Below are 62371 nucleotides of genomic sequence, written 5' to 3'. Positions count from 1 at the left end.
AATGTGTGATGACAGTTTCACACAATTGGCAAAATATTAAAATGACAGGTTTGACACAAATGTGCTGATGTTCACTTTCCTAGAACTAGGTTCAATTGGATGAATGATTGAAATGTCAGAGTGCAGGTATTTGGGGAACTGATGATTTTTACTTGACTTTTGACCCTTTTATAAGTTTATGCATTGAGTAATTTTCAACGGTATTGAGAAAAAAGTATAATTTCAGTATCAAATGGAAAATAGCATTATCTAAACCTGGCTCTTTGACCTTTGACCTCACAGTTCCAAAGAGAATCATTGTTAGGTTGAACATGCATAAATATGTAAGTTTCATGATGATACCTTGAGTTACTTTCGAGATATGGAGGAAAAAGTGCAATTTAGCACTTTCACTTGACCTTTTACCTTTTGACCTTTGACCTTTTGGCAAGAAACTTTCCCAAAAATATATATTGGGTAATACATGCCATACATCAAGTTAAAAAAAAAACAAAACCTTCAGCCTATTGCATTTTAAGGAAAGTAGTGATATTTTGGGGAGTTGACCTTGACCTTTGACCCCCTGACCTTTGACCCATGACCCCAACTTCCCTAGATAATCACTTCCCATCGGTACAAGCATATATACTAAGTTCCATGAAGATACCTTGAACCATTTGCGAGATATGGAGGAGAAAAACATGAAATTTCAATTTTTTTCCACAAAATAAACCTGTGACCTTTGACCTTTGACCCTGTGACCCTAAAATCCACACAAAGTATTATCCCCCAAGGATATACCCTCATACCAAGTTTGATGTAAAACCACCACACGGTTCTTGAGATATCGACAAAAACAAAACGGGACGGACGGACGTACGGACGGACGTACGGACCGTACGACGTACGGACCTACGGACGGACGGACCCCCCCAAGGACGGACGGACGGACGACCCGAAAACATAATGCCTCCGGCCACTTCGTTGCGGAGGCATAAAAAGATTGAATGACATGATATCAAAGAAAACCTAAGAAAAGTGGAACTGACAGGACAAACAGGGGCTAATTGTCAGCCACATTTCATGAAAGGATATCTGGTGGCTGCCTTCAAAATATAGCCAAAGAAAAGTAAATCTTACTACTCACGAATAGGGGACAAAAATGAAATGTTTTCTTGGGAGGTCGAGTCAATTATAGCACAATATTTATGGCATGATTATGCAATAATGATATCGAGTGGCAATCCAGACAGCATGCCTGCTAAGCTTAACCCCACTGTCCAAGTGTAAAGGACACAACTTGTATTATTGGTGGAATTTGACTTACCCCCACTGTACACTTTCTGTCTGATAACCCCAGCAATTTTCTAGCGAATCCCCTGGCAGCTACCCTTCATAACTCTTCTGCCCAGCACGCAAAAACGCATGATGCATGCAATCTTATACAGACAAGTAACAATTCTTACACAACCAAAGTGCAAACACACTCAACTCTTGTCTGTGTGTATCTCCGTCTGTCACATTGCTACCTTTGTTGTCTACCTCCTCTGTGGCTACAGATCACGTTACATTGAAAAAGATCTCCCATTCTGATCAACAGCAACTTTTATACATACACGTAGAAACAACAATGAGGGACCACTCTGCATACGTATTGTATCTGATGCAGTCACAAGAACTTTGTGAGCCTGCAGTACATGCAGCATCATAGATAGAAGTTGCCAGGTATGGGCGTTTGACAGGAGGATATGGCGCTTGGGCTGAATGTGTCGTCAAACTCGTCTACTCAATGGGTAACGTACCTTGAGTCCAGCGTCTTCATGCCCAGTGGCCCCAGGAGATGTTTCTGCACCATGTCCAAAGCAGTCCAAGCATTGCTTGGAGTGAATAATTCAGGGGCCTATAAAAAAGAGAAAAAGTTGAAGTTGAATTTCCTGCATCCTCTTGCCAGTCTGTTTTGGGGTAATGAAATATATTCTTTTCACATCAATGTATCTTTCCAGAATGAAATTGAGAAATAAATTACTTTACTTTTAAATCAACACTAGATTCTCTCTGAAACTGAATAACTCTTACCGCGCCATACAACTAAAAAGAACAAATACTTTAACCCTAAAAGGCCGGGGGGGAATCAACCAACCCCCCCCCCCCCTCGACATTTTTCGCTACTACTCCGCCGCGCGAAATTTTTTGACCGCGCCGTTTCGCTGACTTTTTACTTTCAAGTCTCGCGCATTTTTTGACACCATTTTCACGAAAATTGCGCATACCATTACGACACTGCATGACGTTTTATACATGCCTGTCAGACCGAAAATGGCTCAAATACGTGATTTTGTGTATAGAGTCTATGCAAATGGAGTTTTCTCTTCTTACTCATAAAGATATGATTATTTTCACTTTCATAGGCTGAAACTAATTAATTTTAGCATAATTATGCTTGAAATAGATTCTGTCATAAATTTTGCGGAAAAAAAAATGATAAAACAAAAGTTCAGAAAAACAAAGAAATAAATAAGAAATTCATAAAACAATTAAATACATAAGAGATTGATTTTGATACCAATTTTTTTTTTTTATGTTCATTGTTAGGAATGTTACAAAGAATGTTTTCACCAAAAATTAGGACTCTAGGAGCTTTAATTTCTGATTTAGAGCAAAATGTATGATTTAATGCATATATTAGCATAATTAATTATTATGACAAAAATGTTCATTTCTTTTTGTACAGCTTGGTAGAATACGCCACAGGTAATGCACGAGCCAAATTTCATGGCGATTGCGTGATCGATGGCCGAGATCTCGGGGGGGGGGGGGGGGGGGGGGGGGGGGGAGGGGGGGAGGGGGGTTGAATCAACCCCTCCCCGGCCACAGAACACCCAAAAAAGCCCGGTCTGGTTAGGGTTGATGATCAATTCTGTCGTACATCGTGGGTAATAATATCCTCTGAGCATCTACCACATGCATATTCAGCGTCCAACAACAAAGTCGCATTTCTGATAGCAGCCTTTCAAAGTCCTTGAAACTAAGGCCTGTGATGCCTTAAAAACTGCATTAAAAAATAACAAAACTAAAGAAACAAGTTACGAGAAAACAAAAATCGTTTGCTCATTCCTCCCTTCAGTCTGGTGTGCGAGGGCAAGATGCCAGTCCTACAAAACATTGGATGGTCTGTTCAGAAGGAAAGGGGTTTAAAAATATATATTATTGACCAAACGTGGCAGATACTGCCCTCTTTTGAAGCATAATGATTGACTCATGCAATATGTGACCCTGCATCACAAAACAAACAAAAAGTCGCAAGACATGGATTTTTAGTTGAGGGCAGATTCTGAAAGAGCAGACTCTAAGCTTTAAAATGATGTATAACTCAATTGAATCGGACTCTCCTAACCTATCTGAATGTTGAAAAGAAAGCACACACTCTGGAAAAGTGTGAACCCAGAAAAGAGGATCTGAAGTACAGTACATGGTCTATCTGTCTATTCAAGCGCTTAATCTTTACCAAACCGTGCTAGCTGTGCGATAAATGGGATAAAAAACAGGATGTAAACCACTGGGGCAACAACAATGAATGGATTATCAGATTAAGTTGAAATTAAGCATGCTCTATAAACACATTCTGTCCATGATTAATGTCAACTTTCAAAGCAGTAGCCTTATCTGTTTAAAAGTTATCAGACTTGAAAGTGAAGAGTGTGCAAAGGGTTATCAAGAAATGAAAAGGGGCCTCTACGACATAACCTGATCTCACTACTCAACAAAAATGAGTTGTAGAAAAACAGCTGAAAATGCACTTTACCATTCATTTTATGATCCCAAACTTAAGAATAATGTAGAAGAAGGGTAGTTCTTTCAGAAAATATGAAAGACTCAATACTGACTTATAGTTGAACCATGTCACCTTTTTTTGAGCCCTCACGTAACATCAAGGGGTGCGACTTTTTGTTCGTTTTGTGGTGCACGGTCACATATACTCATGCAAGATCTATCCCATTTGCCCGTGCAGGATTCCCTTTCATATTTTATAGCAGTTTGCAATATTATTGATGACATAAGATAATTATACATAGTAGTTTCCACAACAGCAACTCATGGACAGCCATTCAGGTGCAAGCTTTCCGGTTGTTACCATAGCAACTGTAAATACAGGAACAGAAAACAACACTCTGTTTGACATTACTGCAAGACACAGGTGCTCAGATCAACAGAGGTAGGACAGAGCACCGAGAACTGGAGGAATACTCGGGAAGAGGAACTGACCGCAACCATGGCAATGGGGAAGTTGGGCCTCAGCTGGTAGTCGGCCCAAAACTGGGAGGCGCCGACGCTGTCCTTGTAAATGCCACGCCGGTTGATGAGCTTGTTGGCAGCTTTGTTGGCGTCCGCTGCGATCCAGAAGTTCTTCTCGAAGTTGGCCTGAATCATGCGATCCCACTCCGTGTATGTCTTGTGGGACTGTTTGCCTGTTGGGGCAAAGTTGGGGTGGGGGGAGGGAAGGAGGGGGGAAAGATATTATATGAGTTAAAAGCCCTTTTATGACCTCTCTGTCCGATGCTACCAACATTGTGTGCAAAGGGATTGCTCATGTTAATGTCATGGTTACCCAAAGTGATGAAATACAGCAGTGGCAATACTTTTCCCATAGAGTCTGCAGAACTTCCCTTCACAAACTTTCGTAATCTAAGAAATGGTCTGTAGTCCAAACACATTTTTCTTGAAGCATACTGCGCTGATGTTTTAAAGTTTCCTCTTGTGTATGAATGTCTGATCTGTATGCTTGGTGATATCTAAGTCGTGAAGTCCACTATCTCAAAACTCAGTATTTTTAGTGGACAGACTTCCAACTATTTCAAGAGGTACTGTTCACCATTGGAAACATTGATCTAAAAAATGTTCGACTTATGACATTTGATGCATATGTATAGGTCAGTTGTACCACAAAACATCCTACCATAGAAAAATTTTGTAGTAAAGCCTAAAATATAAGGAGATATCACTATTTTCTCAGTAAACCACAACTGTAGACCTTTTATTCTAGAAACAATTTTATTATAAGTATTGTTCACATTTTGCATATTTAACAATACTTAACAGTGCTTATACTGCTTAACATGTTTACATTGTTTGTTTCTATCCCTAACTCACATTTTAGAACTGTTTTCACCCATTGAGGAGAGCTTGATTTTGCCTCAACACGCATTTCCCATAGACACTTGCCCGAGTATACTCAGGACTCATCCTTAACGGGTTAAAGCACTAAAGCGGGTTTTTGTCTCATCTGCAAATGGTAAATAGTGCCTTTAAGGTTTGACGATACTTTAAGTTGGACAAATCAAAAATCATTTGAAAATACTAAATGAGGAAATCAATGTTGAACAACTTTTGAAGGCTAAAGGCAACAGGTACACGTAACATTAGACTATTTTTATTTGTACAGCTGTATCAACACTGTTTGTATGAATACACATATCAACATTTGTTATGTTTTGGTGTCTTACATTGATATCATACATGGAGTATATTCATCGACTTGAAATACACTGTACCTTCTATCCTCACAGTCACCCCATCATGGGGAAACTTCCCCTCCTTATGAAGAGCTGCCAGCCACCTGACCGCTGCCTTGCAGAGGCCCACTATCTCAACCGGTGACCCGTCTCTGAAATATCAGTGAACAGTATGAAGAGAGAAAGATATGAGTATTAAAGTGATAAGATGGTCAGGCAACACAACATATTTTGAACCGATTTGCAAAAGGAATTTGCTAATGAGATACAACAAGGGGAAAAGACAAGACAATGTGTAAATAAGTTCAGATGAAGGAGCTGAAGGCCTTCAATAGCAATAAGTGTCATTGCCAATGGAGGCAAAAAAGGGAAGAAAGTATACCTACTTGTATATCTATTTGAATGACCAATCAAAGACAGTATTAGCTAGCTACACACACATACACTGTTAAAAACACACACACACACACACACACACACACACACACACACACACACACACACACACACACACAAAGGAAGTGATAAGCTGCAATGAATCATCTCATTTCCAATTGTCCTTTTATCATAAAAAAACACACAAACAAACAAAAACACAAATATACCCTGCAAAGGATGATATGCATCGCCCAATTATCATCAATAAACTCTTTTCTAATGCATACACGTGTACCACTTCTACACTGTGAGTGTCAGGGTAAATGTGAAGAGAGATAAATTTGAGAGAGTCTGTATTTTATGTGAGTGTATCACTCGAATTGTACTCCTCTTGTATTATAGATACCAAATACATGATACAAATGAATGATACATCAAAACCAAAGTCTATGAATACTTCATTTTAAAATTCACAATGTTTACCATGACAACCAACAATGTGTGCTGCAGTGACATCTTCGTCTAACAACTTCATTCTCTCTGTGTGACAGAGTGCAAACATTGTACCTTGGAGTTGCAGGATGCCCTCTGTTGCCAGCGACGTCCGACTCGCCCATCTTGTCCATCCACGTCCCACAATTCCACTCACTTCCTCCGAAGGGAAAGCCGGTGGTGTGATCCACACCAATGGTCACGTTGAATCCTGCAGCACACACAACGTATGCAACAAAACATATACATATTGCTGAAAACATTAGCTCTGACAATGTGTACTAAAAAGGAATTTCACACATCTTAATTTTTCATAAATCTAAGTCTTTATTTCTTGCAGTGAAAAGTTCCCATTCCATTTCTTGTTGCTGGGATATGTCTAGCAATGATTACTCTCTATGCCCGCTAAAGTAGTGTGCTGGGGCAACAAAACCTCCTTCCTATCTACAAAATGTCAAATGTTCAGGAGAGCAAAAAAAATATGCTGGCCAAAGCACTACATCAAATGGGATAGTCTTTCTTTTGACACACCATGGTGGCTTAATTTTGGGGGCAAGACAGCTAAGATTTAAACAGGACATCACTCAACTGATTATCTGACCATTAATAAAAAAAAAGAAGTCATTTTCACCAAAATTTGAGATACAAGGACTTGTCACCCAAGCGACAATATGCATTGTGTGTTCGTTTAGATGTTGTTGAAAACTGAAATTTTGCATAATCCCTGCAATATTTGGCTGTCATCATTCACCTTATTTTACTGCACAAATTGTTCAAGAGTTCCCAACTACAGAGGGCAGCACATTAAGTTAACCAAGCCATGAACAATTCAGAACTTTTGAACAGATGGACCGATTTTCCTAAAACCTTTTAAATACCAAGTGTTTCACTAATCATTATAGCATTCATTCCATCCCCATTCTTAACCCGTTGAGGACGGACTGATTTTGCTTTAGCATGCATTTCCAATAGGCACCTTCCCCAGTATACTCGGGACTAGCCTTCAACGGGTTAAAGGGATGGCACACAGCCGCACCTTGGTCAGACATGTTCCTGTCCAGACCCTGTCCAGCGTGCCTCTCCCGGTAGCTGACCCCCTCAGCGTGCCTCTGCATTGCCTCCTGGATTACCTCACTCAACTTTTGCTCCTGTAGACAAACAGACAAACAAACAAACAAACAAACAAACAAACATGACCTTCGGAGATGTGCTGCAGTTAAACAACAAACTCAACAACAATGATGTCACAAAAGATAATATTAATGACAATGGAGCCCACTGGTTTATATGCATATTAACATTTATTGTATATACTGTGCTGATTTTAAGCACATAGAGTCAAACCTGTCTAAAGCTATCACCGTCTATAGCGACCACCTGCCGTATGCAACCACTAAACACAATTCCCCCCAAGAGAAAAACCATTTTCACAATCCTGTCTAACAGACACTTTTTGTCTCCCTTGGGGTGGCCGCTATAGACAGGTTTGACTGTATATAGAATACCAACATCACTAAAACAACAACAAAAAAAGTACAGTTTTGATATGTAAGATGGGATATACGTACTCATTGAGGCACTATTCTGGCTAAGAAAATAAGACTATAGACTCTCAAGCACGAGGTCTCCAGTTTGGGTCTATTGACGATAAAGAGTCAAGTTCTCTACAGCCAGCACTTTGTTCACATTGCCAAGGCTTTCTGAAGTGACTTCAAACCCCTGGTCACCTTGATGCTGGCTAATAAACGTTGGATTTATCTAAAAGTTTCAATATGTGAAAAGAGAGTAAATCCAATGTGAAACTGTTATGGTTGTCATTCTAATGCTACTACAGGAATAAAGCATAGGTTGCAGGATTAACATCCAATCATATCTACAGTCATCTCACCGTAAAGCCAGGAGGAAGGGGCTCCGAGTTGTCGGTCGGGAAGATCCGGGAGACCGGGCAGTCCAGGATGGCCAGGCCGTTGCTCACCGTCTTGGTGTAGAGCTGGATGCAGTAGAGCCAGAACCAGATCGCATCCCGGCAGTTGAAGCGGGCGTGGTCGCCCCCGCCCAGGAGATTGGGGATAAGGCCGTGCCTCAGGGTGGCAGCAAAGGCCAGGATGAGATGTCTGCAAGAAAATGAACATCACTTAATAATAATGATGTAATGATAATGATGATGATGATGATTATGATGATGATAATACCAGTAATCATCGTCATCATCATCATCATCATCATCACCATTATCATCATCAGAATACTTGTGGTTTTCCTGTTTAACTATTAACAGCACTATTGTCTGTATCATCTTTATTTTCCCTCCTTAAATGCGTAAGACATGTCATACACACATACCATTAAAATCATTCCATACAACTGCAATACTACAAATGATATACTGTATAAGCTGTTATTTTCTCGAGGGTTTAATTTTTGCGAATTTCGCCAATCACAGTTAGATCGCGAATTTAACAACACGTGACAATGTCTCCATACGCTCGGGTAATAGTGCATTTATGTTAGCATTGCCATGAATTTGCGAAAACAACATCTCGCGAAATATCTATGACCTCCTCATTCGCGAAAATATCTGTACGTGAAAATAACAGCGTATACAGTATGCATACATAAACTTGCATGCACAGCAGAGTATTTAGGGGCAATTCTATTCTGGCAAAATGCAACTGCCTATCAACATTTGCATCTGCCCGTACACGACTGTAAAGAGGCTACATATAATTTTTAATTTAATCTAGACTAATGTAAAGCAAGAAATATTTGTAGCATGGAATTTTTGTGAATTGGAGCCAACAGCCCTTTTTGCAGCATGAAAATTTTGCAAATTGACACCAGCATTGCATGTATACATTGTAGACAAGAACTTTTGCATGCATTTGAATTTCAAATTTCAAATTTCAAATCGATGGCTCCAGCAAAATTTGCAAAATTAGAATGCACATGAAAATTTGTGGTTTTACAGAATTACATTACCATTCATACGTGCCATTAGTAATCAATTCAAAACATGTTTAAACATCTTGATACACATTACTTTCAATTCTATCAAGAGACCATGGATGAATATTTATGGTCACTACATGCAAGTAGAATCAATGTGGTTGTGGCCTGAGATGAATAAGCTTCTGTGTTGCATCCATGACAGGATGAAATGCCGTCATCAACGAAAAAACGACGACAAATACTTACTTGGCCTCCTCATGTCTGCTGGTGACAAGCAGTAACCCGGGCATGGCGATGAAGGTGTCGCGGCCCCAGCAGCGCATGAAGCCGCTGGCGAAGTGGGGCAAGCCCGCGGCCATCGTGGGCACGCTCTGCACCCGCTTCCCCGTTTCCTCGTCCAGAGCCATGGGGACGTTGTCCAGGGACGGGGAGAGGGCGGGCAGGGGCGACGTCTTCACCACACCGCACATCTGGATTGAGCCGAGGGCGAGGGTTCTCACGAAGGAGGAACCGCCCGACACGAAGCTGCGCAATGAAGGGTGAGGAATAGCAAGGACTCAGTTGGTAAATTGATTCAGATCATTTATACGAGGTCTGGACATGTCAGATACGTGTATCTCACTATGGTTTTTATGTTGATGAATTTGGAAAGTGGACCGATATTTCTAAAATATTGTGACAAACATAATGTGACATAGGCAATGTAAAATCACGTCCTTCAAGGGAAATTGCTCACTTTGCTTCATGTACAGGAAATAATAGCACTTATTACTAGGTCTGTCACAATAGCTTTCCCTCACTACTCTAGTCATTGACAAATATATGTTTTATGTGTAACAAATTCCCCAAATGTAACTCATGCTCATGCAATATATACTGCATACTGTTTCATGAACAGGCCATCTCAACAGGTAAAGTACCTCTATGGAGTACATTGTACATCATTCTATCCAGGGTTTGTGGGATATGGCTAAGCACTGAATGGTCAGGCTAATTTGAAGAAGTTTCTCTCGGTAACATCTCATCCGGTTTAACAAACCTCATACAAAAAATTAGCAATATAAAGTCATGCATTTTAATCAAGCACATTTTGTAAAATGGTAAAAATCTTTACCCCTTTTATTTCATCTTATTCTTCCATAAATTAATTTTCTTCAATTCTCTCTTTTTTTTTAAACCATAGCAATTCAGCAAAATCTATTATCTGTGTACATATATTTGCCTAATTGTGGAAATTAGTGAAATGCACATCGTTACAATGTTTACGTCGTGATTAAAATCTGGTCACTTTTTGCTGAGAAAAAAAAAAGAAGCTCTGTCAGTCCTGCAGGACATAACTGAACGAGAGTCACATCCAACACCTACAATGCTACTCTAGTTTCATACCTTGAAAGCTGTAGATTTTTAGCACATGTCTGAAGCGTAACCCACAATCTGTACTATGCACACGCTCTCAAGCTTATGGCATACTTACCTGTTCATGGATTTCCAGCTGCGCTCCAGTAAGACGACGTACGCCCCCACCATAATGGCGTCGAAGTAGCAGGGGATGAGATACCGCGGGATCTGGGTCAGGGGTTGGAACGCTTTCTCAAACCAGAGTCCCAACTGGAGACAGGGTATTCCAAGATAAGCATTTTTTTTTTTGGGGGGGGGGGAATGAGCAAATAAAAAGAAAAAACTGGTTATCCATTTCTTGGACTTGCAACAGTGTATTGAAAGAAAATTTCTGCATACATTTCACACTTCAAATGGCAGAGATTATTACAGAAAAGAATTGTTTTCTCCTCTTTTTTGGTCATTTCACTCTCCCCCCATTACCTGGGTGGATTCGCATGATAGAAGCTACTTGCAGTAACTTTCAATACTAACTACACTTGCAAAGCACCTTCTGCATTTTTAATGACCTCACAAGCACCTTATCATTGAGTACATGAAAGCTCTGTTGTAAAGTATTGCCATTTATTATGTTTCACCCAGATTTTATTGAATTGAATTGAACAGGTTTTATTAGAAATCATGTCTGGCAGCCAAAGGCTGAATTGCACATGTTTTACAATCATAGTAATAAAAATAGACAGATTATTTCGGTGCTCTGTACAAACAATGATATAAGGACATGACATAAAAAAGAACAAATATTACAGTGGTCACATGTGGTAAATCACAAGAAGTGATCAATCTATGAGGGTACCAGCCCAATCAATTCTGAAATTGCTTTTACAAAAACGAGAAGAAAAAAGGAGATTCCCTACCTGTTTGGTTGTCGGGTGGAGCTTGAGGCGGTTGCCGACGTAGCCAGGCATCCAGTCACCTTGCCTGAGGTTCTCACACAGGGGGTGACCCAGGTCATTCTTGCTGCGGATGTCAGCCAGGACCGACATGATTCCTTGGTGGGACAAGAAAAAGGAGAAAAAAAATAGTGGTCTTATTTTATTCTTAGCAGCATCATCAGTTGCGGCTCTGCTATTCCAGAGGGCTATGATATTATTGCTTCCATGAAAGCCCACTACACACTACACAACTTCTGCCATGATTCACTGGTCGTAAGAAAAAACCTAGCCACTGGGAGTGTGACATCAAAAGTCTTGCCACTTTCCAGTCGCGCAACTGGGTAGCAATGCCAGTCATGAAGATTTGTCAGAAAACAAAAATGCAACAACCATGGTTGAATCTATTCTGGCTGATTTCTCAAAAGATCACAAAAACCCACTATTACGTCATATACTACCAATTACCTGCTACTTTGCATACAAGACTGCCTGAAGCATGTTCACCACTCATACTCACAGACATTTATGTAACAGAACAATTTAACCACACACACACACACACACACACACACACACACACACATACACACACACACAAAATTAGTCAATACCAATAAAATACTGACCAAAAATGGAAAATGCAAAAAGAACAATTCAATAGTTTTCATACAATGCACATTTATGTGTGCCAATATATGCATATATTTCATCTGAAAACATTTGACCACCTGCACTAACCTTGTAAACCACAGTATATCAGTGGTCCAAAGTTAGGTATATTGTACGCTCCTGACCCCTTGCCGTCATCCCTCTCCTCCCCGTCGCATCGGAAGAGGATGCGGTTCATGTCTGTCAGTGTGAGCTGATCCACGATACTGTGGAAGTTGGAGCTGTTGGCGGTCATGGTGCTGTTCCCGCTCAGCGTCCTCACGCGGTAGCCGAACTGCGCAATGCAGGACCGCAGGGTGGAGAGCGCAGAGCGGGCGCCGGGGCTCGGTACCACCCTGATCACAGACAAAAAACAAAAAAAAAACAGTTGGAAAACAAGGCATGAAAGGTATGACCAGGAATCCTGCTTACAAGCATTTTACAGGGAAGACTTGGACCCACTATGACAAATGATGAGGATTTAGAACACGGTGTGAATGGTGCACACAGCAACCTTGCCTGCAAGAGACTCTGAGAGTCAAACCTGGACTAGATCCATTCAACTCTCACACGATCTCTACATAAGCTACCACTGACATTTACGCAGTGCAGTTGCCATGGCATTGACACAAATAGTGCACAAAGGAAAGTTCTCTTTTAAAGCAATACAATGTACGACAATCAACAGAAAGCCACAGTCATCGTGCAACAGTATTGCGTAAACAGATTCTGATTTTCCTACAACACACATTTCCTATAGACACTTGCAAGAGTATACTCAGGTCTTGTTCTCAGCGGGCTAAGGGCCTTTCATAATACAGACAGACTGTAATGCCAGACACTGTTCTGCAAGGCATTCCAGAAGACTTGGACCAAAAGAGAACTGGGAACACTGTAATTCGATGCTGTGTATTCTCAAATGCATGGCATTGCATAGAAAGCACTGCACGTACAAAGCATCTATTCCCATAGTCAATCACTCATGAAGGTATTTTTTTGACGTAATTCTAACCATCAAACATCTCATATGGTCAGAGTGCTAGAGCACACTACAGGAAGATGTAGCGTTCCAAGGTGTTGCAGGTTTTGATGATACGCAGAATCATGCTGTATGGGGAGACTACCAGCATCGTAAAAGCGGCGCGCAAGTTACCATTGAGCGTGGATGACGATTCCAGCGCATGTGGGTTTTGAGAGGGACTCACTTGAAAGCAATGACGCTGCCGGGAGGGAAGTTGATGAAGTCAATCTCCTGAACGGTGGCCTGGGCTTGGCTGCCATGCTCCAAGAGCTCGCAGACCTCGCTGTTGAGCAGCGTCACGTGGGTCTGCATCTCCAGCTGGTAGTTGGATAGACCCGTGATGTGGGTTTTGGAGGGCGGCTGGCTTGCCCCGCCCTTTGGTACCAATCTCGCCTCCAGGATGATTTCTTCAACTGAGCCTGGAAGATTTTGAGGAGAGAGATAGAGAGAGATACATGTAGAGAGTGTTGGAGAGAGAGGAGGAAGGAGGAAGCATTGCTTCACAACATAAAACTGCCTTAATTTGATATTCTCTTTACAGAGAAGACTTAGAGCACTTTACTGTAATTGCTATCCCTTCTTCGCTCAGTCACTATGATCTGCAAGAAGTATGGTCCTTCATTTAGATAAAATTTGATTGTTCTCTAACACTGTCAATAATGATTGACTTTAACCAAAGCACAAGATAAACATTTCCACATTCCTTTTTTCATTATACCAAGTTCAAGAACCTCAGCCATCCACATTTATCATTTGAAAGCAATTGCACATTCATTTCTATCTTTCTCTCAAAATATTGACATCCCCATTGCACATTCTCTAACCAAACTTTTGGCTTGAGACTGAAACTTTTGGTCAAACCACTGTGATGAGTGTGTGGGTGGAAGAGGGGCGGGTATTTTGCTCAAAATCTAATCAGGCCATGGACACCTCATGAACACGCCTGGCCCAAATATGGGAAAAATCAACCACATGGTTTTTTCCTAATTTGAGTCAACATGATCAGATGTAGGAATGAAAGGATGGACCGACAACCGAGAAACACAATGCTTCCAGCACCATTCATAACAAAGGCACAGAAATAAAATATGAATCTCCAATGGCTATAATTGACAGACCAGTGATGTACCTGGTACACATAGCGGTGGTATATGCCCCGTGTAGTGTGCATTGTGCGGATGCTGGAAGGCCGTCCTGGCGACTAGGATCACCGACAGGTGGGTGGAGGGACAGTGACGGGTGACCGCTACAATGTTCTCATCCACCTGGTCCACGTATACCTGGAGGGAAAGGAGAGGATTCAAATTCATAAATTGAGCTGATTTCCCTACTTTTATTAAAAGTATTTCAAACAAATAAATAGATGAATAAAAGGTAGTCTTTCAGCCCAACCTATGATACTCATGGTTATGTGCATGTTTCTCAATACACCGTACTACTATAACTCCAGAATCTGGTATAAAGTAGACATTCAGGTCTTCTATTACAAGTGAGACAAAGCTATATAGTTCAGGTGTGTTATATCTGAATCGAGGGGAAGGGGATCAATTGTTATCATATTCCAAGATACTTGGCATTTGTCACAGTAAATTCATTACTGCCACTATCATTATAAATTCTTTAGAAATATGCTAGTATGCCGGAGCGGCAGAAAGTCAACTGAGTGACTGTGACCCGTAGGCCACACCACCCAAGTATCATCCAGTTTTTGCATGTTTCACTACTTAACCAAGATTTCTCCCTGCTCTTCACAAGAGAAGTGAAATGGGTACTGTTATATGCAGATGCACAAAGTGTGACTCTCCTACACATGGGACAAAGGACTTTAAGTCTCCTCTGAAAAACTCAAAATTTCTGAGAAAAGTTACTATTTGTCAGAAGATATCATATCTGCAGTCTACTACAAAGCACCCCACCTGGCTGTAGCCCTGAGCTCCAAGAGACTGGTGAAGTTCATTCAACTCTTTCTTAGCTGCCAGAATACCATGGTTGAAGTTGACCTCCGACGTGCTGTCGTCTGCGGCGCTTTCATTCCACGACGTGTACAGACGCTTTTCCTTCACCACGTGGATCTGCATAAAACAATAAAAGGAGGTGGTGGGATGATTTTAGGAATAAGAAAAATGCTGGAAAAAAAATGATCTCTCACTTGCAACTTTTAGACTCTGAGGTTTTATTCAGCATCACACAAGTTTGATAAAGGACTCATCTATACTAGCAACATGCAGTGTTGTATCAGAACTATCGCGCTTGAGAACCAAAACCTGAATAGAAGGAAATTACACCATACACGTACATATCAGAAATTTAAACCCATGTAAAATCTAACAGGGCATTAAGAAAAGGATATTGAGATATGACTATCAGAATCATGTTTTAATGAATAAGCCATCTTTGTTTTTGTTTCATGTTTGCTTTCTTTTAATCAAAAGCTCTCTTGCTCTCTCTTTCTGCGCATTCACGTACAGGTAAACCTGTTATATCATCATCAATGGTCTCTCTCTCTCACTCTCTCTCTCTCTCTCTCACAAGATATATTTCTTTAACTTCAAAGCATTATCTAATTTCTTATCTCTTCTCTTTGGAGGAATAGTCTCAAATCAGACTCATGCATCACACCCACACCAGAAGAGGAAAGAACGGCACCTGTCCCTTAACGAGCTCATCATACCCCCTGGTGGAGCCCACCGCACAGCAGGCCATGGAGACAAGGGCTGCGCTGGGTAGAAGGTCGTAGACTGAACGCACCTGGAGGGACAATGTTGGGGGAGAGACGCTTTGTATCTCGAACCGAAGAAACAAACTCAAATACTAATGTTACACTTCTGATAAAGCTCTTACATGAATCCATGTAACAAACTAACTTTTGCAATAGAATCTCCACAACTAAATGACATTCACAAAGAACATATATTTGGCCAGATTTAGGTTGCATTGACAAAAATAAATCTTCAAATGATTCAGATGGCTGGTTGACTTGTAATGTAATCACAACATACAGTATTTACAAAAACTTGCAAACCATTACATACATGTACATGTACACAAAAACGGCCCATCATTTTGCTCATGAAAAGAAACTGTTGTCTCCACTGCTTTGTACAAAATATCACTATCCAACATATGAAGAGTTCGTTTGCAAAAAACGATAAGTCCATATTTGCCAAATGGAGATATTTGCGATTAAAGGTCAAGAGAAATAAAGAGAATAATAAGAAAATTTTTGCTTCTTTTGACCATAACTTAAAAAATATCCCTTTATAATGTAGTGACGAATATATCATTTAAAAGGTATTATTTTGTACTTTATGACAGAGATCGTACTTCAAAATCTTCAAAAATGGACTTATCGGTTTTTGCAAACAAACCCTTCATATCTTTTCTGGACATGCATGTAAAACTGCAGTATACTGTCAAATAACGATGATATTCTTTGTTGTTCAAACAACTTTCAAACCATTTCTCATTTTGACACATTACGTGACACAGTTAAAAACTATGATATTCAATCAAACATCTACACATTATGAATTAATATACAAAGACGCTCATATCTGCAGTGTAAATGTCCAATCATCACAAATTTCAAAGACCCCTCACCTCAACAGGAGATGGGTTGTCATGGGTCACATCCATGAACAAGGCATGGGCGATGCTTGGCTGAAGAGGGCGCACTGCCGGCTGCAGGAACGACCCGACTGGCTCCCCGCCATAGCGATACACCAGTCTCCCTTCCTCTCTAGAATTATACGCACTCATGGCCTCTGTAATAACAAGGATAATATGACTCGTCATTTGCAAATATGTCCACTATGTGTTATGCATGCTGCACAGAATCTTCAATTGGGCCCATTGCATCTGTAGATCTAATAGTGGGTGAATTCATAATTCTAGTTCACAATGAAATGATTGAACTCTTCCTTTGTTAAAAACTGACCACCACAGAATACGGAGCTTCTCACTACAGCTCATCTCTTTGGATATGTCGAGAGCTGGATTTGATTATTTCTCCTTAATCTGCTCCCTTTGACATGTCTTACTGCTGTACTAGAAGGCTAGAATTAACAGCATCTTAGAACATCTCCTTCATTAAAGTGGCATGATCGTTAATCACTGACTGCTAGATACATGGGTATACATGTACATGTACTTCAAGAAACAAACATCATCTCCTATGTTTGTTTATCTTAATACTTGTCCTGTTGAACAAGTAATCATTTTATCTGTTGAGATGAATTAGAATGAAGCTCAAGAAACTTGTTCTGATGCAAATCAGTAGGGCTCTACTGAAGGAACCAGTACGATGGGCTACAGCTACAAGAAACATACAAACGTGTACTGTATCTGTAGTGATTACGATATTAAGCTTGTGCTCTAAAACTTATTTGCTACACATGTACAACTGTTTCTCAATTTTCCGTCAGACTTTAAAATAATCATATTAGGGAACACACCTTTTCATCATTCATATCAAAGAAAAAATATATTGATACCTTTAAAGCAATGGGGAAAGAAAAGTTATCGCTCAAATCATTTATACACTTGAACATAATTGGCAGCTTTTCTTACCTCTGATTAGCGAGCTAATGCCAAGCCTGTTGATGAACATATTGTCAATGTACTCGGAGGAAGTGAAGAGTTCTGCCATGACGTAGAGGTCGGGACGCACCTTACGAGCCTCATCAAGGAAGTACTAAAAGCAAGCAGACAATGGCCATGTTCACACCGTCACCCTATCATGGAAGATTGTTAGCTCCTGACTACATGTATGAGTTACGTTCACACTTATGCCTATCGCTGATAGTAAGCCTCGTATTTAGCTATTAAACAACAGGCAGCGTTCGATGATAAAATTTAGAAAATGCAGCACACCTCATGCAGTAACCCCACTTCATGTACATGTACATACCAAGCATTCGTACGCAGGTGTGAATTTACAGAAATCAATTCAGCACTCACGGGAGACAAGCCTAACAATTAGCTCGTTGGTACCTGTGTTCACATAGGTCCACAACTTATGAACTTTTATAGAACAGGGTACCGTAATCATCCCGCTACGCAAACCCTTACCACAAGGTTCTTCGTGGTAATGAACGTCAAGCTTACTTTACCTTTAATAAGTATACTTAATTGCGAGTTACATTCACTCTGTCCCTAACTTTATGTACAGGGACCACTGGAGTTCTGCTATCTACAAAAACAAACATGTAACATCAAATAAGATGAAATCAATAGCAGCATATAACGAAACTTGTCAAGTGGATATGCACAGACAGTATCCGTATGCCATTTGCAGACCTCCCTACCTTGTACCTTTCTGACTGAATCACAGGAACGATTTGGCTCAAAAGTAGGAAAGAAAGCGCAGTTCCCATACAAGTATGGAAAAAAAAAAATCCCCAAAAAAATTGCAAGTAAAATAAGAAACTGCTATTGCAACAAAAGCTGTGAATGGTCGAAATTTAGATTCTTTCCTCCAAATTCAGGTCTGCATTTGCAAGAAATTACAAAAATGGTACTGCCCCAAGTGACTGTCAATATGAAAGTGGCACTCTCACAGTGGTAAAAGATAATGATACCGTAGATGATCACTAAAAGTAAGAGAATTCATTTTGATTTTTATCATGTTCATGTCTAAATTCAAATATAATCATAGAACAGATATGGTGACTGCAATGCGATACCTCTGCTACGTGGATGGGTGTGCTGTGGCAGTTGTCTATTCTAACCCCATGGAAAATGGAGACCACATCCCGCGTGTACTCCAGCATGTGTTGCCATAGAAATGGGCAGTCCTCTGGGGTCTGCCCGTAGCGCAGCTTGATGCTGTCGCCCCAGTTGATCAGCTCTCGTCGAAGATACACCTGTAAAAGTGTCGAGAACAATATAATTGAAAAGACATTTCAAGATAGCAAATCATTTGATCGATACATTGTAGCTCTACAGCAAAATGAAGTTATCCTGTTCTTTGCACAGTTCATTCTTCTATTATTCATTCAACACTTTGTACAAGTTTGTAGCCAAAAGAAAAGAAAAAGCTGCTGAAAACTGCCAAACGTGGCAGGACCAATGGAGTAAAAGGGAGTGAAAAGGGGCCTGAGCTTTCGATCCTAGCAGAATCTTTGTCAGAGGCAAAATGACAAACTTGCAGGGAAAGCAATCACATGACAACAAGCATAGTCTGAGGAGGGCTAGGAACACAGAACAATGAAAACAAAAGGGGTAGGTTAGAAGTCAAAGACAGGGAGCCAAATGGGTAAGGGAGGGGATTAAAGCAAGGGATGAACAGACAAAAGGCAGAGGTGGGCCAGTGGTGATCCTAGGGGGCAACCTGTGAAGGATTGAGATGAATGGGTTGGCAAAGCCAAACAAGATAAGGAACAACACAAGGATAGAGAATATGAAAAGAGTGAAATAGCAACAGCATGGGTGAAGGGAGGTTGTGTTGAACAAGCAGAGAACAAACAGCTAAAGTAACATCTGGTGTTCCGCAGGGCAGTGTCATAGGGCCCATGCTATTCCTGATCTACATAAATGACCTGCCAGACTGTCTATCTTCATCAACATCTACAAAATTGTTTGCTGATGACTGCCTTCTCTATTGTAAAATCCAAACAGCTGATGATGCCAGAAATCTCCAAGATGACCTTGATGCCCTACAACGTTGGGAAGCTGACTGGCTCATGAACTTCAACCCACCAAAATGCAAGGCTCTGACCATCACCAGAAATAAGAACCCCATCAAAAGTACATATCAAATACACCGTGAAACCCTTGAAGAAGTTTCAACAGCAAAATACTTAGGCATCCATCTTCAGCAAAATATGAAATGGAACGATCACGTCAGCCAGCTTACCAAAAAGGCAAATTCAACAAGGGCATTTTTGCAGAGAAATATTGATTCTTGCCCCAGACATGTCAAGATCCTGTGCTACAAGTCATTACTACGGGCCATTCTCGAGTATAATTGTGAAGTTTGGGATCCATCTACCAAAGTGCTTACTCACAGTCTGGAAATGGTACAACGCTGTTACACCAGATTCATCTTCAATGACTTCAAGAACTCTAGCAGTGTCTCTGACATGCTCTCCAAACTACACTTGCCGACCTTGGAAGAGAGAAGGGCTCAATATAAAGTTATCATGATTCACCATATCATTCACTCCATAGTAGATATACCCATGAGCAACTACCTTATACCAATCACCAGAGGCTCACTCAGAGGACATGGGCACAAGTTCCATATTCCTTTTGTCCGAACACAGGCTTTCCAGACATCGTTCTTCCCCGATTCCATACGATTGTGGAACTCACTGCCAAGTTCGACCATTTGCACCTCCACAAACCAATTTAAAGAGGAGGTGCAAAAGATCCAGCTCTGTTAGAAGGATGCATGTTTTTTACTCGCATGTAGTTAGTTTTTATGGAGTAATTGCACAGCACACTACACATCACTCTAAAGACGTTAAAGTACGACGTTACACCTCATTGCTAGACTGTACTGGAAAGGAAGAAGAAAGAAGAAGCCCTAAGCCTGGTGTACATGTCCAAAGTTGTGGCAAAAAATGACAGCGAGAGCCAACCAACAAATGCAAAGTACAAAACATATCAATGAATACATAAAAACGGGGGCATTACATACTATATACATGTGTAGGAGTGATCAATATAAAGACAAAAATCCATTTTCCTTTCTACACCTTTTTGGCTCCCTGCCTTTGGCTTCTCACCCACCCTTTTGTTTTCATTGTTCTGTGTCCCGAGTCCTCCCCTTACTGTGCTTGTTGTGTGTAGCCCATTATATGTGATTGCTTTCCCTACATGTTAAATGTCATTTTACCTCTGACAAAGATTCTGCCAGGATCGAAAGCTCAGGCCCCCTTTGGCTCCAATATACAAGTTTTACATAAAACATTGATCAAGTGTCGTTGAATTTGGACACTTTACACACTGTATATTGTCAGCAGGTGGCGATTGAGTAACCACGTGCAAGTTACGGAATGACAACCAAAGTAAGGAAACCAAACAGGAGACATGTTGTAGCACAACAGCACATGGCACGATGAACACACATAAATACGTACATGTATGGACACACATACACATATTATACATCTTACACGGCATTATTTGCTGCATTGGAATATTATGCTGTATCACACCATTCACACACAATCACACACACAAGCACACAAATAAAAACAAAAACACTGAAGGAAATAACTGTTTCTAGGCCACATATCAAAAGTTTAAAAAGTGGAGGGGCTCTTGACAAATGACTAATGGAGAGAATCAGACAGGAGGACAGCCAACCTGTGTATGACAAGGAAGTGTCAGCTACCACAGAAAGCAACCAAGAACCCCATATGCAGTTGCTGAAGCTATTGACAAACCAGTGCCAACGAATACTGCCAGCCCTTAATGAATGTACAGGAGTATGAGCAAACATATCAGCTTGTCTACTATACCTTTGAGGTCGACTCGGCAAAGTTTTTGAGGGGGTCATCCCCCATGACCCAGCCATTAGAGACCATGAGGAGAGGGGCCTTGTCGGTGTCCATCAGCGCTTCTTCAGACTCGATGTCCGAATCCGGGCCGTGGTGACGGAAGTACCTGGAGTGAAAACAGTGGCAGACACGTTTCTACCACTTAAGGCCTTCGGTACTGGATACAAAAGTCTGGTCATGCAAATCACAAAATTACTTAATTGTTGCACTCATTGCTGGACACAAAATGCTTGCTCAAGTTTATTTGAGGAAGTGAAAACAAACAAATCCAAATCAAAATTGGCTTGAAAAATGACAAGGATTTCCTAAAATTAAAATTGCACAGAAAATGAAATGCCTGAATAAGATATAGCATACAACTTTTGCATCTGCCTTTGAAATACATCGATCTTGTAGAGTCAAATTGGGTGAAGTTAATTAAAAACAAAACACACAACAGCTGGAAATATGCAATAAGCTGATGAGGGTTGCAATTTATTCAAAAGCAGAAGCTTGTTTGTGTCTGCCAATGCACTGTTTTAACAGATTTTCTGATATAACAGGAATATTTCTTTGAAACAGTTTATCCTGATTCAAAGACTACACAAATGATTATAGATATCAATTTATAGTAAAAGGAGACTCAGACCCTTCAGGACTGGGATTACCTCAGTAAATTGCAGTGTTATTGCTTCAGATTATGTACGTGTTGAAAACATTTATTAAATATTGTATTCATTATCACTGATGGATTATTCATGGAATCTTGCTCTGAACTAAACCACAAGAAAATCTTGATGCCAAGTCAAATCGACACAAGAATTATAACAATCAAATGAAAAAAGAAAGAAGAGAAATCATCTTTTCAATGCCACTTTTCGAAATTTGGGAAGAGAACAATTCAGATTTGCATGCCAGTCATAACTAATCCAATCCTCCAAATCTTTCAAGGCTTCCATGGCGGTAGAAAATTGGGTAGTAGAAGGCTTTAGTAATAACAGTGCATCAATCCAATCCTAACCAAAAGGTGGCGCGCAACTGCTGAATTCTGCCGTATCAACCTTTGTATCACTTGCTTGGCTTACAAAATGACAGTTGTCATCCTAGTCAAAGACTGATTCATTTCCAGCTGCACCAAGAGACCCGATCTTACTTTTTGACCAGAGGGTGCTCCCCGGTGACCTCCCGGAGGCGGGGACCACCCTCCTCCAGATAGTGGTAGCGCACGTTGGAAACGAGGTTGTTGACGGCGTGACGTAGGTCCTCTTCCATCTCGTGGGCCATGTGGCTGTTGAGCCGCTGGAGGTGGCCCCGTAGCTCCTGGCAGCATTGCTCTATCCGACTCTCCTGGTCAGGGGCTCCTGGTCTGCATGATTAAGCAGGATCAGTGCAGAGTAGTGTGAACAAGAGTTTCATTACAAAATGGGCCAAGTGCCATTTTGAAACATTTTACAGTGAGACCAGCATCTGAGAGAGCAAAATCAAGTCTTTCTAATGAAAACTCACTTGTACATGTAAGATAACAAGAAATATTTTTTGTTATGATTGAAAATATCCAGTATTTTCTTATTATATTCTTTGTTGTATTAGCAGCTTAAATCATAAATCTCAACTTATCAAGAATGGAGTTAGGTCGTTTTGCAATAAAACTCATCAAGTCAGTCACATCTTGGAATCCACACCCATACAGAAACATGCAATAACACACAAATATGACACGATCCCAAATGCAACATACCAGATTATGTGCATGATAAAGACATTTAAATTGAGAGGCCCAAGACCAGTGAGTAAAGCAACTACTCAAGAGCTGACCAAGCATTCGGGGTGCACTTTATACAGAGGGGCAAGTGAAAAAGCAGGTAACATTTGCGAAGTTGAGCAAACAATATTGACTCCCCTTGCACACATCCGCAATCATTTTGCACCACAGTTCTCTAAGATAACAAAACAATGTGTCACATGATGCACAGTTACCAATCCTTGCAAATAATCTTAAAAACACAATACATGTATGTTATATATCTGCAAATTACATTTTTGTTTTTACTCTTTTCTTTTGTGACAAATAATGTGAGTAAAAGCAGACAGTAGGCAGAAAAAAAAGAAAGATAGCCTACAAGTAGATTTACCACTCTCTTAAAATTATCTTCATGCTATGAGGCTCTCTGAAGGAAAATAGGTCAGTTTACCTTCAGAAAAATATTGATACCCCTTCTGATGATGTATGAGGTATATTTGAATGGACATTCAGGCATATTGAAGATACTTTTTACTAACATTTTTATCTAACTTTCGGAGAATGTAACACAAACAAAGACAGAAGCCTCATATTAATGAGCAACTTTCCAAAATTCATCCACAGACCTAAACAAAGAATATGACAAGGGGACCTTCGCACACAATCATGTTTGCTCATGTCTTGCCCTTTACCTGTCTGTGTTGAAGTTGGCCATGGCCTTGTTCATGTCGATTGTACTACCAAGTCTCTTGTAGTTTGGGTCCTGTATGATGGATACCTCCCAGGGGGTGCTGTCTCTCTGGGAGAACGTCTCCTTTGACCCTGAACGACAGACAACAATGATATACACATGCACAGAATTTGATTTTACCCCGTAGGCCCTGAAAAGCTCTTGGCTGCCCTGCTCAAAAATCTCTGACGATGTGAGTGAAAATAATGTGTGTTTCATTGACCACTTCACATTGTTTCTGTTTACATATATTCTACAATCAGATATCCATAGAATGCATTAATAATTTGTCTGAACCCATGCAGAGTTGTGTCGTCTGTTTCTGTCAGTGAGTAGAGGTTAAACTTTCAAGAGACCTCAAGGTGCTCTAGGGACTAGACCTCAAGGTGCTCTAGGGACTAGCCCTCAAGATGCTCTAGGGACTAGACCTCAAGGTGCTCTAGGGACTAGACCTCAAGGTGCTCTAGGGACTAGACCTCAAGGTGCTCTAGGGACTAGCCCTCAAGATGCTCTAGGGACTAGACCTCAAGGTGCTCTAGGGACTAGACCTCAAGGTGCTCTAGGGACTAGACCTCAAGATGCTCTAGGGACTAGACCTCAAGGTGCTCTAGGGACTAGACCTCAAGGTGCTCTAGGGACTAGACCTCAAGGTGCTCTAGGGATTAGACCTCAAGATGCTCCAGGGACTAGACCTCAAGGTGCTCTAGGGACTAGACCTCTAGGTGCTCTAGGGACTAGACCTCAAGGTGCTCTAGGGACTAGACCTCTAGGTGCTCTAGGGACTAGACCTCAAGGTGCTCTAGGGACTAGACCTCAAGGTGCTCTAGGGACTAAATGACATTTGACATCAAATAGCAATACTACATTGTATAAAAACAATGGTTTCTCTGCAATGGATCAAAACTACCTGATGAACAGTAAGTTGACGAGATACATGCCCCCCCCCCCCCCCCCCCCCCCCCCCCGCAACTGAAAAGCAAGTATGGTACAGGATATCATCTTCTGTCTTTGAACCTTGACATCTCAGAAAAGTAATAATTTACAAGTGCACTGGCTGTAGTTGAAAAAAGATATGTCTGTTTTAAAGATGTGCATCCCAGAATAATTACATAAATGATAAAGTGCACCATGGCATAGAGATGACATCAGTAATATTTATAGAAATACTAATCATGCAAATAACCAAATACAGGGAATAAAATTGTGCTTTTAACAAAGTAAGACACGTCCACTTATAGTATGCAGCACTGATCCATTGAGTCATTGATTGGTTTGTGAGTGGCTGTTCATTTAAGCACAATATGAAAAGTCGGCAAGCTAGATTGAGTCAGCCGTGCCAATCTGGCCAACAAAGAGTTAATGGATGAGAGTAAGTGTGATACTAGCAATCGCTAAACTATATAGACCCAAGACTTCTCCTCACCTTTTGCTCTCTCCCTGAACTCCTCGATGATCTTCTCGACATCCACCTGGTAGAACTCCGCCATGTTGTAGCGGGGCAAGACATCATGGTTCAGCACATGCCTAATCACCTGGGGAACAGAGAAGACACGGCAAACGTGCTACATAATATGGTGGAACAACATCAGCAAGTATTACCAAACTGTTGTGGGCCTCATAAATCAATGCACAGCACCTAAGAGCTGATCGCAGAAACCCTCTTGCATGACCAAGGCAATTCTTGACACTTTCTGTCTCACACTATTTTCCGTCTATAAACAAAAAACACAACTACAACAAAATTCTGAAGTTCCAGTGGATTTGGATGGCTGAATGAATCCAGAATATTTACCCTCAAAAGACTTACATGTAACATACAGGCTAATACAGGAGGGACATATAAAAGACACTAGGCATTTTGCGTAACCCTACCCTGATTAAAAGGTATTGCAATTTGCAGGATGGGCCTGATCCTTGAAATTCAAAACTGACAAGGTGTGCAATAACCATGTCATTGACTCAGTCCGGAAAGGGATATATCAAGCAGGTGATATGACAAGTTTCAATCCATTTCAATTTGTCATTTCACTTGCAAATCCTGAAATGACATCTAAGACTGACGAGAGATGCCAGCTTTCTCACAACTCCTGCAATGATATCAATCCAGCTATCAAATGGTCAACTGAAGTACCCTGACACTTTTGATACATGACTACTATGAATGTTATAACAAGAAGTGGACTGCAAAATGGGGGAGCAACATTTTGGCACACTAACGTGAAGCTGTTCCTCATTGTCAACGAAACTTGGGATGCCGCACTCTGCCCACTTGTCATCAGCGACCTCCAGCGTGAAGTGCCAGAGGATGCGGTCGACGACGTAGGCCGGCCGCAGGTGTGGCGAATTCTGCACGTTGTAGGCGCACTCCGGGTGCTCCCGCACCCAGGGGCTGTCGAAGGAGGTGTGGTTCCAGACCACGTCGCAGATGCTCAGCACGCCCCACTCGTTCTGCATCTTCGTCACCAGCCCGCGCACGTCCTCCAGGGAGACGCGGTTGCCGTTGCAGTCCAGCGACGGGTTGAGGGCGCGCTGGTTGCGGATGGAGTAGGAGGAGTTGGAGGCACCCAGCTCCTGGATGGGGGTGAAGTGGATGACGTTGTACCCCGTCTCGTGGGCCACGCGCAGCCGGTCCTCCCAGGTGACGAAGGCACCCAGGCTCTTGGTCAGCACAGTCTGGGCTGTGATGCAGTCCAGCGGTAGGATGTCCGTCTCCGAGGTGACGTGCAGGACAGGATCAACCATGAAGTATCCTGAGCCCTCCTCTTTGGTACTGCCAGCGAAGAAATATATGTGTGACTTGGTTAAAGAGCAGCGGGATTTGAGCTGAACCTATGCAAGATGTAAGTTAGGACAAAATCATGATCCCCTCCCCCCTCAAAAAAAAAAAAAAACTCTTTCTATAGTACATCCACTCTATGCAACTAAATCTAGACACTGTACTTTACCAATGCAAACATAAAAAGATGAGCACGTCTTTGAATTTACATGAAAGATGCAGACAGTTAGTCATAGACAAACGAGTGGAAGGTAGGTATTGTGTAGTGTTCAAGGACAACTTTTTTAAGACAAAACCAGAAAAAAAACAAAGCTTGTTGGTGTTGTGTTTTCTCTCACATTTTTTTGGTATGTGTGTCTATTCTAATTTTAGGTAACTTTGCTACATGTCTCTACAAGGTAAATAAAATGTGTAGCATCAAAAGCAGTCTCCTGTACCACAGAACACAAAATGCCAACTCTATGGCAAAATGTCCAGCAACCTAACCCCGCCCCTTTGAATCAGTTCTTTCATACTAAAACTTTTTTGTCACTGTCTATGTGTGCATGTATGGTGGTCAATATGAACAATGTCTTACTTGAATCTCTAAATATCTTCTATGACAACAAAGTGATGTTTAGTGTCTATCCTATAGACTGGTGTAAGATGTGGAAGAAGGCAATACACACAGGCCAGACCCTAACCTTTTTTCCTTCGGTCGGCCACTAAAATCATTCAATTTGAAATTCCGGTTGCCTGATATATAACTGTAATGACTCATAATAAAGGAAACATAATATGCCTTGTCCGCCTTGGACTACTTAACATAACAATGTCGGAATTTCGGAGCTTGGGCATTTGTTCCATGTTCATCGTGTCACTGCCGGCAACCAGGGACAGCCTGGTGGTAGTGTCGCTGCCCAGAAAGCAGTAGATGACAGGTTCAGTCCCACTGGTTCCTTTTTTCCGACATGTTTGTTAATCTACAGATCAGCAGTTGCGATCTTAACAAATTTAATTTGTAGAGGGAGACAAAGTGAAGAAACTCGCACCTGAACTTTCACCCCTCTGAATAATATCTTTCTTTCATATAATATGCCTTGCCCGCCTTGGACTACTTAACATAACAATGATGGAATTTAGGAGCTTGGGTATTTGTTCCATGTTTATCGTGTCATTGCCGGCAACCAGGGACAGCCTGGTGGTAGTGTCGCTGCGCGGAATGCAGTAGATGACAGGTTCGAGTCCCACTGGTTCCTTTTTTCCGGCATGTTTGTTAATTTGCAGATCAGCAGTTGCGATCTTAACAAATTTAATTTGTAGAGGGAGACAAAGTGAAGAAACTCGCACCTGAGCCTTCACCCCTCTGAATAATATCCTTCTTTCATTTAATCCATACTGAATGTTAGTTGTCTGGTTGGACAACCAAAAAATAATGTTTTTTGAGAATTTGGTGGCCCGACATCAATTTTAAGGGCCCAGGACCACCGAGTCATTGCTGCATATTTTGTCATAGTCCAATTGCTATGCCCTTCATCTTCCTCTCAGGGCATAGCACTGTTGAGAAATCACCTCTGGGCAAATAGTTTCAACCATGTCCCTCAGAGCAGTCAATATTTGCATAATTTATCGCAGCTTCCCCCCCCCCCCCCAATTACTATGACGCACCTGTCATCAACTGTGAAGTAGTACTGGAAAGCCCCAGCCAGGTGCAGCTGGACGGCACAGAAACGCTCCGACGTGTCGCACTGCGACTGGGAGGCCATCTCCCACGGCAGCTCGTAGAACTCCCTGCGGTTGAAGGCGCGGCCCGTCCCCTGGGCGGGGTGGTTGGTGAAGACGCGCACCCGCCTCGCCTGGAGGGTGGGGCCGAGCTGGAAGTGTAGTGTCCATCCTGTGGCAACGAATATCCAAGTCATGACACGAAGAAAGAAAAACACTGAAGCTTTACTGAATAAACACGTGCTAGTGTCTGCCAGAGAAAAGAGCTTACTGCATACCAATCACACACTACTACACGTGTTCAAATGCAGATTTGATCTTGAAACACCGTTTGATTGTGTTTTAGGGAAGGGTAGTTTCTGCCGCTGGGTTCTCAATATCTTATAGACTGAGTGTCATGTATGATCAAATGTGGTATCACACACATCAGAAAATTGAGAATTATCAAGGCTCTATATTGAATTACACATTTCATTGACTAATATTTTGTTTTTGTTTATGTTTTTATCTGTACATGTGTTTTGTTATCAGGCGTGTCTAATTCAAGCTGTGCGTTTTGGTGCCACACTCCCTTTTAATGTACATAGATTGCCATGGAATAATATTTTCATTCTAGTAAAGATTGGAAACAATTAAATTATGTTACTTTGAATTTGAATTTGTATTGTGGGAATTCCAAGGGGGGTTGACATTAACAATAAATCATGAAATATGGACATTGGTTTAATGACATTATCCTTATCAGCACTAACAAGTTCAGCAGCTTTGGACCTTACATCAATGCCATGTGCATTCACATAAAAAAAAAAAAATTGTTTTAGTACATTGTAAATGTGTTTGCATACATAAGCAATATAGTAAACAAAATCAAATGTACAACGTTGCACACTCCAATATACTGAGATACACACAAACAAGAAAAAACAGACAATGTAGGTATGTAGTCAAACAAAAATAAAATAGTGTGTTTGTGCGTTTACTGCATGCAGATTACAGTGCCTTTTGGACAGACAGAAGTGATGCATGACAACAGAAATATTTGAAGTGGCAGTCAACCCCTTGGCTCCTCTCCACACTAGCCTTTTTCCAAGGCCCTCTCGCAGCATGGTGGTGAACAAAGCGAGCTCAGCTGAGTTGGACAATGCGAAGGCCTTTGATATCTCATTCGCATTCTTATGTTAGCTGTTTGAATTAATGATTTTAGCTCCCTGAATTGGGGAGCAAAAAATCGACCAATTTGCACGTCTGTCTGCCCGAGCCCGATTCACATACAGTGGATGCATGTCACAGACCTCCACTGGCGCGGTCAGTGATGATGCATACGAACAGGCCGGACAACACCAAGACAGAGGATGAGGCAAGTGTGCTATTCCATTGGTCGACAGAAACCCATTAAAATGACTATTCAGTAGGGTTCATGTGTCATGTATGATAATGTGCGAGGCAGATCTCAAAAGGCCCTCGCAGTGTCACTGTCTCGCGCTGGGCTCCCTTCGCTCACCCGCTACAGCCATCACACAGCGAGAGGGCCTTGACGAAAGGCTATCTCTACACTTGTGATGAGGTCACACCGATGCATGCACACACACACACACTCATACTCACTGACCTTTCCTCAGCCTGTAGAGGGTGGTAGTCTTGTGCTCATCCTCGTTTAGAATCAGTTTCCTGACCTGGCTGGCCATTATGATGGTGGACCCCTGAGTTGATGGGTCAGGCTGCAATAACAAATTATATAATTATTTTAGGAGCAAACCATAAGCAAGAAGGGCATAAATTGTATACACACAATATGTAGATCTTTTAAAATGCAACTGATGACTGTGTTTTTCCAACAACTATTGAAAAACCAGTTCATACAGAAATTGCTGGGTCTCTTTTTAATACCAGGGGGTACCGATTTCCTAGGACTGCATAATTATCTACCATGTATTTATAGTCAAGAACATTATAATAGCTTTCAGGGTGCAAATATCTAAATTTGTTGATGTTCTGATTCTCTTTGCTTTTCTTTGTTTATTGCTGCTATTGTTCTACGCCATTATAACCCGTCGGGATAGAATAGTGAATATTACTGTAAAACACAATATTTTCGCGGCATGACATTTTTGCAAATTGGAGCCGATGGCCTTTTTCACAGCATGAAATTTTTGTGAGTTGCCTCTGAACATTCAATGCGGATAGTGTAGACAAGAACTTTCATATGTGCATTTTAATTTCACGAATCTTGTCTCTTGCAAAATTCACGAAATTAAAATGCATGCGAACATTCCTCATTTTACAGTAGTTCTCTGTTTACAGTGCGGGGCTGGGCCGAGCCGTGGCCTAGCCCAGCCTCAATTGCGGGGTCGAGCCCCGCAATTTTGTCCGTTTACACTGCCAGGCTCGACCGTGCTTTTAATTCAAACCTTTCAATATTTTGTCGTAGAGGCGCTCTAGTTTGCAGGCACAAACCCTTGTTGGTCGTAATAGGAGTCTGCATGTGCCAAGACTAATACACGTACCACTGCACTGCAGCCTCTCTAGCTACAACACAGGGCCTATGGGGCAGTGCCGAAGTGGTGCATATAGTAGTCTTGGCGCAGACTCCTCTACGACCAACAAGGGTTTGTGCCTGCAAACTAGTGGCGCTCTGCTTGTAAACAAACGCAATTTGGTATAGTCTGGTTTTCAGACCCTTTGCCAACTGGATTCCGTGGCGACAAAGTCGCCGTTCGGGCAAAGGCCTTTGCCGAAGGAAAAATCCTTTGCAGGACAAAACCACCTTAAACTATACTAGCTTTCGACGTTGAGGGACCGGTGTTAATACATGTATCTTAAATAGCGAAATACAATTTGTAGTACGGGCAGAGGGTTTGGAAGCCAAACTAAAATTGGCCGCGCATTTGGCCCAGTTTGCGTTTACACTGAGAAAAGACCGGACTCGGCCGCAGTCGGAGACCACGTCCAGAGCGAGGCCCAATGCAAGGCCAATTTTGGCCCCGCATTTGGCCTTTTGCGCGTTTACACTGAAGTGGGGCTGGGCCGAGCCGCGGCCGAGCCTCGCACTGTAAACGGGGTCTAACTCTCAACGTGGGGAATGGGTGGCCCAATTCATTCTGTGCTCACCAAGGTACATTCAAAAATTTACAGTTCTGGTCAGTGAATATCATTGTACGTATCGAAGCATATGCTCACCAGTACATGTAAATGGCCGATTACAGTCAAGATCTTCAGATGTGTGTACTATCTTTAAAGGACAAGTTCACCTTCATAGACATGTGGGTTGAGTGAATGCAGCAATATAGTAGAACACATCAGTGAGAGTTTGAGGAAAATCGGACAATCCGTTCAAAAGTTATGAATTTTTGAAGTTTCTGCTCAGTCATGGCTGGATAAAAAGACTAAGTAAGCTTGTGATGTCACATGAGTACAACGATGTAAAGAAAGAATAAAGAAAATTCAACATATTTCCATTTTTCTTGCATAACAAATGAACACTCGACTTCTCTCTTTCAGAAGGCAGGGGGAATAATATTAGCCTTAACATACGTCAGGAGCAAGTTGAAGAAATGTGCACTTTATTCAAAGAGTAAAGTTTTGTGAAATTCTCTTTTTATTTTCCTTATATAGTTTTACGCATGTGACATCATACACTGTAGTAGTCTTCTCATCCAGCAGTGACTGCGCAGATACTTAAAATATTCATAACTTTTGAACGGATTGTCCGATTTCCCCCAAACTTTCACTGATGTGTTCTACTAATATTGCTGCATTCTCTCAATCTTAATGTATAATATTATGAAGGTGGACTTGTCCTTTAATACAGAGAGATCAGTAATAAAGCTGTACACAATAAGCCAGTTCGGAGATAGCTCATGTGCACATGGGTACAAATGACCTTTCATTTTTCTCAGTTGGTTAGGCACTTCACTCAATTCAAAGTGACATAATGCAGCAGCTTGCCCAACATAGCAATTTATGGAACTCGTATTCTAACAGAGAATGAACATGCGCAGATGAAGTGACCAGAATGGTTCGTCAATCAACACTTTGGGAAGTATTGTGCTGTTTTCTGTTAACATTGCCAAATACCAGGCTTGCTGTCAGGTGGATGTACTGGCAGGTACCATTCACAAGGATTCCATGAATAATCACAGCGTTACAGATGCTTAGCTCAGTGAAATTAAAAACCAACCTGTCTCTCGGTACAAATGACTTTTTCTGCTCATGCTCAAACTGGAACCCCGAACTGGCTTATTCGTTATGAGGATTCTCAAATATATCTGAGCTGGGCCAGACTTTCCACTCCATGGTATCAACGTGCTAGAGGGTCTATCAGTAGGTAAGCACTATTTGGGCACCCATCCCGCTTCATCATGAATATTCATCATCTACATGTATCCGTAATACCGTGGAAATACATGATTTTTACCTTTCCCGGCAGCGTTTTTACATTTCCCGGCAAAACTGAACATTTTTCCATCTCCCGACGAGACGTTTTAACATCCCCCGTTGATGCAATTTTTCGAATTTCCCGGCGATACGTTTTTACATTCTATGTATCTACGTATCCAGCGTTCTGCCATTTACTAGTACAGTATCTTACTGCCTGATGAATATTCATGATGAAGTGGGACGGGTGCCCAAATAGTGCTTACCCTATCAGTATCACACAGGCAGGGCAAAACAGTGACCGAGTAGGTAGGAAGATCTACAATTGTAGGCTAGCTAGTCTCCCTCAAGGACCGATCAGTTATTAGTACACTTGTAGGTGAATGATATCCCACAACACCCTTGAAGACTGTTCTTTTTGTGATTAAGCTGCAAATCCCTTCTTTTTCATTGTGCAATAAAGCCTTCTTTTAATTCAGCAAATAAGTCCTTCTTTTGATTGTGCAATGAGTCCTTTTTTCATAGTGCAATAAGTCCATCTTTTCATTGTGTCACTTTCAAGCCTGTGTGTAATAAGCATCAAATGCATCATTACCAAAGCAAATGCAGACAAAAAAAATTACGCACAGAATATGCTAACTGTATAAATTTTGCAGACACCATTGTGTATTTCTTGGTTTTCTCTTTAAATACCGGTACCAGGTACTGAAATCATGGCTGGCAATGCTCACATCACTGATATGTGTTTTCTGCAAAAACATATAAACAAAGCATTTCTTAGCCTGGTGATTACCTTTACTGTCATTCCAGATGCTTCCCTTTAATAGTTGAAGCTACCCTCTAGCTTCATGCTTTGTTACGTTTTCTTCTTAAAGGACAAGTTCATCTTCATAGACATGTGGGTTGAGTGAATGCAGCAATATTAGGCCGCGTTCATGCGAATTTCGTAGCCAGAATCACAAACATGAATCATGATTCAAAACGGCGTTTCAAATCACGGTCTCAGCGGAAGAGCGTTCATGCGGACTTTCGCGACGCTGATTCTGGCGCTGCTCATTCTTTGCCATTGCGCAGCATACTGCGCAGTTTGACCTTGTCTCTGCAACTCGAGCCAGACCACCTTATAACAACTGATCAGTCAGTTTATTATAGGCCTTTACGTTTATATTTCGGTGAATACTTTTCAATAAGATGTGGCATTCAGGCTCTGCCCACAGATCGAAAAATCTTAATTCTTCGTCTCTCCAATTGCTTCCCTTGGTAGACACAGCGCTGCAGCCACTACTATTATCAACTCAATCGGAGAGTAATTACATGTATATCAAACAGCTATATACTAGCATAGAATCGGTGTGTGGCGTTGATGTAAACCAACAAATGCAAGTTTGATACCGAAACACACGATTCATAAGACGTACACAAGCGCGCGAACAGAACAAGAAGCTGTGGGATACCCCATTAGACACGCATGCGCACAGCGCACAATGACGTCATAGAATCATGATTGAAATCACGGTTGCGTTCATGCGGCTTCTGCGATCGTGATTCTGGCAGAATCATGATTCAAAACGCCCTTTTTTCCGCGTTTCAGATCGGCGTTTTGAAACGCGTTTAAATGGAAAAATCGCATGAACGCAACGCAACTAAACACGTTTAGCGACTAAACGTGTTTAGGAACGCAATTCTAGTTTCGCATGAACGCAGCCTTAGCAGAACACATCATTGAGAGTTTGAGGAAAACCGGACAATCCGTTCAAAAGTTATGAATTTTTGAAGTTTCTGCTCACTCAAGGCTGGATGAGAAGACTACTATAGTTTGTGATGTCACATGAGTACAACGATATAAAGAAAGAATAAAGAAAATTCAACATATTTTCACTTTTCTCGCATAACAAAAGAACATTTGACTTCTCTCTTACAGAAGTCAGGGGGAATAATATTACCCTTAACATATGTCAGTAACAAGTCAAAGAAATGTGCACTTTATTCAAAAAGTAAAGTAAAGTTTGTGAAATTCTATTTTTATTTTCTTTATAATGGTTGTACGCATATGACATCATACACTGTAGTAGTCTTCTCATCCAGCAGTGACTACGCAGATACTTTAAAAATTCATAACTTTTGAACAGATTGTCTGATTTTCCCCAAACTTTCACTGATGTGTTCTACTAATATTACTGCATTCACTCAATCCACATGTATATGAAGGTGGACTTGTCCTTTAACTAGCAGCACAGAGCTTCAAAAGTGCAGTCTTATCTTTACACCATTAGAGAAACTCCAACATCAATATTACGTAACAGGGTCCTTTTATCTGAATAGATATTCATTACACAACAAAATTTTCCTGAATGAGATAAAAGTGTTCCTTTGCTCTCGTCTTTTACGGTTGAATTTCAGCTGGGTTGTTGACTTTTACAGTTTTCCTATAGGGTATGACCAGAAATATGACATTGAATTCCACAGGGAAGAGTAACCTATTTTTTTTCTCTTTGGACTGAGGAGAGGATTTAGGGTCAACTTCAGTGAAATGTTCACAGTTAATAAAAATCACTGCCACACAAATCTACAAAGTGTACATGATTACTTAATAGCACATTAACCAAAGTTAAACTTCCAACAACAGTTATCATACTATACAGTAAATGCAAAAAGTTGATTGTAAGACTGACCTGCTTGTCACTTACAATATGTTGACAAATTATGAAATAATTTTCCAATAATATTTTAGTCTCTCCTGGGGTTTGGTAATCTTCCCAATTTTTAATTGTATTTAATAAAGTTTGTTCTCCTTTTGAAATATTGTACAATGCTTTTTTTTTTTTGGTCTGTTTTTTTTTTTTTTTTTTTAGGCCCTACAGCTTTTACATGAGCACTCGCTAGCATGTTAAAGAGTCATATCAATGGGCCAAAACTCATCCCTATTTAAAAAAATTAAGAAACAAAAAATGTCGTTTTATGCTGTAGGAATGAACGGTTGAAACTGTTTGACTACTGTAGTATCACATAAAAGGCTGATATATTGCAATACTACACACTACAAAGCATTTTTCTATCACCTACAGACATTTGTCTATCTAATGCGTGTGAAAAGATCAAGTAACTATAGGTACAATTTGTGTCATGAAATTGATCTGCTGGTATCAAGATTTGACCCACTGCCTTACATGTCAGGTGCACAGCACTCTTTTATTGAGATTTTAGAATCTTGTAAAAATGGACAAGTTTACCTAGATATTGTCCACATACCACTAATATCTATTTCATCCAGTCTTCCACTTGAGCAATTGGACGCTTGACCAAAGGCCACTTGCTGGAAACACAGTCTAACCACAGGGGTCAAGTTGCTGAGATTCCGCAGCTAATTGGATGATATCACAGCTTAAATGCCGGTACGTATGGATTAAATGCACCGGTCTCACGTCATATTCAGCCTATGCAATCTGTCTCAACTGTTTGTTTGTTTTTTCCAACCGGCTTTCTTGTTGTTCTTGATGCAAATGTTGTTGTTATTGTGCATTATTCCACTGTGTTCTCTACATCATTATGCTTCAATGATAATAAGCAATGGCATAATAGTTTGGTATTAATGCATCATGTTAGACAGTGCTAGGCACAGACACACTACACAACTGGTTGTCCTGTACATTGTATGTACAGTATAATCATGAATGAACTTTACAATATATGCATATGATTTATTTAAAGATATCAACAATATGTGCCAATATTTGCTTCATTTGGCTCAACCAAAACACCTGACCTACCAAAGGGGCAATGCCTGTCAACTCTGCTCTAGTGCAGCTGTCTTTTCAAAGTCAATATAACTGATTATGATTTTTGATGAACATTTCTGATCAAGATTATCTCATTTTAATCCCTTTACAGATAATTAGTATATGGACAAAAGTAGTCTATCAAACTGAAGTTTGAAAAGATCAGAATATAGATTGGTGATGTGCCCTGACCACAAGATGCCAATCAATTTTCCTGTTTTTACTATTTACACTTCAAAGTCTCTTGTCACAATGCACAGACTTTGTGCCAAAAGTGGCGAGTCGTCACACAGAGCATGATTTTAATGACAATCCTTGCACCAAATGGATACAACCCTGGCATAGCAAAAATCAATTTTTTAGCTGCAAAACAAACATGATGGTTTCAATCATAAAAGACTGCAAAAGAAGAGGATTTGTTTTCACGACATAAAATGGCATAATTGATAATATAATTTGTAAAAACTGCAGAGTGTGCTGTGCATATGGCAGCAGAAGTCCCATATCATACAGTGTACACCATACAACAAAGCACTCGAACTGAACTGCAATTCAGTTCTGATATTTTTTTATGCATACACAACACTGCGACAGGCAACGGCAATTTTGGTGTGATCAACATGCCTCCACAGGCAAAACTAGAAGCACTCAAGGAGCCACAACCTTAGCTGGGGCCCTAGGGTTACTAACGCCATAGAACTGTGCTAGCATCCTTCAAATATCTAGTTCACCACCATAAACTAATTCGTTCCTTGTACCACAACAAACTTGTCCAAGTAATTTTATCAAAATAAGTTCGCAATTTTTCTTTCAATCTTTATCGCTAGCAGACAAACGACAAGAAGCAAAAAACAACAACAAATTTCTGAAATGTAAGCATTTTATACCTTCCCCAAAAGAGTGGGCCCAGACAAAGTGGGGCCACTTTGTTCATCGAATGCATTCTCAAACCACACATATAGTACTTATTCACTCACCTGTTTCCCCAAAGAATGATTTCTACCAACTTTTGAAACCCTGAGTATTGTTCACAAAAGACAAAAAATACCTTCATACAAACTTCCTGGTCTTGGAATAAACAGCTGACTCACCCTTAAAGGGGTTGTTTACCCTAGAGGAGTTCAATTCACTTTAGAGAATAGAACTCTCAACAGGAAGCAGCTTCCACAAGTGCTTGAATTAGATACGATTCTCTTTTGTTTGAGTGTCATTTTTTTATCAGTCCTGCATGACATCTGTGCATGAAAGAATGTGGCTGTGTAGATATATGCTTTCAATATAAACTACTACTACTACTACTACTACTACTACTACTACTACTACTACTACTACTACTACTACTACTACTACTACTGCTACTACTACTACTACTACTACTACTACTAATTCGAGGGCATGTACAATGTATTAGCTTCAGCCTATGCCATCTCAGGTTTCATAAACAAAGTTGCATCTCCAAACCTGTCTATCTACAATGTAGCATGGCTGTCCTTAGTCCATTAACCCGTTGAGGACGAACTGATTTTGCTATAACAGGCATATCCCATAGACACCTGCCAGAGTACTCTCAGGACTCGTCTTCAACAGGTTAAAGGAAACAAAAGCCCAAATATACATGTCAATTGAGTGAATACAGCAATAATAATAGTAGAACACATCAGTGAAAGTTTAAAGAAATTTGGGCAATCGACACAAAAGTTAAAGGACAAGTTCACCTTCATAAACATAAGGATTGAGAGAATGTAGCAATATTAGTAGAACACATCATTGAAAGTTTGAGGAAAATCAGACAATCCGTTCAAAAGTTATGAATTTTTGAAGTTTTTGTGCAGTACCCGCTGGATGAGAAGACTACTGCAGTGTATGAATAACTTAGATGTCACATGCGTACAACAATATAAGGAAAATATAAAGAGAATTTCACAAAATTCCATCTTTTGAAAAAAAGTACAAATTCCCCTGACTCGTTACCGATAAATGTTATGGGTAATATTATTCCCCCTGCCTTTAGAAAGAGGCAAGTCAATTGCTCTTTTATTATGCGAAAAAAGTGAGAATATGTTGAATTTTCTTTTATATTTTCTTTATACTGTTGTACGCATATGACTCACAAGCTGTAGTAGTCTCCTCATCCAGCGGTTCCAACACAAAAATTTAAAAAATTCATAACTTTTGCATCGATTGTCCAATTTTCCTCAAACTTTCACTGATGTGTTCTACTAACATTGTTGCATTATCTCAATCCTTATGTTTATGAAGGTGAACTTGTCCTTTAAGAACTTTTATAGTTTCAGTGCCATCATTGCTGAATGAGGAGATTACTAAACTTAATAACGTCATTTTCTACAACAATATCAAGAAAATATAAAGAAAATGCAACATATTTTCACTTTTCTAGCATAATGGAAGAGCATTTGACTTGCTCCTTTCAGAGAGCAGGAGGGATAATATTGCCCTTAACATATGTATGTCAAGTAACAAGCTGATGGAATGTGTATTTTTTCATGAAAATGAGATTATGTGGAATTCTTTTATTTAGGAAGGATTTGCAGTACTTCAGATATATATGTAAATGTCATTGACACCTATATCAGTAGAAACCTACAAAACTTGACAATGCCATAGAACTCTTCTCTCTGTTATAACAACTCCAGTCAATCTTCACAGAAATCTGCTCATTCTGTTCTTATACTTTACTCCGTTTAGGTCAACTTCAACATAATGCAAGATTTCGCTTTTACTTTCACACTCCGCACGACAGGCAAAATTTCTCCAGGTTCACCTCAGAGGACACATTCTCAGGTACTCTGGTCTTGAAAGGATTCTTCCTCAATCCAATTTGCAATTTTTCAGTACCTGGATGTATTTCGTACTTAAAAATAATTCCTGCAAACTCATGTATCTATGTAGCAAATACAAAATGTACATTGTAGCTACGTATGAAAGATACTTTGCACAGAAGTATTACCATGTACTGGCAATCAAATTAGAACTCCCTAGTGTATTGCCATGCCATTCAAAGGAAATTATTATGTGCAAGCAGCATCGTGCCTATGATATTTTACGAGGGCTCAATACAATGGCAATAATTTTGCCATGAACCAGCACTACTTTTCTTACAGTGTATATGTTCCTCTCAATTTTCTCCCACTGATGTTTCTATTTCAATGCATCCAGTCAACAAAAAAAGCAACAAACGCTGTGGAGTTGTTGCTTTTGCTATGGGGGGGGGGGGGGGAAGAAGGGAGAGAGAAGAAGGAAGAACTGGAATACTAAAATGCTGAATGATTGTTCGAAATACATTATGAGGAAAGAGCAGGCTATATACAGGAATCACATCCTGTTTGAGCATTCTTCTATTGTGTGTGCGCGCATGCATAACTACGTGTGTGTGTGTGTGTGTACTTTATTTCATTTCTTTCTTTTTTTTGGAGGGGGGGAGGGGTCTCTTTCTTTCCTTTTTTTTCTGCTGGACTATCTTTGTTTTCATTTTCATTCTCTTCTGTCCTCGATACAAACACACACTACCACAGAGCATATCTATTGAATGGACCCCACAGTACCACTTCCTTGCAATGCTGTAGATTTTTCCCGTCTGGTTCTATTAAAGAAGCGTAAATTACAACAATAGCCTTCAGGAATTCCTCTCTTCACTGTTCCCAATGACATTTAACAAAGACTGAAAATGCACCAACTCAAAGAAATGATTCCATCTTCCGCTTCAACCTGTAAAAGCAGGCAGCTTTGGTTGTTTCATTGTATTGGTTGAGGTTGGGGATTCTTTTCTTTTCTTGAAATGGTTTTGGTATTATTTTCTTTTTTCATAACCACTTGACAGATGACTTTTTGAGAGTCTAAACAGACAATAATTTGTAAGCATTAGAGGCCAATATTTAAAGAGAGAATCCCCCTTTGACAAATGTTTGGCATTTTATCACTGTGGTACTGCTACGTATATTACTGAAGAGGCATTTACCACACAAAACAGAGTGCAAACAACATCTGAAAGAGCAGTGTATTATTTTAACCTGTTGAGGACGAGTCCCGTGTATACTCGGGCAGGTGTCTATGGGAAATGTGTGTTGTAGCAAAATCAGTCCGTCCTCAATGGGTTAAGATGGGGGGGGGGGGGGAGAAATAAGTGATTCTCCAAATTGTAGGGCTCCTACTCAGGCTTTTATACTACAATGTACATAGAGCAACTGTATATAGGCCTGGTAATGTATGTATGAAGCATCTCACCAATACAGTATACTGGTCAATGTATTCTTCATTCAGTTCCCCAAATTTCATTGATAAATTCACATTCTGAAGTTGGAATGAAGCCACTTTAAATACTAACAATATTTCAAAGTCAAAGGATTCCTTTTCCCCAATAACATGCATTAATAAATGGCCTATTCAATTACATCACTCCTGTTGCATGTTCATAATTATGTACTCCATAATATGAAGTATTTGTTGTGTACTACAAACTCCAGACATGTTTTCTTCGTTGTCCTGATCAGGTCTTATCATTCTGTATCAGAATGGGAATGAAATGTTGTATGTACTATTTAAAGTGGTGAACAAATCAACCAGCTGTGAATTCTGAAGGTGCTGATGTGTCAGAAAAAAGCCACGCATGTCCCAAGAGCAAGCACTGCATTTATAATTGGGATCGTCATTGTTATTGACTCTGATTGTACAGTACGTGATGATACAAATCTTCAACTGCACTCATTCCTAATCCAGAATAAATTTCCCCACACATAATAAGCTACTACCTGTAGGCACCTACAGTACATGTACACTGTATGTATGGAATACCATGTACATACATTTGTACATACATCTCACTTGGGGTAGAATTCGGGTATTTTTTATATTCTTGTTTAATGTTAAGGTGTTTTTTTTCTCAAATAATATGAGTTTGTGTATTATTATCGCCAAGGATTAATTTTGCATTTCTTTGTTTATATAGAGTAGGCCTATTGATATTGTGTTGATGTTAAGATGTATTGTAAAAAGAAATGTCCTTGATTTGTTATTTTGTGTTTGTTGAACTGTTACAGCTTGTATATTTTGTCATTCTGTTGCAGGGCCCCCTATGATAACAGTGTGTAAACCACTGATGGGGCTACCCTGGGTAAAGAAAACTGAATGAATAAATAAATAATAATACGTTTATACACAGTGTGTACTGCATGTTTGTAACAACATACCGGTAATGAATAGCAGGTGTCAGATTTGATCAGATCAAGCTTGAAAAAGGAATATATGTCAAAGTCAGTTTTTTTTTCTTTTTGACAGGCATCTCATTTCAAATTGAAGAGAAAATACACTGTTTGTGCAGGTATATCTTTACACCATACTCACCGTCTCATTGTGTACAAAGTGCATGGACGGCATCGTGGTCGGAATGAAAATAATGTCAAGCCAAAAAGTTAGCTGCAGTCAACAAAAAGCAAAGGAATAATGTTGTATATTCCCTTTCTATCTCATCAAGCAGAATACAAATGTTTCCATGAAGTTTACGCAGAAATTCTATGAGGCGAGAAGCCAATCAAGTGTATGCTGCTTTGAAAATCTTGATTGTAAAGATGTAAAAGCGTGCACAATGAACAGGTGCAGAGCTCGAGAAATCCACATTCGTAACTTTCCAAGACAATTATGCTGCTTTGTGCTCAAATATCATCAAATCCTACTGCAGCATAACTTCACTGAATTTGAGTATTGCCAATGTTAATAAAGGTATGATAGTCACATGCTTTTGCAGATCATGGTGCATTTCACAAATTCTCCTAATAACACCAGAGACTTCAATGGGAGTATTCACATATTCCATCCCATCTCAGACAATAGCCCTTGGCAGGCACACAGCGTCATCTCGACAACCTGATTGTTCTGATTCCATGGGTTAGTGGATGTTTCCACTACAGGCATATCATCATCGCATGCAAACAGTTTGAGAGGAGACCAGTGTGGCTGCTTTTCCACACGAGCACACAAAAAAATGTGGTTCCAATACATTAATATTGCATTCGACCAAACCCTGAATGCTAAACGTCAGGTCTGAACACTTCCGGGGGCAGTTGGCAGATCTCAGGTGCAACAATTTGCAGGCACATTCACGATCATCTCCACCAGTTCAGACATTTCGGCTCACGATACCTGCCGGTATATCTATGGACCCCTTAGAGCAAAGGAGTTTCTGAGTGAATTCCCCACCACACTGCCAGTTGCCCAAGTGAATGGCCACAACAGGGCACTATTATTCGATTGCTCTGCAATGTTTGCCTGCTGACGCGTGGATAGCTGGATTGATCTAGGGGAGCGGTGCACTAATTGCCAAATCACAACACCTGTTTCCTTGTATGCTGCTGTAGCATATAGAGAACTATTAGCTTGTGATTTATTTTTCAATCTCACAGGTTGGCATCGGGTCTGATACAGCTACGTATTTAAGTCAGGATTTCCTCGAAAGTGGAAAAGGAATCGAGCCACTGGTGAGTTACTGCCACAGAAGAAGTTGGCACGTCATAGCTTCCACTTCCTGGATAAACAGACTTCTTCAATGGGGCAAAAGTAGATGATCCTTCTTTACGTAATCCATGGTCCTTATTTTAATAGGAGCCTTTAGTCAAGCACCAGTGGTCCTGTAGAGGCAATGAAGTAATCTGTATAGACCAGATAAGGCTGTCTTCTGCTTGTTGAGTCTTTTTATTTGTGCAATCTTGTAGATTTCAGGACGGTACCATAAATTGCTGTCACCAGTCAAAGCTACGCACTTCATAGGACCACTAACTTGTCTTCTGCTGAGTCTTTTTATTCATCGCAATCTTGTAGATTTCAAGACGGTAACAAAAATTGTAATCGCCAGTCAAAGCAGTCAAAGCTACACACTTCATAGGACCACTCACTCAGCCTTGCCATCTCCTACAGTGCTGAGTTGAATATTCACAAAAAGGCATGATAATCCCAGCACGCACGCATACTTCAACACCTCAGAGACACACACATGTAGTGCCAATGCACTTGATAGGTGGGAGTACCTGGGGGTGTGTCCTTTCTGAGCCAATCAGAGAGCCAGAGTGTTTGCCCCAGCTGGCCTTCTGCCAGATAGTGTGTGTGTGTGTGTGTCTGTGTCTGCATGGATGTGTGTTGTACTTGTGTGTGTGTGTGTGCATGTGAGTTGTTGCTGTTTTTTTTTTGTCTCTGATTCTAATATGAGTACAATGTGTACTCACAGTCAAGTTGAAGACTGAGCACTGGAAGATCCCTTCAGTATGTTACAAACATACACGTACCAACCATTGATTGTTAGCACATTCAAAGCAAAGTCCTCCTGCATTGGGCTTTTGGGCAGAGATTGTGTCTGCTCCGATGAGTAATGCTGGAATCAAACAATGCAAAGCAGCATTGCACCTTGCTCGGGGTTTCGTATCAAACACACAATATGTGGTCCAATGACTTGCAAAATCTTCTCTCTTATTTTTTTCCACAGTATTTCTTTCTCACAATTAAGGGGGCGTTGATTATAATATCAATAATGATCCCAGCATTTTCTCCCAGTTACTTATAATAATCTTTGCATTTTCTTTCTAATCACTATATATTTAAGAACTGCACAGTCATGCTGACTGTCCATAGTGGAATACTTTGTAGTTGTGCATCAACTGTATAACATACACTACAGCTTTGTACGTACTCATGGTCATTTACTTTTTTACTTACAATGTACATATCACGAATGTCATATCATAGTTTTATTCCAGAGAAATTTGCAAACTCATCCACTGACGTACTGTATGCAAACCAGACACGTGAGCCAAAATGATCGATCTTGACTTCAATCACTTGTGAAATTACCCTTCAAATCAGAATTTAAGCAGTTTGTAAAATTGTCCTGCAAGTCCAAATTTCTGGCAAAATAGCTTACTCACAAAACACATGTGGCATTTATACCAGTACGGGCTGGTCAGATGCTGAAATTAAGCATTTCATCTTCCAAAAACAGCAGTGGGGCATTCCACGCAACAGCTGTGTCATTAAACCCTTCCCCCTACCAATTAAACACACATCTCTTGATCAATATGTAAGAGTATACAGATTGTAGTCTACTGTACCTATTATACACCCCCATATTTAAAAAAACTAGAAATGTCGCTAAGGCGACTGGTATGCCTCCGCCATAATGCATGATTCTCCTAATAGGTCTATAGTATGTGTGGACAATGTGTGATTACATTTTCACAAAATTGGCAAAATATTAAAATGACAAGTTTGTCACAAATGTGTTGAATGTTCACCTTCCTTGACCTAGGTTTAATTGGATGAATAGAAGAGCATGTATTTGGGGATTTAAGGACTTTAACTTGACTTTGCCCATTCATACTGTAAGTTTATGCATTGAGTAATTTTCAAGGTATGGAGAAAAAGTGCAATTTCTGTATTGAAAAGTACATTGTTACCATTTTCATCTGGCCTTTGACCCTAAAATTCATCTTAGGATAATCACTGTCAGGCAGAACATGCATAAATATGCAGAAAGTTTCAAGATAACTTGAGCCACTTCTGAGATATGGAGGAAAAACTTAGTTTAGCACCTTCCCTTGATCTTTGACCTATTGACCTTTGAGGCAAAAAGAAAACGAAAAAAAAAAGTTTCCAGAGAATCTCTTATGTTTTACATGCATATACCAAGTGTAAAAAAAAATAATCCTGCTGGCATTGCATAAATATGAGGGAAATAGTAAAATGTTAAAGTGTTGCCCTTGACCTCTGACCTTTGACCCATGAACCCTAAATTCTCTAGATAATCACTGCCAGTTAGTACATGTATATGTTCCATGAAGATACCTTGAACAATTTCCAAGTTACGGAGAGAAAAGTGAAGTTTTAATATTGTTACTTGACCTTTTGACCTTTAACCTTAGACCTCATGACCCCAAAATTTCACAAGAGAATCTTAATTGGGTAATACATGTATACACTAAGTTTGAAGAAAATATCTTCAGGCATTGCATAGATATGGTGGAAATAGTGAAATTTTACGTATTTGACCTTGACCTTTTGACCTTTGACCTTGAGCATGTGCACCCTAAAATTGATAGGCATAACTTCACCCCCTAATACACATACATGCCAAGTTTCATTAGGATACCTCAAAAGGTTTTTTAGTTACGCTGTCCACAAAATTCATTACAGACGGAAGGACGGACGGACGGACGGACAACCCGAAAACATAATGCCTCCGGCACCACTTTGTGGCGGAGGCATAAAAACTGTATTAAAACACTGTAACTGTCGGCCATAACCGGAGGGCTTCCAAAATAAGATGAAAAGATGATTCCATGGGTTATGCAAATGAGTTGGGTGCATTGCTTTGTCAGTTCATAAATCTGTATACTATTGTATCAAAGGCATGCAATGAAGCCCCCCTCCCCCATTACAGTTGAAATAAAAACATCATCCAACCCAACCAGGTGTTTATGTGCGGACTACAGCAAAAGTAAAATAGTTTCAAGCTACATGTATAAGCTGAAAGCTCCTCTTCCATTATCATCTTCATAGACAAGTGGGTTGAGTGAATGCAGCAATATTAGGAGAACCCATCAAAGAGAGTTTGAGGAAAATCAGACAATCCGTTCAAAAGTTATGACTTTTTGAAGATTCCGCTCAGTCAAGGCTGGATGAGAACACTACTATAGCTTGTGATGTCATATGTGTACAATGAAATAAAGAAAGAATAAAAGAATAAAGAAAATTAAACATAAAAAATTTCAACTTTTCACGCATAAAAAAAGAACCCTCAACTTCTCTCTCACAGAAGGCAGGGGGAATAATATTACCCTTAACATAGGTCAGTGACAAGTCGAAGAAATGTGCACTTTATTCAAAAAGTAAAGTTTTGTGAAACAAGGCAATCGCCAAATTGTGTCTCGCCCATTCACGTACAAGGAATTAATATTTTTTATAACTCCCAGAAGTTAATTGACCTGCTTTTGACCTTTGACCTTGTGGTGACCTTCAATACCCTAAGGGACATTTACCATCCAAGTTTGGTCACAAACGGACAAAGGGATCAAAAGTAATGAGCCATAATCGAAACGCGCCATAAAAACTTAACATTGGGTCCTAAAAATTTGTTGACCCCTTTCTGTGACCTTTGACCTTGTGATGACCTTTAACTCCCCAGGGGACATCTACCGTCCAAGTTTGGTCACAAACGTACATAGGGATCAAAAGTTATGAGCCACAATCAAAACGCGCCCTAAAAACATAACATTGGGCCCTAAAAGTTTGTTGACCCCTGTCTGTGACCTTTGACCTGTGACGACCTTCACCTCCCCAAGGGACATGTTCCATCCAAGTTTGGGCACAAACGGACAAAGGGATCAAAAGTTATGAGCCATAAACAAAATGCACCCTAAAAACTTAACATTGGGCCCTAAAAGTTCGTTGACCCCTGTCTGTAACCTTTGACCTTGTGTTTACCTTCAACTTCCCAAGAGACATCTACCATCACCCAAGTTTGATTGCCATTGTAGCAACATGTGCTGAGTTATGTGTGATAAGAGAGTCTTGCAAGTAAACTTTAACGTATGACCTCAAATGACCTTTGACCTTATCATGTGACCTCTTACCGCACCATAACATGAAGGTACCCCCAGTGCATCTATGACCCAAGTTAGGTTGTAATCCAAGCAACTTATGTGAAGTTATTTGTCAAAAGAGAGTCTTGCAGGTAAACTTTAACATACCCTTTAATATATGACCTCAAATGACTTTTGACCTCATCACATGACCTCTGACAACACCATAACATGAAGATACCCCTAGTGCTTCTATCACCCAAGTGTGGCTGCCATTGCTGTAACAGTTGCCAAGTTATGCATCATAAGAGAGTCTTGCAGGTAAACTTTAACATTTGTGACGGACGACGGACGACGGACGGACGACGGACGGACGCCATTTGGATCCCTTAGTCTCAAGTTATGCATCATAAGAGAGTCTTGCAGGTAAACTTTAACATTTGTGACGGACGACGGACGACGGACGGACGACGGACGGACGACGGACGGACGCCATTTGGATCCCTTAGTCTCGCCTTCACCTCCGGTGGGCGAGACAATAAAAATCAGATATTTTTAAAAATTCATAACTTTGGAATGGATTGTCAGATTTTCCCCAAACTTTCACTGATGTCTCCTACTAATATTGTTGCATTCACTCAATCCACGTGTATGGCGGACTTGGCGATGCCTGGTTTCAAGTGGCAGAGCTTGCCCCAAGACCCAACGCCCCCACAGCTTGGGGACAGATGAGATATCAGTGTGGACGGTCAGTCGTAAAAAAAGATACGATCTCTGGTGACTGTCCCCGCGTCGTGGGGACCAATGTGAACGCAGGGTGAGTGACCTCAAGAGAAAAGTTTGTGCCTATAGATATACTGTAAGATTAATTTAACAAAAATATGTGAGGATGGGGGTATAAAAATTGAAATATAAGCCATTTACATTGGCTGATGAAGTTGTTCTCTCACACCCCAGACTTTTAATTCTGAAAGATGCAAGGCCCATTCCCTCCCCCCCCCCCCCAAAAAAAAAAAATATATATATATCTTATATATATATAATACTTTGACAGTCTTTCCCTGTTGATTTGGGGGCCACTTCAAGCACTCCAGGATGAAAACTTCATAGTTTGGTCTGAAGTGATTCCCTCTAGCTTGGCACATGCAACCATGAGGGAATGGCTATGTCTTAAACTGTAAACATCAAAAACTAAATCTGGGATTCCAGACACCCATCAAATATGTGCAGTCCAATGTACTCATTTACCAGATTTTGGACAGTTAAAGGGAACCCACACCCAAAGAGCAAATAAGGATTGAGTAAATGCATCAACATTAGTAGAACACATCAGTGAAAGTTTGAGGAAAATCGGACAATCGACGCAAAAGTTATGAACTTTTAAAATTTTGGTGTTGGAACTGCTGGATGAGGAGACTACTAGAGGTTATGACATATGTGTGGACAACAATATTTAAGGAAAATATAAAGGGAATTCCACAAAAATTCACTTTTCATGAAAATTACACATTCCATCAACTTGATACTGACATATAAGGGTAGCAATTATTCCCCCTGCTTTCTGAAAGCGGTTGTATAATAGTCAAGTGCTCTTTGATTATGCTAGAAAAGTTAATTTTTAATGAGCATATTGATTAAAGTATAAAGACACATAGAACAGAAACACATTGAGGAAATCAGCTTGGGTTTGTGATCACTTGAGTTTAGCTTTGGTCAATGTACAACTGTACTTTGTATTCCTGGGAACAACTCCTGATCCCATGCTGTGCATTGTACCAAAGTTTGTTTGTTTTTGTTTTTTTCATTTTCTTCGAACAGTTTTCATCTTCTATTCTTTGCATTCAAAGTAATGAAGTGTCAAGAGTAAGAACAGAAGGGCCTACTGCATGACAAGACAGCTGTTTATAGAGGGGCTTATCATCATATTTGATTTATAAATTGATGCAATTCTTCCAGCCACCACAGTTGTACTTAAGCTTCTTTGCAAATTTTCTTTTGAAGTCAAAATCACACTCAAATCTGCTGTACATAAATAACAGTAGTTTTATGCATTCAGTGTCCATGTAAGAGTGTAACACTAGAGGGCGCCATTCCAACTGATCTTCCTAGGTCAGATTGCACGCTGATATCATTTGAATTTCAATCAGCCATGAGAGCAGAATTGGAAGGGGGAGGCTTTGAATGATCCAGCTGGATTTTTATGTCTGCAGTTTCTGTACTAAAAAAATATGGTCTAAAGTGGAATGGTAGGGCTATATAACATACAATTATTCTCTGATCTTAAAAAAAAAAGACTTGAGATGACATTTTTGTTACTATTTATGATTTTTCATTTTAGTGCTGATTTGTTTAAAATTCACATGACTAACTAAATTGTTGACACAAGCATACTGTAAAACATGATATATTCGCGGCATGAATTTTTCGCGAATAGGAGCCGATGGCCTTTTTTGGGGCAAGAAATTGTCACGAACTGCCACTAGCATTCAATGTATAAAGTGTAGACAAGAACTTTTGCGTGCATTTTAATTTCGCGAATCTTGGCACTCGCGAAATTCGCGATATTAAAATGCACGCGAACATTCCTCATTTTACAGTACCCTGGTATTCATGAAGTAAGTATCATCATCGTCATCATCACCATTTAAAGTCCATTTGTCCCATCCAGTGGGGTTGGACCTGTAGTTGATTTCCTTGATGGCTCTTCTCCATGCTATACTGTCTACCTCGAAATTATTGATACATCGTTATGTATCATCACAAAAGTAATCTTTGCCACCATGGATACAACAAGACATTCAACGATTATTCATCAGTAGTAAACAAAGCAAATGAAACAAAAATCAACTCAAAATTAGCACTGCCAATCGAGGAGGGAATGGTGATAAAATAGCAGTCAACAGCCCGGAAATCCTGAAGAGTTTAAACAAGATTGCTTGCCTAGAGAGTTGAATCTCTGATACCATAATTAGATATCAATTTTAAAATAAAAATACAAATTTTTCTGAGAAGCAATTATCATGTCATCATGTGATTAAGAGATGTGTTCTATGATTGTTATTTTATCCCAGCTTACTTGGTACTGATACTAGAGTACATTGAATACGTTGTAGCTTGCCAGGGGTACGCAAGACACATGCACCCATTCAAACAGGCACAGGTACTTATGAAAAATTCTGATTTGGTCATGGATTAAGCAAATTTTATCACAGAAACGTATGTGTCACACATTATGCACACAAAAAGACATCAATCAATGTACTAAACACACACACACACACATACACACTGAAATGGGCATTTCCAAGGTAAACCTATTTGGGGCTAAGTTATGGCTTAAATCTTAACAAAGGATTTCATTAAAACACCACTGTGAAGTAAGTCGGAGATTGCTAAATAGTAAAAACCATGCCAACATTCTAATACCAGTATTAAAGATGGCTAGGTCATGTGTCAACCTACTGACCACCAGGGCATTGGACATTGGTACGGGTACATTTGTAGTTCGCTTACAAACATGACAGAAAATCACCATCTACAACTAGATAAATAAAGGTCAAGTACTAGTAGTATGTTAATGCACTCAGAGAGTGGTACATAACAAAATGCACAGATTTTTTTTTAATAAGCCACCACTGTCAACTACACCCATCATTGAAAACTGCCATTGGAAAGCTCAATCTTTTACATAAAAGCTTTAAATCCTGAGTCCCAAGGTATCAGTAATTGATTTAGAAAAAAGTTAGGGTTTGAATTTAAATAGGTACATTGTAACCCAAGTCTGAGGGTATAATAATGAAATAATTAAATTTTCCAACAGAATCCTACCTTGGGGTCCATTTTTCGTTATGAAAGTCTTCTTGCTCATATTAGACACATTAATGAAGACAAGGCAATATTTCCACGGTGTTGAAATTTTTGCGCATTTCACGCAACCAGAAACTGGAGCGATAATAAAAGCATGCGAATATTTTTGTTTGCCATATGTTCCAGTACCAATAGAAGTTGATATCATGATTCTGCAGAATTAGAAACACACGAAACTCGTCTTACCCGGTCAAGCCCCAAAAATTAGTCAGGCGAAAATATCCACTTTTACAGTAGAGTTCTATACTATTCTACTTCTCTTTCATCGGAAAGTCTCTAAGTCATATAGCTGCATAAAATGGTTGACTTTGATCATTCTGAGATTTATGTAATTATATAAGGACTTTTTTGTGACGACTGCATGATACGGACCCTGGCCCTGGTATCTTCCTTAGCAGCTCTAGTGTCAGTGAGTAGCGTTGTAGCATACAATGTAATAGAATAACTTTAGACACCAAGATCATGGGTAGATGTAACTACATGCAGCCGCTGTCGTGACAGCGGCTGCACGTCTATTCCTTCGAAGACGTTGTTATTTTTCAGCGGTGGGCGTGCGTTTCCTTCATGAATATCTTTATTAATCGTGGAAAACTAAAATATAAGGAATCCCCGTAATCTATGATAATCATTCAATAATCGGTATGCGATTTTTTGTTTGATTACGTCAAAAACTCACCGAAATCTGGGCTAAAGTCAGGTCTGTAAACGTCCGTATTGCTTCACTCCTCATCTGCCTGTTATTTGAATGGCATTCACTCTCGTATAGTACAACGTAGCTAGTCGGGGAGCGGATGAGCTAGTCGGGGTGACCCATAAAAAGGTCAAATCATTGCTGGTGCAGCACGCGCGGATACGAGTGCTGTAGCTTCACGTACGTAACACATACAATGCACGGGCGCACGGGCGTACGTAAAACGCAACCACTTCCGGTTGCGCATGTGTGGTAGTTTGTTGATTTTGTGAAGCTCTCGAAGGAAAAGATGCCACCGCACAATCTACTCCGAAAAATTCAACAATAAGGTCTGGATACCAACAAAACGCCGAATTCAACTCAACCATCAGGAAAATACGCTGTAGGTGAGTGGTAAAAATTATACTCTTAAAATCAAACAAAATAAAAGGCATTTTATGTCATTTTGCCGTCAATAGTGACGGTCGTTTACAACGTTTAAACACTAATACATGTCAGGTACACATCATTCACAAAGTTGCTGGAAAAGATGATTCTTCAGTGCAGATGGGGAATTCCCCTTTTTGCATGTATTTGTTCGTGTGTGATAATTTACTCTAGACCCTTTATATTCCAGCTGTACCTGTAGCGATCTACATACAAATGTACAATCATGTCGGTATACTGTACAGGCGCCGCGCCGTCCGTACGGACAGCACGAAGCCCCAGCGGCCCGGGGCGGCTTAGGGTAAAATCCAAGCAGTAGACAGCTTCGAGCGAGTATAGCGACAGCAGCGGGCTTCTTGTGGCCTCTGCTCCCAGCACTCAGCTAAGCTCAGGAAACGTTTATACGTACAAACTTGCTCATCATAATCATAATATCGTTAAATGTGGATAACCAGACGGATCAGGAAGTCAAGTGCAGCACTGGGCTACGAAAAATTCTTAATTTTATCCATTTATTGCTCATTTGAGTACGAAGTGAGTGCATGTAAATCAGGGACAAAAATATCTTAATCAACTGCTCAACTCAGTAGGGCATACGTAAGAATACCATAACCACACAAACTGCAATCTCGACATCCTCCGTCTACAGACACTAACAGTTACATAACAGGAAATCGGTAATATTTAAGGCATTACTGTATTATGTGCAGAACGAGCACCACACTTGACGTACTGACTTACCTCTCTATGCCAAATGGACTTCTAAATAGCAATATATCGAACTTTATTTGAAGAAATGGGCTTGCATGTTACCCTTTGCTCTCACTATCCAGGGTCGTCGGCCATCACACTCGATTCGCATGCTTGAGGTAGGTGCACGTACTTCGTGCATGTCACAACCCGGAAATGCTGTCGAGCTACCGGCCCTAGTCTTTCTCGCAGTCTCGTTAATTCTATACGGCAGCAATGCCACCCAGCCCAACTTCGCAACACTTCCCATGCTTCCATGGAATGATGGTTTACAGCATGTTTCTTTCATCATCATTATCTGTTCATCTTCCTCTTTTTTTATCATCCCCGTCTACCACTTTTAATTTGATTGCATTTCATCCTGAGTTTACGAATTCCTATCTGTCATGTTAAAAAGGACAAGTCCACCTTCATACACATGTGGATTGATTGAATGCAACAATATTAATAGAACACATCAGTGAAAGTTTGGGGAAAATCAGACGATCCGTTCAAAAGTTATGAATTTTTAAAGTATCTGCACAGTCACTGCTGGATGAAAAGACTACTACAGTGTATGATGTCATGTTTGTGCAACGACACAAAGAAAATTAAAAGAGAATTTCACAAAACTTCACTTTTTGAATAAAGTACGGATTTCTTCAACTTGTTACTAACATATGTTAAGGGAAATATTATTCCCCCTGCCTTCTGAAAGAGAGAAGTTAGGTGTTTTTTGGTTTTGCTAGAAAAGTGAAAATATGTTGAATTTTCTTTATTCTTTCTTTATATCGTTGTACGCATTGTGACATCACAAGCTATAGTAGACTTCTCATCCAGCCTTGAGTGAGCAGAAACTTCAAAAATGCATACCGTTTGAACAGATTGTCCAATTTCCTCAAACTCTCACTGATGTGTTCTACTAATATTGCTGCATTCATTCAGCCCACATGTTTATGAAGGTGAACTTGTCCTTCAATATTGATGACTAGGCCTATGGGCGAATTAAAACTCTGAAGGGACTCTACTAGCCCTTATTGTTAACTTCGGAGAGACAATTTTAGACTTTGACACTCGGCGGAGGATTGCCACCGAGAAGACGAAACAGTTCTTCGCTCTCTCTACCTTTCTTGAAGGTGAGAAGGCGAGATCAGAGATCTCGTCTACTCCACGTACACTGTATTGGGTCCCGATAAAAGAAGACGGGATACGAGATCTCGTATCCTTGACGTTTTCACCGAAGAGGGAAGGTGAGAACCGAGACCACATCATCTCAACTGCTCGGGTCCGAAGTGAGAACCGAGACTTCGTCTTCTCGTCTGCTCAGGTCCGAGAAGGCAGGAAAGCGAGAACCGAGACCTCGTCTTCTCGACTGCACGGGAAGGTAGGAAAGGCAAGCGAGAACTGAGACCTCGACCTCTCGACTGCTCGGGTCCGAGAAGGGGAAAGTGAGAACCGAGACCTCGTCTCCTCGACTGCTCGGGTCCGAAGTGAGTACCGAGAACTCGTCTTCTTGACTGCTCGTCATTTGCTCGTGTCCAAGAAAGCAGGAAAGCGAGAACCGAGATCACGACTTCTCGACTGCTCGGGTCCGAGAAGGGGAAGGCGAGTGCCGAGACCTCGTCTTCTCGACTGCTCGGGTCCGAAGCGAGGACTGAGACCTCGTCTTCTCGACTGCTCGGGTCCGAAGTGAGAACTGAGACCTCGTCTTCTCGACTGCTCGGGTCCGAAGTGAGAATTGAGACCTCGTCTTCTCGACTGCTCGGGTCCAAGAAGGCAGGAAAGCGATACTTTATGTTTCGCCTTCTCGATGGTACCTATTATTCAACTTCCTATAATACTTCGACCCAATTTGCCTCGGAGGATCTTTGAGGAAACAGATAAAAAGCAAAGAATAATATTTAAAAAGTAGAAGCCATCCATCTATCACCTTTACTCCTTCCAGTGTTACCATAGAGATCATAATAAAAGCTCATTAGACTTTGATCTGGTTGCTTCGGTTTGTAGACTCGGATATCCAGTCCGTTGTCCGTGTATTGAAATATTGTTTCCATCTGTTTGTCTCTTGTATATATCCATGTCTGTTTTAGTCCAGTTCTCTTTTCTTTTCTTTTTTTTGTGTTGTTAAGGAAATTGCTCCGGCAACATTTGCTCCGCCGACATACGCTCCGCCGATATATGCTCTGTCGACAATTGCTCCGCCGAGTTTTTGTTCGAAGATACGGCAATACTCCTCGCTAATATCACTTCGATTACTCTGCCGAAGATTAAATTCTGAATGTCATTTTAAGCGCTTTTGATATAATGATGTTCGCTTCATGAATTTTTATGCGTCAAGAAATAATAATCTGGCGAAATCTAAATGTTAATCAGAAATAAGTTTGCACAATACTGTTTCTTTCTTAATGAATGCTTTGGAAGAAGTGAAATTGGAATACATTGTACAGTCGAATTAGTGTAGTTACCAACATTTTCATGTTTGATATTGGTTGTAGAATCCGACAATGCTGTGATAAATTATTATAATTACTCATTCAAGTAATCGGGCCAGGGGCACGACACTGGTGTTAAGATATCTATCTATTAATCTATTTTACATTCAATTTACTTATATTAAACGTTCATACTACACCACGCTATTCTTTACAGAATATACAAGGGCAGAGTTCACATACTGTAATTAAAATATTGAAGCGATTAAAGACAATAGTGTTTCGTTAAACCTGGGAGGTGTTTGTAGAGACGGAGTGGAAGATCTTCCTAAATAATTTGTGCAAGTTCATAATGTAGGTTCTATTAATGCTTATCATCCCACTGGCTTTGATGTTCCACGCTCTAAATTACTCTTCCTTACCATTTTGATATGACCAAAGATGTTCAAATTTGATAAATCCAAGCCGTAGTTCTTGACTCTAACATTTTTAAGCTGTATTTCAGAGGAATTAATATTGAAGTCTTCCCTATTTGTATGGGACTTTTTGGTAATATGGAACAAATCTTTTAAGTTTTTCTTAGGTTTTTTTTAAGTTTGTCTTCAAATCTTCTTTTTATTATTAACCTTGGGACTGAAAAAAAAATGATATCGTTTAAAAAGTTACATTTCACCATCTAGCGCACATCAAATGGTTGTTAAATGTGCAAAATTTTACAACTTTTGTTCGCCAGGTTTAGAACATGAATGTGTAATCTTTCGGATTAAGTAATTATTACTATTAATGCGTGCTTGTGCATGTTTACTTACGCCTACAACTAAAGTATGTCATGTTCTTAACATGCGACGACGAACTGCTGCTCGTCCAGTTGGGTGTGATTGAGGAATGATGCATATTCATAATGATGCATGCACTCTTACCAGAATGATGTCTTAAAGCAATTTGTTGACACTAGTATGCTAGAGCACATAACTTGCCAGCGGCAGAGAGCATGGATACAAAGGAGAGATACTTGTTTCTTCTCCTTCTGTAGCACCTCATTGGTTAAACGTCTAATAACTGCTTGTCTACGCAAATTTCTGGTTATCATCACTCTATAAATCAGGGACGCGATTAACCCTAGCCTACTCAAAGTAGATGTTAACTTTGCAAGTGTCTGAAGGAAAGGGTTAACATGACACAGCTTATAGAGTGGTTCGATGCTGCAGAGAGGATGTGGCGAGTTGCAAAATTACTGTCACAAACAAAGCGTGGAAGTCAAGTTCCGGGGACAGGGGTTCCGTTCGTGATGACGTCATCCTTGCGGCTGCCTCCTAAGAGCCCTAGATCGATGTTAGGGAATGACACATTGTGTTCGCTCTGTTAGACACATCATCATTTTTGTTGTCATATACCCGACGCACTGTGGAGATTCACTCCGTTCAAAATGGCGCTTTCAAAGAGCAGTGAAAGCGGGTTGGGAGATAACCTAAGATGCGGCATATGCGACGGAAAGCTACAGAATGGTCAGTTTTTGAAGTGTTTTCATACTTTTTGCGAGAAGTGCTTGAAGCAACAAAAGAGGGAGCCCGGTAGACCAAAATCTGAGACATTTAGCGGCATCGGGAACAGTGCTATCAGCGTTGCGCAGGGGGTCTTTCGTGTCGCTGCCAACCTATTCGCCCTGGACCCCGATCAGGAGGAAATAAACGGACTTAAGTTACCCTCATGCCCAATCTGCAAAGGTAAGGGAAAGGCCGAGCTGCAGGATTCCCGACAGTATCTTTTCCCAAATATCTTTGCAGAGATGAAGCAAGGTAGCGTCGACTTTACAGACAAACTTCGTGAGAAAGCCGAGTTGTGTCAGACTCTCCGATGCGAGTCGTGTCAGGAAAACAAATGCAAAGTATCATCGTACTGCGTTGATTGCAAACAGTTTATCTGCGCAACTTGCGTCACCGCACACAAGACTCTTTCCGTAACCCGCAACCATTCCATCGTCTCGACGACTGACATCAAGAATGGCAAAAACGTAATTGATGTCGACATCGACCGCGCCTATCCAAACTGCAATGCGCACCCGAGCACGATCACGACAAAGCTCTGTACAATTTGCCAGACGGCTATCTGCACGGAATGCGTTTCGTCGGAGACTCATCACATGCATCCCAGTGTGGACATCAAGGAAGGCCTTCGACCTTTCCTCAACGAGGCGCAGACTCTCGTCAGCAAGTTCACCCCGGCGAGGTTCGACAAGATCGTCGTGTCACACCTCGAGCACAAGAAGTCCATCGCCGACAAGGCGGAAGAGCTTCGAAAGCAGATCAACGAGGACGTCGATGTCGCGCGCGCCGAGCTCCTCCAGCAACTCGAGGACAAACGGGTGTCCATGTTGGCCAAGGTGTCGAGGATCGAGAGCGAGTCGACCAGGGCGACGAACGAGCTCATCAAATCGTTGGAGGAGATTCGCACCAGGGCCAACATGGCCGAATCGTACGTCGACGTCCTCGGGCGCAGAGGGACCGTCACCGACATCCTAATGGCCCGTCGAGGTGGATTCCTGGACCTTCTCAAAGACGTCAGTTCTGAGATCGCCAACAAGGAGTCATCGAAGACGCAAGGCACGCTCCGTTTACACACAACATCCTTCCCGTTTCCTCGCTACCAGCTCAAGTGGTATACACCTCTCTACTGTGACTAGATACCATCACACTATGTACCTAATATAACCATCTGGAGGATGTTATGAACGGTTGCGATTGTTATCTAGTTATGAAAAATTACATGACGTGTACGTCGCCTGGGCTTGAGATGAAACAACAAGCTGAACATATCAAGAGATGTGTTCGATAATCGAGATGACTATCGTCAGGCATTTACCGTCTCTTACTACCAGTCAAGAACATTGCGAGAAGCTTATGATAATACAGGTATCCATACATTGTATTATAGGTTTTTTTTTTCAACATGTCTGCATTGGAACTGTATGCTCCAATTGGTTTTTGATACAGTTTTCTAAGTTATCTCTGTCTTCTAAAGATCTATTAATTTTGATCCAGTATAAAAACAAAATACAACAAGCCAAAGTATTGATATTCTTCTATTGTAAAGGTGGTAACATAGCTAACTGGCGTTTTTATGTGTGTGTGTGTGTGTGTGTGTGAAGATCTCACGTTTGGAGAATTTTAATGCAGAAATGAAGCAATAGTGACGTCACAAGAGTAATTTTATATTCGAAGATTCTGTCATCATACGTACATATTACTCTAAGCTTTCCATCAAGATATGCCAAATTTTGTCAAGCTGGATTGATGTGACGTTGTAATAAAATAACGGAGAAGTGTAGATATACAGCAAAACTAATATTACGTACTTGTAACCAATATGAACAAATATTGATGATATTTTCTGTAATTTAAAATTATGAGATTATACCACTGCCACAGGTATTGGTGGCCTGAATGTTACCTCTTAACTCAAAATCTGCAGATTGAAAGAAAAAATAACAATTTGAATGTTTAGTATTAGGAATCACTTATTCGAAGCAATAGCACATTGTTTAGAATGCCTAAGAGCCTATCGCAGCGGTGTACAAACACGTCGCGATAATCAATTCCAGAGGGTTTTTTTTATCAGTTTAATTCAGTTCCTTTTTTATTCCCAACACAAACATACAATTTTTACAGAAATTGAATACATTATAATGCATGCTTTTAAAAAAAAATTTACATAATATTTTGAGTACACAGAAATTCTGGAAATTGGCATTAATGCTAAAAAGCAGCGCTTGTATATAGCGTGCATTCCCACCACACGTAACACAACAAATCATGATAATGTATTATGATTGATATAGTGTTATCCATAAGAAGCAGAATTACGAAAGAAACTAAGATATTAGTTTTAACTCAGAGTCAAGCATGTATAATGAGCACGTCGTTAAACAGAAGCTGCATTACAGAAGCAGGTTACAATATGATATAAATCTATTGAATGAAACCAAAAGTATATGAGTCATTACTACGCCTACTCCTGCGGTAGGAAAATATGATAGATGATGTACATATATGCCTAGAGAAATCGATTTTTTAAATGAATAAACAAGGTTATAACTAAATGAAACAGCGAGTGCAAAGATTCATTTTGTTGTCATGACTATCGCTTACGGTAATCATGGTTATAAGTTATTGATTTTGAATTAAAAAGTCAGCAACATCAATACCGAATTTGCCTGCTGATCACAGGAAAGTCTCAAAATTACATAAACTTTTTTTTTTTGCAGATTCCCACGATCACATTTCACCCGTAAGACTTGCTAAACGAAGTTACATGATGCTTTATTCACGTTATACATAAAACACAAGGAAGGTCATATTCAAGGTACAAAGTACTGAGTACTCCTTGATTTTACTCATTGTGACCGTGCATCACAAAACCAACAAAAAGTCGCAAACCAGGATTTTACGCGAGTCTTGATTTTTTTTTTCTATTTTCTGAAAGAGCAATTTTTCTCTTACATCATTTATTAGTTTGGGATCATAAAGCAAATGGAAAATTGTGTTTTTAACAGTTTTCTAGAACACTTTTTTAAATGATCGTGTAATTAAGTAAGTCCGAGAGGTCCCTTTTCATTTCTTAAAAAACCTTTACTCACGCTTTAATTTCAACTCCACTAACTTTTGAAGGAATGGTGCTACGGCTTTGAACGTTGCCATTAGCCACGGATAGAATGTGTCAATACAGCATTAATGTCAGCTTAATTTGGTAATTACTTCATTTTACATCCTTTTCCTTTTGTCCCAGTCATCGCGCAGAGCACGGCTTGGTAAGATAAATAGCTTGAATAGACCCTAGTATTTGAGCTCCTCTTGTCTCAGTACACCCTCCTTTTCTTTCTAACTTTTAGATAGGTTAGAAAAGTCCATTTGAATTGAGTTATACACGATTTTAAAGCTTTAAGTCTGCTCTGGTAGAATCTGTCCTTACCTAAAAATGTATGTCTGGGGACTTTATATTGGGTTTGTGATGCATGGTCACAAATGGATCGAGATCAACAACTGATGGACGATCAAAGCCATATCACACTCGGACATCATCGTGATCATGTATTATACAACATGTGTCCAATTCTGAACTTTTGCTTGTCCGTCCAGAATAAATAATATTAATAACGAAATCGCGGGGATCGTTGTCAATTATTGTACATCATCATTGGGATGTCATGGTGGTTGCAAACTATTTAAAACACTTAATCTTTCAAATATTTCCCCAAAATGGTGTAGTGAAACTTAGTGAAACTGCATTTCACTTGAAGAGTTTAGATCACTGATTCCTGATTTTCAACCAAGAGTGTATCCTTCAGTCCTTTGTTTGTAGCAAGATGTTTATCAACCCAAGTGTATCCTTCGTATCAAAGGTATAAACATACAAAAGTGGCAATATTTGGATAATGGAATTATAATACAGCATGAAAAAGAGCAATATAAACAATGGTGAAACGTATAGTTAAATGATTGTAGCTTCATGATCATCAGGCTTCACTCCCCAAGGTCGTAGCCACACGCCTACGCGGTATAAATAACTTTTAAAAAGCTTGGCAAATCAAGAAACGAATTCGTTCCTTGTTTGTGACTATCCACACGACAAAAACGGGCTTTAATCTATTTCTCAGTGCATGTATGTAAACCATATAATTGCATCGTTGCTGTCATGGCTACAGTTTAGGCTTATGTCGGCCCATCAGTTTTAATGTAAGACGAACTTTGGATCGCTGTGGCTTGAATGTGGGATGCTCAGGTTTACTTCTGTGCTCTACCACTTCGTTCGCCCCCTCTGTCGTAAATGACTCTTCCGGAATAGAAATCACGGACATAATTCGATGAGGATCGATACAAGGTCTAGGGTTAATGGGAATGGTTGCAAATGAAGTATTGTCTCTTCTAATTCCCGATGAATCAGATCGACAACGTCGACTGTACGTCGCTCGCCCCTCGAGATCGATCGGAAGCATGAGAACCGGTTTGATGGAGAACTTCAGCGAGTTGTGCCCCTTCGCGCTTTCCAGTCGGAGAAGACGCAAGATCTTTTGTTTTGCCAAGGGTACATTGTAGCAGTGGAGGAATAGAAATAGTCCACAATGCATAACGTGGATGCCGATGAAAGTCGATTGGAAGGCGCGGTTGGAAGGCTGAACGACAATCAGGTATCCAAACATCCACGTCAAGCCAAGGATGACAGCAGTGCAGACGACATTCTGGACGCGCCTTGTTCGCTCCGAACTCTCCGCTCTCATGCTATTGACGGATTTCCGATGATGACTTTCAGGAGCATTTCCTACCCAGTTAGGGACCGCATACGTTCGAAGTATGCAAATTAAATTCACCAAAACAATAATGGAGAAAGGAAGCAAAATTCCTCCAACCAAAGTCCACCCGCCCGGAAAACACCTGGTGCAGGGAAAAACAGAGAGAAAGATAAAGAAAAAGAAAAGAAGGGGTTGCATTTATTGCATCGAGCAGGAAAGGATATTCCCGGTCATTTCAACACAAGATATAACACTTGTTGTCGCTGCTAATGGTACGTGGTCGATATTAAAGAATGATAAAGCGTATGAGCCACATGAATTTACTATATTTAACGGCTGGACATCTATTCATGAGGCAACGAATATGCAAAAACATAGTGTACTTTTGTTTTGTTTTGTTTTCTTTTTGTCTAGGCATGTCCCATGTCCCACAACGTGTCGTTATGGTAGAGACCTAACTTCAGGTTTCTAACATATTTTTGGTGAGATAATGAGAAACCTCTTATGAAATGTGAAAGGGCATGCAAATGTG

At 40.4% G+C, this 62371-nt stretch overlaps 2 protein-coding genes across 2 annotated transcripts; one reads left to right on the top strand and one right to left on the bottom strand.

Annotated features, from left to right (window-relative positions):
• Positions 1-1781: 1781 nt before the first annotated feature.
• On the bottom strand, positions 1782-42225 carry LOC139713987 (glycogen debranching enzyme-like; the record flags this gene model as incomplete). Its single annotated transcript, XM_071625708.1, has 25 exons — positions 42193-42225; positions 30294-30402; positions 28631-28856; positions 26425-26977; positions 25631-25739; positions 24170-24299; positions 22890-23102; positions 21719-21863; positions 18935-19114; positions 17820-17943; positions 16851-17014; positions 15897-15998; positions 15167-15322; positions 14380-14530; positions 13435-13669; positions 12320-12585; positions 11564-11697; positions 10783-10916; positions 9555-9833; positions 8248-8473; positions 7396-7507; positions 6435-6570; positions 5529-5641; positions 4243-4445; positions 1782-1879 (listed from the first exon to the last, which is right to left on the bottom strand). Coding segments are annotated over exons 1-25 (4331 nt in total), but the record flags the coding sequence as incomplete, so codon positions are not given.
• Positions 42226-56982: 14757 nt separating this feature from the next.
• LOC139713988 (E3 ubiquitin-protein ligase TRIM71-like) lies at positions 56983-58323 on the top strand. Its single transcript, XM_071625709.1, has one exon. The coding sequence runs from the start codon at positions 56983-56985 to the stop codon at positions 58234-58236; it is 1254 nt and encodes a 417-aa protein (XP_071481810.1). The 3' UTR covers positions 58237-58323.
• The last annotated feature ends 4048 nt before the right edge of the window (positions 58324-62371 follow it).

The sequence above is a fragment of the Diadema antillarum genome, unplaced genomic scaffold (genome assembly GCF_040938485.1).
Source record: "Diadema antillarum isolate AM-2024a unplaced genomic scaffold, OU_Dant_1.0 seq00002121_RagTag, whole genome shotgun sequence".
Taxonomy (NCBI): Eukaryota; Metazoa; Echinodermata; class Echinoidea; order Diadematoida; family Diadematidae; genus Diadema; species Diadema antillarum.
Note: the sequence above shows the minus strand (reverse complement) of the source record. Positions and strands in the feature narration are given on the sequence as shown.

Bases quoted from the DNA above. Each gene is read 5' to 3' on its own strand.
- LOC139713988 (XM_071625709.1), top strand. From the start codon at position 56,983: ATGGCGCTTTCAAAGAGCAGTGAAAGCGGGTTGGGAGATAACCTAAGA.